General features: G+C 31.0%; 6 protein-coding genes across 6 annotated transcripts in view; 5 read left to right on the forward strand and 1 right to left on the reverse strand.

The window, feature by feature from the left end:
- The first annotated feature begins 690 nt into the window (after nt 1–690).
- Nucleotides 691–1,546, forward strand: LOC11423791 (uncharacterized). The gene has a single exon (XM_003611430.4). The coding sequence runs from the start codon at nt 881–883 to the stop codon at nt 1,277–1,279; it is 399 nt and encodes a 132-aa protein (XP_003611478.1). The 5' UTR covers nt 691–880; the 3' UTR covers nt 1,280–1,546.
- A 6,412-nt stretch (nt 1,547–7,958) lies between these two features.
- On the forward strand, nt 7,959–9,052 carry LOC11424807 (transcriptional regulator SUPERMAN). Its single transcript, XM_003611433.3, has one exon. It carries the CDS (start codon nt 8,019–8,021, stop codon nt 8,772–8,774), a length of 756 nt encoding a protein of 251 aa, XP_003611481.1. The 5' UTR covers nt 7,959–8,018; the 3' UTR covers nt 8,775–9,052.
- A 15,219-nt stretch (nt 9,053–24,271) lies between these two features.
- Nucleotides 24,272–28,941, forward strand: LOC11420531 (acetylornithine deacetylase). Its single transcript, XM_003611434.4, has 10 exons — nt 24,272–24,760; nt 24,994–25,238; nt 25,806–25,914; nt 27,409–27,547; nt 27,647–27,704; nt 27,794–27,811; nt 27,994–28,116; nt 28,286–28,439; nt 28,516–28,549; nt 28,641–28,941. The coding sequence occupies exons 1-10, from the start codon at nt 24,425–24,427 to the stop codon at nt 28,742–28,744; spliced, it is 1,320 nt and encodes a 439-aa protein (XP_003611482.1). The 5' UTR covers nt 24,272–24,424; the 3' UTR covers nt 28,745–28,941.
- A 1,768-nt stretch (nt 28,942–30,709) lies between these two features.
- On the reverse strand, nt 30,710–34,306 carry LOC11434435 (uncharacterized). Its single transcript, XM_003611436.4, has 9 exons — nt 33,744–34,306; nt 33,327–33,478; nt 32,648–32,743; nt 32,494–32,556; nt 32,271–32,339; nt 31,904–32,006; nt 31,723–31,794; nt 31,244–31,332; nt 30,710–31,138 (listed from the first exon to the last, which is right to left on the reverse strand). The coding sequence occupies exons 1-9, from the start codon at nt 34,066–34,068 to the stop codon at nt 30,992–30,994; spliced, it is 1,116 nt and encodes a 371-aa protein (XP_003611484.1). The 5' UTR covers nt 34,069–34,306; the 3' UTR covers nt 30,710–30,991.
- Nucleotides 34,307–39,451: 5,145 nt separating this feature from the next.
- On the forward strand, nt 39,452–44,941 carry LOC112421943 (AT-hook motif nuclear-localized protein 11). Its single transcript, XM_024784153.2, has 7 exons — nt 39,452–39,893; nt 39,982–40,034; nt 40,265–40,396; nt 43,590–43,672; nt 43,960–44,028; nt 44,397–44,532; nt 44,699–44,941. The coding sequence occupies exons 1-7, from the start codon at nt 39,452–39,454 to the stop codon at nt 44,939–44,941; spliced, it is 1,158 nt and encodes a 385-aa protein (XP_024639921.2).
- A 23,593-nt stretch (nt 44,942–68,534) lies between these two features.
- LOC11425335 (transcription factor bHLH18) overlaps nt 68,535–72,089 on the forward strand; it is a 4,412-nt gene continuing 857 nt past the window's right edge. Inside the window, exons 1-3 of the mRNA XM_003611445.3 lie at nt 68,535–68,703; nt 68,831–69,328; nt 70,946–71,314. Coding sequence (XP_003611493.1) covers nt 68,647–68,703; nt 68,831–69,328; nt 70,946–71,314 — 924 coding nt within the window. The 5' untranslated portion in view covers nt 68,535–68,646. The remainder of the gene's footprint in view (nt 68,704–68,830; nt 69,329–70,945; nt 71,315–72,089) is intronic.

The following is a 72,089-nucleotide window of genomic DNA, read 5'->3' on the forward strand; positions in this document are numbered from 1 at the left end:
TTTGATCATTCATCCATTTTTTAAATACATTAAATTTGACATACTCTAAATCTGAGCAAAGTTCGAAGAATTTTTTTAGATTAAATAAAAAATAAAAGTTTTTTCTTTTGAGAGAAATTAAAAAAAAAAGTTGGTATATTCAAAAAAAGACTAAAAATGTACTTAACTAAAAATAAAAGACGACAAATAACTTTTTATTTCATGAAAACTATTGTAAATTTATAAATTTAGAAAATAAGAGTAAATGTATATCTCAATTTATGAGTGAGTGTATTGTAGAAGTAGAAAAAAATGATAAAAAACGGTGGGCTAAGGATGTTCACATTGGGGATGCTTTGAAGTTGCTTATCCAAGTGGAGCCTAACCCAATTTATACAACCATAGTCTCCATGACCATGAGTACCAAACTTTCTCCACGCGCCACCTCGACCTCAACAACTCTACCACTTGCCCTACGGCATTGACTCTTACCTGAAAACACCCTCACGCGCCTCCCTATGAGCGTAGCCTAACTTCTACTCTCATTGCAGTCCAAAGGATCCTTTCACACCAACGGCTAGTTCTCATTACAAAATGCAACACGACAATGATATATACATCCAAAGCAACCTTTTCTTTCCTTTATGGCCACCCAAAATAATTTTTAATTAATTTTTAGTTTGCTAATTTTTTAATCCAAATCCATATATAAACACAAACACACTTTTATATATTTATTTTGTACATTTTAAGTGTTCTAGCAAGTTCAATAGCCACCAACAATAACATAGATTTCACCTTAAAAAAACAACATAGATTTATTCATTCATCCTCTTCAACTATACAACCTTGTTTTCCTCAAAAAGAAAAAAACAACAACCTCGTACCTTGCATTTAACACATGGATTGTTTGGTGATGCCAGTTTCATTGATCAGGAGAAGATCAACAAGTTCAAGATTGGGTTATAGACCACTAACCAATGATGGATTGGATCAACAAGATTCTGATAGCCGCGTGACGGTGGTGGTTGGAAAAGAGAAGAAGGTGTTCCTCGTAGACCCTATCATATTACAAGAAAATCCATTTAAGGTTTTGATGGATATCTCAATGAAGAAGGATCCAACAAAGAAAAAGAAGGATCATTTCCATTTTTCATCAAGTCAGCAAAGAGTTATCTTTGTGGATGTTGATGATATTTTGTTTGAGCACATGTTGTGGCTTATGAACAATGATACATCTTCTTTGTTTCAGCTGAATTTGAAGGATATTGTTGATTTTTATACTCATGATGATATGTAATATTGTTCTAAATTTACAGAGTACTTTAGCTTTCTTAACAGCAGAGGTAAGGTACTATGTTAATTTTACATTAATTTTCTGTTCATACTTCAATGTTATTTCTTTGTGAAATACAGAAGGAACACTTAGCATCTTGTAATATGTATCTAATGAACATAACCCATTGCTAATATTGTATTATTTTACTCAAATAATTATGATAGAATATTACGACGTGATTTGATCATGTAGTTGATTTCATTTACTGGGATTAAATTTGTTTGTTGCTATTGTTGTTCATCGATGGTTGATTATAATTCTTTCTTATTCACTTTCTATTTTCGATGTCAAGTTAAATATTTGCACTCCTATTAATTGATCCATCTAATGTAATTTACTTAGAATAGAAAAAAAGAGAGCATTTCATTGTTGATGGAAATATAGAATGATTAACTAAGGTAAGTTAAGTGAACATATAAAATTAACCAAATTTATTTATTTAGGATTAGGATTTTTTTTCCTCTAGTTGGAAACTGCTGTTAAAAGTAAAATCACTTTCTTCATGACTCTGGATGTAGATGTTTGGCCAAGTTTCCAGCCTTTGGTGGATTGTCGGTGATGGAAAATGACACTATTATACCCTGTGAGAGGTGTGAACGAGAGATAGAAAAAAGAAATGGAAAAAGGATAATAATTGTTATATAGTCGCAGATTCAACTCATTTAGATTTGACTGCACTAAGATATTATTGCTCGGGATCAAGTAGCTTAGCTCTTCGTTATTTTCTTTTAATCATTTCTAAACATTTCATCCAAAAATATCTCTTTAAGCACTTAGGTTTCACAAGTTCTTTGATAATGATAACATTTTGTCATCAACATTAATAACATCAGTAGCAAATTCATTTTCAAATATTTTCATAAAAATGTATCAACAAATGAATTTTTTTTTCTATAATTTTTTTTTGGTCTTAGATGAAGTGGTAATCCATTGAAAATAAACTCACACACAACTGTGAGGTCCCGGGTTTGAACCTGGGTCACAACGTCCGGCCTTGCAATTTCGGCATTTGCCAGTTGAGCTAGGACTTCTAGATTTATCTCATTTTTTTAACAAGCCAAAATGAGATATATTATAAAACAACAATTATTCCTCCTGCATAAGGTGTGCAAAGAAAGAACAACCCTGAAAAGTTACAAAGTCACTGATGTCTGAAAAGAGCCGACATCACCAAAACAACAAAATAAAATTACATGTGGACTCCCATACAAAGAAGCGGGTGTTTCCACCAGTCGTAATAACTGTACGTAAACGACACCTGATGCGATTTCAACCATAAAAATGAGTGAAACTTCACTTTGTTAATGAGAACACTAGGATCAGAAGCAATATTTTTGAAGATACGGTGATTTATCTCCTTCCAAAAAACCCAAACACAAGCGAGCCAAACAGTTTTAAAGAAAAGGTGTGAAGATCGCGTCATACCCGCCATGGGAGAAAACTGAATAAAGTGTTGTTGAATAACATTTGGAGCAACCGAAAAGATACCCAACCAAGATCGAACAAGTGTCCAGACACTGGCAGCGATGGCACAATCTAGAAATATGTGATGAGCTGTTTCCAAATTGCCGCAGCCTGCTGCACACGCACATTCCGTGGATGGAATAATACTCCTTCGCAACAGATTGTCTTTTGTCGGTAATCTGTTTCAAAGAAGACGCCAAGCAAACAATGATATCTTTGCTGAAATGTTTCTTTGCCAGACATCATCTACTTGGTCCCGAAGCACAGGTTCATCAGGTGCGGTAAACAGACAATAGGCACCACACGTCGGGTAACCATGAATAGAATCAAGCAACCATTTCCACCTGTCACTAACGTGCTCCTGTAAACAAAACAATGTTAAGTAATAAAGCTGAGCACTCCCTCACACACTCCTCCACCCAAGCTAGCAAACGGTGTCTCCACACCCACTTGTCGTAGAAAATATTTAAGAAGACCCCCTATCATTATCTGAGTCTCGAGGTCTATCATGATCCTTAAAAACTCTCATGACCCATCTCACCTAAATTTTTGTACCAAATTGTATGAGTCCATAAAGAGACATATCGATTTGATTAAGTATTTTTCTCAAGAGTCTTAATTGTATGTCTCTAGAAGATTAGATCTTGAGTGAGTTTAATATAATTATCAAAATCAAGCGAGTTATACAAACATGGTGTACCACATTAATCATAAGCAAATTAAGCCCTTCAAATTCAATATTAGATTTGTGCAAGACTCTTGAACAAATCGTCAAAAGTTTATGTATCTTCGTATTTCATGATTCTCACTTTATTTTTACGTAAAAATTCATTCATATCTAACTAGCTCAACACCTACGTAAACAACCTATAAGTCCAAAATTATTTGTTTGCAAAGCAAGTCTACTTCTCTTCCGATTTCGTCTTTCTTGTTATCATTTATGACATATAACACTATATTATATACAAAATATCGTCAACACTACCTTCATATTGCTTTCACCATATTGCGTTCATGATATAATTTAACGAGATATATTTACTTTAACAAATTTCAGGCACCAAATTAGTTTCTTTTAATGGTAAAAAATCAATGTCAAAGTAATTTTTGGAGTTTGCAGATCCTTGCATGTGATATCTATAGCTCATTATCTTGTTCCATGATTCTTATATTTGGAAATGACAAATCTACCAAACTTTACGTATATGTGAGACTTATTTGAAATGTTAGATAAACCCACAAAGACATCAACTATGATTTGTGCATTAGCAACTAATATTGGTTTGCTAAAATTTGCAAATGATATATTACTTTATTAGCCAAAAAATCAATTGTAAATGAGATGACTTACATATGAAAGTAGAAAAATATGTGTTTTTGCATTAAGTTCAATTCAATATTAACTATTATTTCGACAATGATACCATTTTTATTTATAATAGAGAGACAAATAGTGAAATGAGATATTAACAATTTAGTGATTTTTTGATATATTTAAATGACTTAAAACGACAACTAAGAAGGAACAAATGATTTTTTTTAATTAAAAACCTCATATATTGAAAAAAGTAAAAAACTTGAGATCATAAAGGGTCAAATCAAATTCTTTTTTTTTTTGAATGGAAAAAATATGTATATAAAGAAGAAATCTCCCAAAAGAATACAAACATAAACAAATAATGAGTACAAGAATTACTCAAGTCTTTCAAAAAAAAGAAAAAAGAATTACCCAAGTCAAGCAATAACAAATTCAAATGGTCCCTTCCATAGTAAAACAAAAGCGAAAACTAAAACAACACCAAAAGATTATCTAACCTTCTATCAGAATCACCCAATCCCAACCAAATAGAAGGAAGACTAGAAACGAAAATCCACAGTCAACCAACCCATAGACAAATCCGTCACATAACATTATCGGTGTCAACACAAAATGAATTCATTATCCCAGTCATTGAAGAAACAAGCATGACCAAAATATTTTCCTAAAAACCAATCCAAGAGGTGAAGAATTTAACCATTTTCACCAATTGGAGTACCAACGTCTTCTATTCCAAAAAGATGAGAGCATTCCAGAATCTCCACAAGAACCACACAACAAGAAATTACATCTAACCACACTCTGTCTTCATTGCTAAGAGCATGATTAGCTAAAAGGTTGGCTGATTCCAGCATGACGGAAACTAATACAACCATGAGAATTTCTTTTCCCACCACTAAACAAAAGATTGTTTCACATTTCTTCAAATATTTAGTGTTTAATTTATTTTCAATTTTCTTTTTGAATACTCGTCTATTTCGAACCATATAGCTTGTAATGTATTGTTCAAAAATTCAAATTATGTAATATGAAATTATAAAAAACCGCTTTGAATTATAAAATTCAAATAAAAACCTAATTGAGAATTCAGCGGTGGAAAAAGAAATTCTCTAGAACCATTATTTGATATTTGGGCCAAACAACTTTTAAAAGCCAAGCCCACATAACCCAAAAAAACAAAAAAAAAGTACTCTTTATCATGAATTCTGCAATATTATTATTATTTAATGAGTATGATAAATCATATTTTTTAAACATATAGTTAGAAAATAATGTACTTCGATATCAGATGATAAATTGTTTGAGAGAAATATAGTTTGATTTTTGAGTGAACAATTATTGATCAGATAATACCTATCTCACAAACGAACTCCGAATTACCAACATTTATTTTCTTAAAAACCGGAGAGTAAGTATATGATATCTAATTTTTTAATTATTTAATGAATAAAAACAACAAGCTTAACATGTTTAGCCCGCAAGTGAAGTATACTTAATTAACTAATACTAGGTATGAGTTAGCTAGCATCCCTGTCTGTGAATTTGGTGGCATGTACTAGTTGGACGTCGACATAAACAATGATACAGGAACGTAAGAAAGGTGTGTTTCTTTCTTTCTTGGTATGTTCGTATATATATATATATAGGCGAAGATAGCTATGTTTTCAAAGTAGCTATATGTTACTTCATCAGCTATCTTTTGTTAATTGTCTTATATGGATTCAATCAATTAATTAATTGTCCAACGGGTTTTATAATTTGAATGCGCGTAATGAGAGTTTTATTTGTCTCTGCAGTTGCAGGGGGGCTATGCATACTGACAACAAGAAACTAACAGAATAGAGCATTAGAGACCTACCTAGCTTTGCCTTCTACCATTCTTTCAACATGATAATATAATTATTTTTTTTTTTTTTTTGTAAGATCTCAACAATAACAATAGGTACAATGCAAGCAACTTAATCACTGATCATAAAAAAATATTTTAAAGGCCGTCAAGTATTTTGGAAACAAATATTTTATTAAAAGATTTTACTAACCATTATCCTTAGGGTAATTGTTAAGGAGTTCAAAAATAGAAAATTTTCATTAAAAACAACAACCTTTTAACTTTCATAAAGTTAAATATTCTACTTTTCAACAATTTCGTCTAATGCAGAATTTTTATATTTATCTTTTTAACCAACTCCCTTAGGGCACTGATTAACATTTTTCTTTATTAAATAATTGACGTATCAAAATTATAACATGGTTTAGATACATCAATTATTTAATAAATCTAAAAAAAAAAAAATTTTTGTTTAAAACAGTGACTTGAAGAAATATATATGTATAAATATTGCTTCTAATTTGTTTTTTTCTTTTAAAAAGGCCAAAAGAATATGATATAGGAAAATCGGAGTAGAAGACATACTTTAAATCAAATGATGGTAGGTGTTTATAGGTTATGGTCTTTGCAGTGGTGATTTTTTTCGGATGCCATAGAATTTCTTCTTCACATGTGTATTTTATTGTATCAGTGGCTGACATTGGATTTTCTTCCTATTGTCTGATGTTGAGGTTACTTTGTACATCTTGTGATTATTGGCTCTTTATCAATAAAAACATGGAAAGAACATAAAAGACAACAAAAACAAATAATTTAAATGAGATGGTTCACATATTTTTTAGTTTAATAAGAGTTTAAGAATTTGATAGAAACGGAATTGCAAAGCCCATAACTCTCTTTTCGTAGCATTTAGAACTTTATATTTGTAAAATGATTTCAAACAACTAGTATATATTGAATTAACGTGTGATGGTTTTACATTTATTAACTCAGAAATTCTAATGAAAATAGGTAATGGAGTATTTATATTTGGGAAATTTTCATATTAAAAAAATAGGGAGTGTAATAATTTTTTTTTTTTTTTTTGAGGGGAAGGAGTGTAATAAATTTTAATCAAATAGTACCTTTTATCCATTATTTTTGTGAATATCAAATTTATTTTTTTACTAAAAATGATAAGGATCCATCTTTGAACTATTTTTTAGAGGTCCACACATTAGATGCACCCTTAAAAAAATTATATTAGCATATGAATAAAGTAATAAACTAATTTATGAATTAATGTTATTCGTATTATGTTATTTTAAGAGGTAGAACAAGTTGGGTCAAACAATATTTTTTTTAAAGATTTTGATTACTATATATCTTAGAAGCATTTTAATGAAATATTTATTATTTTAAAATTCATTTTTATTAAAAATAGTAAATGTTTATATTTGGAAGAATTTTGAATGATTCATATTAGATTGACCCTATATAGGCAGTTACTTTTATGTATTTCTACTTTTTTTAGGAGATGTATATTTATTTTGTATAGCCTTTTTACATTTTGAATGCTTAATGTCAAAATTAAGGACATATTAAACTTATATTGCGATTTGCAACTAATTAAAAATTAAAAAGAGGGTGAGGAATATTGAAGATTTAAAACAATGGTGTGCTTTCCCCCTCAAAAAATAATTGTGTGCTTGATGAGTTATATTTCAATGACGTAGATGTCAAAGGAGATGATTTGTCTATATTAAGCAATAGCTAGTTGTATGTGCTTCAATTATAACCTATAGTATTTTTTTATTTACCATTATTAGTATAATATATCCTTTTTTTTTTTTGAGGGAGTAGTATAGTATAATATATCTAGTGTCAATATGTTCCAATCCAGCAGCTATCTATCTAGCTTACTTAAAATTTATTAATTGGTGATACATTCGATTTGATGTTTTAAAGCATGACTTTGTCTTGACCTTAAATATTATTAATTATATTCACCCCCCCTATTTAATAACGAATTATATTTATCTCCAATTTCATCCCCCACCCCATTACCAATATCTATCTATCTTTCTATCTTAAATGTCAGTGACAGTACCATGGCTACAGATATTGGCCTTCTTTCCAATATGACTCAGATCCAAAAATCATCACAATCACAATCTCAACAACACCAACCAAACCCTAATTCCAACACCACTACACCCCCCTCACCATCTTCATCAACTTGGATGTGGAACCCTAAACAACACCAAGAACAAGAAGATGAAGATTCATGGGAGGTAAGGGCTTTTGCTGAAGACACAAGGAATATTATGAACACAACATGGCCACCAAGGTCCTACACCTGTACCTTTTGCAGAAGAGAGTTCCGGTCAGCTCAAGCTCTTGGTGGTCACATGAATGTTCACCGCCGCGACCGTGCTCGTCTCCATCAAACCCAACCACCGTTAAATTCTTCTCATCCTTCATCACCATTCATAAATATTCCTCCACAAGACCTTGTTGCTAATGCTGGATTGTGCCTTCTTTACCATTTACCAAACCCTAATAATAATGCTTTTGCTTCCTTCAATAGTTCTAGTCCTAATGGAGAATCTCCTTCTACTTTTCTCTCAATCTCATCATCAACATCTTATCCTCCAAATAATTTGATGATGCAAATGCAAGCTTGTTCTCCATCTTTTAATTTTCAAGTGGATAATTCAGCTAGGTTGATCAACAATAGCATTTCTTCTTTTTCTAGCAAAGTGGACCAGCAACATGCTACTTGCACCTCCATTGATGATAATGGTCATGAAATTGAAGAGCTTGATCTTGAGCTCCGTTTAGGGAACAAGCCAACACCAACTTGAAAAGGCATAGATAGATATTTATATTTGAAGTTTGAACCATATATGGTGGTTAATTGATTTTAGTGTATGTGAAGAAAATTTAAATTCTAAATTCCAACAAGTACTTTTAAATGAATTATTTGCTCGATCTCTCTTTTTCAGTGTGTGGAGAAGAAAGTGTACTGTAATTTGTTGATGATTGAGACACCATGTCCAGCTTTTACATAGCTGAAATTGATAGGACTATGGGATTTATTTTTTGGTTGGGGCTCTAGGGATTAATTTCAATAAAATTTCAATAATTTATTGTTTCTTTGGGTTGATTGATTTTATTAATATGATGAGTGTTTAATTGTTTTGTAACTATGAAGGTGAACAAGAAGGAGCAATTAGTTATTCATTTGGGAAGGGAATGGGAAAGGAGGAGGAGGAGAGAAAGAAGAGGATTTTTCAAAGAAAAATTAAAATGTAAGTTGGTATATCACTATTTTTTTAAAGATATTTCAAGTAGAAACTAATGATGAAAAAAGATTAGGGTTTTGAATAAGACACTGAAAAAGGTTGCAGTGAAGTGTCATTTTCTGTTTTAGTGTTGTGTCTAAGTACACACACATATATATATCATATATGTTTCTGGGCATAAATTTCCGTGGGGATTATTATTTTCAACTTTTTGTCTGAATAAATAAATAAATGGAAGTAATAATTATATTTACTGTTCACACCCTTTTTTACACAAAACTACAAATATGCCCCGTTTTTTGTTTTAGTACTTGCTTATTTTGGCTTAGTATTTCTATTTTTGACGATATTCGGTTCAGTATGTTTCTTATTTTGTTGCTGTATTTGTGTGTGCATAGCTGTGAAAACTACAAACATTAATATTGACGTGTATAAGTCATAAATTTTTAGTGCAGAAGTGCATTGGCAAACACATTTACATAAAAAATTTGAGTTCAACATACCCTTCGTATTCAAATCCATCGATGTTATTTATGACTTTGGAATATATGATAGCAAAGTATAGGAAGAGATAAGTACGCTGGCCTTTGGACTATAAAAATGATATAAAAGAAATGTTTATTTCTACTACAAGAGTTAAAAAAAAATCACCATAGAAACAGTATAAGATGTGTTCATTTATTAATTCATCTACTAAATAAATTGTTGCAGTCATATATCATCTTGGAGGTTAATTTAGTTTTTTGGAGCGGATCTTTGAAGTTAATTAAGTTCATTTTCTCTTTCTTGGTTTATAGGATAGATAGTGAAATTGAAGACAATTCACTTCTCGCTATCTCTTGATTAATTTATTTTTTGGCTGCCTTTAATCTAATTTACTCGAAGTATTTATCACTATGCTTTTAATATAGTCATCAAAATATATATTATAAAGGTACATGTATAAAATAAGTTCATAGGGAGATCATGGTATTATGTAAGGGAGATCCAGTATTTATCACCTTTTTTGACGAGCTTCATACCTATAAAATGAAGTTCATAACTTATAAATAATTGTGTACAACATGTATAATAAACCGAGCAATAGAAAATGTTAGAAAAGGTAAAAATATTTGTTTCTAATTCTACCATTTAGTGTTGGAGACTCCAAATTTATATTTTAAGATACATGATTCAGAAATTTTTCGTAGCGTAGACAACATATATATATATATATATATATATATATATATATATATATATATAAATTTGTATCAATAAATATATATAAAAAATTGAATAGTCGTTTAATCTTTCATCTTTCATGTGATTTTACGTTAGATTCTTAATAATATTTATAACAAAGAAAGACACAAAGACGAAAAATAGACTTTTAGTGTCTTAATATCAATACATTTGTTTTTAGTGTGTGAACCATAATCAAATTAAAGTTTATCCTCTTCTTAGGTTTAATTTAATCTTTGAGTAAGTCAAGTATTAAATAATTTTTTAAAAATAAAATAAAGTGAGGGCCATGACACTCATAACCCCACACTCGAGGCCGTCCATGATTGCATCTAATGGATCTCTTGAAAAGGGTTCAAAGATGAACATCTATCACTTTTAATAAATTTTAATATTCCCTCCATTTTAAAATGAGTGTCGCTTTAGCCAATTGCACATATGTTAAGGAATGAAATAAAGTAGTTAAATGTCATAACAATTTTACTAAAATAACCTTACTTAAAAAAGACAAACTTAAAGTTGCATTGAAAATTGTGTGAAAGAGAAAAGTTTGAGTATTTATTGAGGGTAAAGTTGGAAGAAAAAAATTAAAGTTGCATTGAAAATGTAAAGCAACATTCATTTTGAAACAATTTTTTTTTGCTAAAGCGACATTCATTTTAAAATGGAGGGAGTAAAATATTACAAGTCATCCTATTTTTTTATTATTAAAAATTCACTACTTTACTAAAAATTGTAAGGATCAACCTTTGAATTCTTTTTAAGAAATCCATATTTTATTCTGTTTCTGATTAGTCCTGCATTATGTCAATTTTTTATAATAGTACACACAATACTATTTACAAAATCAAATGAAAAGAAAAATAAAAGAAAAGAAAGAAGAAACAACAACACCAAAAGAGAAATATTTGATTGGTCACAACTTCAAATAAAAAGTATTTGGACAAACATATACACACAAAATAACACATCATTTCTCCTACATTTTCACTTATTTGAATATGTTCCTAAATAAAAAGTTTAACCTGAGATTCATTTCTTAAGGTGAAAAAAAACAGAGAATAAATAGAATTAAAGACCATATATATACCACACTTGAGATGCAAAGTCACAGGGTAATAAAAAGACAGTGCGGTGATTCGAGAATAATTTGAACGATCTACATCGAGAATAATTCGACAACAAATACTTTTTCGAGTACATATCTTATCTAAAAGAAATTGTGAAGAATGCAATTACTTTCGAAGGAGTTCAACTCTTCCAAACTTGCAACATGATCTATATGTCAGTTTTAGGTAAAGACTCCATCGAAGGCAATCTAACTGCAAGAAATTCATATGTTGAACTAACATAAATCCAACTAAAGAAGAGTCGTTCCAACAAGACCAAATATCCGCTAGCAAGATAAGATAACACTACCAAATGGTAAAAAAAAAAAAAAAAAAAAAAATCATGTTAGCTAGGTGTTCTTGCTCCCAAAACCACCTCACCTTCCCAGTGAGCTTTAATTCACACCATTACATTTGTTATTAGGCTTAATTAACACAATTACCTTACAAACTTTAATTAATCTCATCCAACTACGCAAATAGAATATCAAGGCATATTATACAAACAATCAACATGAATTAAAATACAAGTTGGTGTATTTTTGAAATCAAATTTCACTTGGGTGTCGTTGGTTTTTAGTGTCATGTGTCTTTAGTGTACACCAAAGGTTAACGACTCATAAGTGAAATCCGATCACGATGAATTTGAAAACGAGCAATGATATTTGAACATCTATTTGAGACAACTCTTGTGATAACTTCTTTTCTCTCTCTTTTCATTGGTCAAGAACAATGAAGAGAGAAAAAGAAAGAGAGAAAATAAGAGTATAATATGAATATGAGAGAGAAGGTTGTCATAAAGTGGTTGTACAAATGTCATTTCTCTTTGAAAAAATTATATAAACACTTTAATTTTGTTGAAACCTAGTGTACTAGATGTCTGCTAGCTAGGTAATTAAGGAAAGAAAAGAGAAGCTGGGAGTAGGGGTTGTCTGTGTCTTTGCTAAGATAACTTTTCTAGCACTATTAATTAAAAAAGTGGTGTATTTGGGTTACATATTTGGTACTGTCATCACTGTAAAATCTGGGCTTAATGAAGCAGCACAGCCGCAAAATTAGTAGAATGCGTAAACAACAAGTAAACATGTTTCTTTTTCTGTAGCTAGCTTAATTTACATCAACAAAACTGTAGTCATGGATTGCTGAATTATAGTGACTGACCCTTTACTTCAACAAACTAGGGTAGGCTTGGTCTTCTTTATTAATCAACGTCTCTACTTTCTTTTTGTATCAATTATTATTATAGTATTATATTACCCAAATAGCCTAGAGACTAGAGAGTATACCCTATGTTGCATTGTAGTATGTAAATATTAGTTTCGTTAACGAGTGTATCCGAACATTCTTTAAACATTTTTAAATAAATAGTTATTTTAAAAAAAAAAATCAGATATTTCAATTTCTAGTGCATGATTACATGTATTTTCATAAATAATTACTACTTATATTTTTTTAAAAGTGTCACGGAACACTCGTTAATATTTTTCAATATTATATTATACCCTAGCCACAAACCTTTCCTGAAAAGTAGATAAACACACATGAATGTCCCTGAAACATGCTAGCTAACACAGTTATTGTTCAATCTTTCAATTTATTTCTTCCTGCACCTTTTCATTTACCATCCTTACTGTCTTGTGGTACTTTTGTGTTCTCTTAATTTCAGTCATCATAATATGCCGTGATTAATTAGTTTGTTCAATATAACAGGACTATAGGAAATAATAGTAATAGTATATGTGATCCTCTTAAAAAAAAAAAAAGTATATGTGATCCTTCAAAAAAAAAAGTAGTACTATATGTGACATTAAATAGTACTATAGGAAACAGGGGACCCGATGAACATGTGGATGTGTTTTTGCTAGCTATTACTACATACCAGCAACACTAGTACTATTGTCATGCAATGCAATCTTTGTTCTTTTTTAATAAACTAAAATTTATTGAAAAAATAAAGAAAGAAAAAAGATTGAGTGATAGGGCCAAAATTCAATGAAACAAAACAATTAATTATAAAAAGTAAAATTTAGAAAAACACTTGAAATATATATTTTTGTTTTGAGAGAACTTTTTTTTAATCAACAAATTGTATTGATACCAAACTCTAACAAGATACTTAGAGACGGTGATAAGAGAACAAAAATGTAGCATATAGACGTAACATCCATAAAATCTACCAAAAACTAACCGTAAATAAAATACAGTGTAACCCCCTCCAACACAAAAACACAACTAACCAAAATACCCCAACCGTGGTCTGTTGGATATTTATTTTTTTTCTTTGATGCTGAAAAATGTATTTAGTAAAGTTGAGAATCCATGAAATAGATGATTTTAGTTTATGTGGTCGGTTGAATCTTCAATTTTTTTCCTTGACTCTTAATTTTTAATTTTTTGGTCATGAAAATTGTTCATAACTTACTACTTTAATTTATTTTTGTTGATAAAACTTGCTGCTACTATTCATAGCATACATAGCTTTCTCGTTTTATTGCAAAATATTTCTCCGTACACGTGGTCCAAACTCTTAACCAAAACTTTCCCTATTTTAATGTGCATTTATATGACTAGTCCTTTAACTATCAATTAATGTCGTTTTGGTCCTCATATAGTAACAACTCATGTTCATATCACCATATTCTAAACAATTAAAAATTCATGTTCATATCCTTAACAAGTTATGGGAATTTTATTCTATGCAGTCACCTCTCTTTATCTCTTCTTCAACTTGCATTTTTCTTAAATTTTTTATTCAAAGTAAATCAAGGGCCATAAAATAAAGAAAAAGACATACAATGCCTCATGGTTGGTTTGACTGCGGTCAACCATGGTCCCAAATTATGCCAATTTCATTAACTAGTTCTTCAGTAATCAACACTAAACTGTCATTGTAACCAAAAAAAAAACACTAAACTGTCATTATAACATCCATCAAAACAAATAAATGAAGAATCTCTCTTTAATTATAAACATTTTTCAGACGATATTGTTAAGGGAAATGTTAACCGGTGCCCCGGGGCACCGGTTAAGAATATGAAAAAGGAAATTATATAGTAATTAATGCATTGAAATTGTGTAATTAATTTATAATAAAGTCAAATACAGATCAAATGAGATAAGGACTAAATTGTAAACATTCTAATCAGATCATTGTTGGTTAGACCACAGTTTAGACGTTTAATCTTTAATATGGAAGAGTGCGTTAAAACTTAATAAAAGTTTCACATGAGATGAGATAAGAATTAAATATAAGAAATATCACATTCAATATGCATTATGGTCTTATGGAATGTACGATCAAATGATATTCAACATGATGAAATGTGAGAGATTGAACTCTGTGTATTGGATATGTGATATGTGCTAGTTTGTACCATTTTGTCATTGGGAAGCACCTCCCCCCACCACCCCAAGAAAAAATCATATGATCATGTTCGTCTCTTTAAGCACACAAATCAGCTTAGCTATTTGCAAATAAAACAAAAAATGTTACTGCACTATAAAGGAAGGTCGCTCTTGAGTAATCAGTATTGAATCAGTGTAAAAGTAAATCTTTTATCGTTGGTACTTTTTTGAGACGCTGATACTATATCTCTGTCAAAAACAATTGTTCATGATCGGTTTTCAGTGCTACTAGCTTCTTTACATTGGGGACCAGTACTGCTACTTTTTTACTCCATTCTCTCATTTACTTATAGACTTCATAGTAAAATATAAGAGTTAAACCAATGGTCACAAGTTGATCAAATATTATTACTTTTATTTTTTCAATTTCTTTTTGAAACAATTTTAGTTCTTATTATTAGTAACATAATATTAACATGTTTAACTTTTCATTTTTGTCATGCTGTGTCATAAGAACACAAATTAAGCAATTTAAAATAGAATTAAAAAATAATTTTTGAAACTTTTATGACATTGAATGTAAAAAAATTATACATTTGATTTCTTAACTTATATTTTAAGAGTACAAGTTAACATTTCTTTTTTGCATTGGTTAAGGAAGCCAAAAATAACATGTTTGCATTAGTTTCAACAATATTTTGACTTTTAAAAAGATGACACCGATGGCAATGGTTAGCATTCTCCTTATAGGAAAAAGATGACATTTAATACAGTGAGAATACATAATAAGACTATGGACAATGCTAACAAATGCCCCCGTCCTGGAGACACTGGTTATTGTTAAAGAAACAAATATAATAGTATTGCATGGTGTTGTTTTCAACTAAAACTTTTGACTTTTTTGACTTCGTTAATCAGGATACCGGTTAGCATGAAATTAAAACTATATTCTATAGTAATATAGCAACTGTAATTAGTTGTTGCCATGTCGAGGAGCACATGAAAACCATAGAATAGAGGACAGGAGAGACAGCTAAGAAGAGCTGCACTGCACATATATTTATGGGCTCTGCATGACTACTTTTCAACTCTCATTTTCGACCACATCACTGTTCATCTTCCTCCTCTAGACTCTATGTGCTCTGTCCTTCATTCACTGGCCTGGTCCCCACTTCAAGTTGCTCTAAGTTGGAGAAATTTGAAAAAAGAAATTCAAAGTCTTAAATTATCAAGTGTAGTTAAGTTTTTTAAACACTAAGTTTGTAGAGAAAGACTCTGGTTTGATCCCTACAGACACATTATTAAGAAGGTGAGAAAAGTTTAAACTTCAACCTATGATACAATTTACCACATACAATCTGTGTCTTAAATATATTTAGTTAATTTTATTATAACAGCAACGAGTTTTAAAAGAGAAAAGAAACTATAAACACAAACAATAGACAAATGAAGCAACAAATTTTATGTAGTACTTACGTGCATGGAAGAGTATATTCAATATGAGAAATAATACTTTGACTTTAAAATTTTGGTGTAAAATACAATTCCTTTAGTTTTTAGTATGTGTATTTTTAAAATACTTTTAAGTTTTAGAAGATAAAAAGGTAAGAAAGAAATAGAGGTAAATGTGTAGAATATCATATACCTAATTGGAAAATGTTTTGTGTACATCTCATGATGGGTGTACATGCAGCTTGAAAACAAAGAGAAAAAAAAAAGACAAAAGTGAGTAGTGTGATAGATGTGATAGTTTGATGATGTAGTAAGAGAAGGAGATAAAGAGAAAATTAGATCGATGTTGAATGAACGTAGAAAAATAAATTGTGTCTATTTATCAAAGCTTTTATGTTACGCAAGCAAACTAAAGTGCACGGGCACACTTACAACTTAAATTAATAAATTAATGTTTATTTTTTATAAAATAAAGAGTTATTTGTCGATTTTTATATTTTAGAAAATATCATTTCATCAGGAAAAAATATCATTGTCTTTTACATTTTATCGTAAAAATAATCAACATTCACTATTATGGGTAGTAAAAATTCATAAAAATGAAATTTTATTTTGTTGACACTTTGATAAATAAGATTTATTTATCTTAATGGTAAATGATATAAAATATTTTTTTATTGAACTCATTTAATTATTATTTTAAAAATCAGATGTATCAGTACTTATCAAATTTTCGAATGTATCGTAGAAATGATTGGTTTTCAAATACAACAACTCATTTGATGCAACCTCTTAATAATTTCAAGGGCATTCTAAAAAATGACTCAACAACATTTGTTAAGGAATAAAATAAATAGAAGTTTTGCATTAAAAACACTATTTCAAACTTTTAAAAGTTGATTAATTACTCCACTTTCAAATATTACCATTTGTTTTAGAGAAATGATATTTATACATTTAAACTTTCAACTTTTAACTCCTTAGCTTTTTAGTCATGAGTTAATGCCAATATTATCATATTTGTCTTCTTAGCAAATGACTCATTAGAATTTTCCTAATTTTAAACAATAAACGTATGAGAAATAAAGAAAAGTAAAAAAAGACAAAAGAAAACAAAAAGGATAACAAGTGTAATTAGAATTAAGTAAAAAAATATAAAGTGATCATGAGAATAGAGTGAATAGTAGATTTGTTCCCCTAAGATATGTCATACCATCTTCATACCCCGTCTGTTGTTGTATTTATTTAGGCAGGTAGTGGACACGGCCCTTTCTCTCTCTCTCTCTCTCTTTCTGTAACTGATATGGATGTTCAGAAATCTCACAACCATGAATTCAGTGTCCAATAGTAATACTTCTAAAGGAATAATAAACCTGCATAATATAAACCTACATATAGTGTAGTGTAGTAGGTACAACATAAATGCTGCTAGATAAATAATTAAAGGTAGAGAATAAAAATTTAAATTTGATTATTATGAATTACTAGATATTAAAAAATGTAGAACACTCACATATCAGCCCATCAACCACCTGTGCTTGAGTCAGGAGTAGAAGGTAGGGAAATAAATTCTTCCTATAAAGTATATACTTATCAAATTCTTTATAGGATATTTGTATTTAGATGTTCCATACATTAATTAAATGATTAATCTATCAAAAACAAGGACATTCCTCCAAAGACTCAAACCCAATCTTGTTCTTGAAGAGGGATAGAAAAGGTGGTCGAAAATGAGACATTGACCTTCTTCTTGTATGATATATGATAAATTTTACGATTCGAGAGTTTAACTCAACTCATTTTATTTAAGTATCGAAAACTTGTACGAGTTTAACTAAAATTAAAATTATATACAATTTATTATATACATGATATATGTGAGCTAATATAATATTGTAAATAGGTCAATAGTGCAAAATATGACTTAATTATAAAAGGCAAAGTATACATAACTACAATAATAAAGTGAAATGCTCAACTTAGCATAAAAACACAAAAATTAACACGCAAAATATCATAAGTTTCATAAATTACTTAGCCATTCAAAAAACATCCAAAAAATCAAGTTTCACAAGTACTTTGGGCGAGTGTTCTCTATTATATATGTTGTGTGTTTTGTTGTTCGTTTTTGAGAAAAAGAAAGGTTGCGCATTCATCTGACACAAGTACTTTGGATTGGGGTTTACAAAATGAATTGGATGAAAAAAATTGGCCCAAAACCAAAAAAAATGTGATTCCTTAACGTAAACTCGTCCGAGTTTACCACGAATTTTCCGATTTTACTCCGTGTTAACTCGATTAAACTTGGAAAAATTTTCGATTTCACTAAAAACCTAGTTAATGTTCAACTTAATACAATTTTGACATCTAAAAATGCGGACTCGGGCAAATTTACGAGTTAAAATCAATTTGTGGAACACTGGATATATGGGTAGGTGGAGTGGATCTTTGCTAGAGTTTTCTAAGGCTTTGTTTGGGAGTTTGGAGGGGAGGGGAAAGAAAGGCTTTCGAGGGAGAGAAATATAGGACAAAAATTAAGAAATCTTTCACATTTTTTTAAAGAGTATTTTTTTATAGAGTGATAAATTAATGCTTATGATTAATATATTTTTAATTTTAAGAATATTATAACAACATATATTCAATTTGAAGAATTCATATAAACCCTCTCAAACCCTCCAATTTAAAGAATTCATATAAACATTTTCTCTGAAGTTGCACAACATAATATTTATCATATATCTTTAAACTATAATAGGTGTATATATCTATTAAGAAATGAGTAATAATCTGGTGTGGCTACAACCACACCATACCTTATGGTGGGTCCACCTCTGCTCCTCAAATACAATTTTTTAGTTTCTTAAATGAGGAGGGTTGTATATTTTGATGAAGAATAAGTCCTCCAAAAGCCTCCTTTCAACGTCTTCTATTTTTTTCACTTACTCTTTCCTTTTTTTTTTTTAAGCATTTCCTTTCATTTCCTTTCAAACTCGCAAACAAAGCCTAAGTTGTTTTTTATTTTGAATGAACGTATTTTGTATGTTGCTTATCTAAGTCATTGGATCGATGGCACGTGCACTCACTTGGAGGAGGGATTTTTTATTTAAGAGAAGTTGTTGGTGGTTGACCCTTATGACCTTAATTGGAGGGGTGTTGGTGGATAACCCTTATGATCTTAATTGGAGGGGTAGATATGAGTCGTAGAAAAGACATAATTCTGGCAGTATGATTCAACATACTAATTCGCTGTTAGCTTGACTTATGAAGATATGTCGACTAAAAAATAAAATCAACGTTTCAAACAATGAGTCAAAAATTAATTTTTCAGCTTGTTGAGGAGGTAGTCTTTACTACGAAAGAAAGAAATTGCCAATTTTAATTGAATGTATACAACACTTATTTTTCGTTGATGAAATAGTAACTTTTATATCTAGCTCAACTGACAAATGTTAAAATTGCAAGGTCGAACATGACTCTGATTCAAATTCAAGACCTTTTAATTTTAGTGGATTATCACCTTATCTAAGACGACAAAAGAAAAATATTAGGAGTAAAATAAGTTAGAGGTGTTTAATTTAGAGTGTTGTGAAAAATGAGAGTGTGGTGTTGAGGTGTAGTCGTGGTCAGTGTGTGGGCTCGAATTAGCAATCAGTAATCATTGCCTTTCTCTTATCTTTATCTGCATGGAACCAACTTCTGTCTGATCTGGTATGTCTCTTTTTTCCTTTTTCCTTTCCCTCCCTTCTAAACAATTGACTGTTATTAACAATGACACTTCCCTCACACATATTGACACACAGATACATACTTAGCTCCCCCAGATTCCGATTATGACATTTCCCACTTGGTATTTTTCTATTTTCATAATCACGTTAGTTTCTTTTTATTATTAATCGATGTCTGTTTTATCACGTTAATTTATATATATATATATATATATATATATATATATATTTTCATATACATTTTTTCTAGGTAGTAGGTACATTCTTAAAACACACATTTTTCAATATTTTTTTAAGGGTTAAATATGTTTTTGGTCCCTATAAATATGTCAACTTTTCGTTTTAGTCCCTCTAAAATTTTCCTTCAACTTTTAGCCCCTATAAAGTTTTCAATCTTCATTTTTGGTCCCTCTTTTAAAGTAAACTAATGTAGAATTCATATTATTTAATAAAAATTTTCAGAAAAATTCAAAATATTATAAGAATGACTCCAAAAAAAATTAAGAATTTTTTAACGAAACATGAATTTAATATGAATTTTTATATTGTTTATGGTTAAAAATTCATATTTAATTTGTGTTTTGTTAAAAAAATCTAATATTTTTTAGAATATTTGACACATTTCTGCACAATTTCATTAAAAAATACAAAAATTAAATTAAAAATAGGGACCAAAAGTAGTGATTGAAAATTTTATAGGGACTAAAAGTTGAAGGAAAATTTTAGAGGGACTAAAACGAAAAGTTGACATATTTATAGGGACCAAAAACATATTTAACCCTTTTTTTAATTGGTTAAAATTTTACATGGGCCCACTTAATTCATAGGGGATCTATATATGATTCTGTGGATCTCATGTATATTTTAACGAGTAAATAGTCAATTTCCCTCTTGAAATTGTAAGTTTCATCAATTACCCCCTTGAAATTAACAAAACTTCAATTACCCACCTGAAATTTCACAACGTTAGTCAATTTACCTCCTCCGTCAAATTTTTCTGTTAGTGAACATGACGTTTTGCAAATACCTCCTGAAGTTTTGTACTTATGTGCAAAATGCCCCCCAAACTTAAAAATTTATATTATTTTTTTCTTAAAAACAAACAATTAATATTTAAATATTAAAACTAACTATTAATTTTGGAATTTGGGAAAACTACATGCATATATACATCAAAATAAGCTCCAAAATGGGGAAAAATATATATTTTTTAAAGTGACAATAATGAGATGATTTGTGGATTAATATTGGGGGTTGTGTAGTTTAAATGGTTTGAGCAAATTGTTGAAGGAGTTGGAGGAGTTAAAAGACTAAGATGGTGAAGGAGAAAATATAAATTTAAATCTGATTATTAATTTGTTTATAAACCTCTAAAAATAATAATTTGTCTATTAGAAATAACCATTATTGTCACTTTAAAAATACACATTTTTCCCTATTTTGATGTATATATGTATGTAGTTTTTCCAAACTCCAAAATTAATAGTTAGCTTTAATATTTAATTATTAATTGTTTGTTTTTAAGAAAAAAATAATATAAATTTTTAAGTTTGAGGGGCATTTTGCACATAAGTGCAAAACTTCAGAGGGGTATTTGCAAAACGTCATGTTCACTAACAGAAAAATTTGACGGAGAGGGTAAATTGACTAACGTTGTGAAATTTCAAGGAGGTAATTGAAGTTTTGTTAATTTCAGGGGGTAATTGATAAAACTTACAATTTCAGGGTGGAAATTGACTATTTACTCATATTTTAACTGATATATTAAAAAATGGTTCCTGATTCATCAAAATAGTTCCTTAATGATACACTTTACTACGATAAAAATCCCTAAAAATAAAACTTACTATTAAAATAGTCTCTGAGCTTTATAATGCAAGGGACCGAAATGGTGATTTATATAATGTTGTTACCATTTTTATGTTGGTCGAGACTTGAAAGATTTACGATTAGTTTTTTCTTCAATACTTATAAGTTACTCTCAGGATCTATAGCTCAAATTTTGATAATATACTTGAAGAGTTAGTTTTAATACAAATACAAATATTATAATTGATAAAATAGTGATAAATGATAATCCACAATGCCTAGTTCAACTGATAAAATGTAAAAATTATTAGATCGGATGAATTGAAGGGAGTTCGAACCTCGACACTTCCACTTATGTGTGAGTTCATAAGGACTTTATCATTTGATTTATCTAAAAAATAGTGATAGATGGATATGAGTGAACATCCACACTAAGTTTATTTACATAAAAGATAGGAATTTTCAATCATATTATTTAAATAAATATATTATTACAAAATAATATCTCATTGTAACTCAAAAGCATTTTAGATTTATCAGATTGTAACTTTCAATGATATAAACTTATGAGAAATTACGGTCCAATAGATATTTTTGGATCAATTTGTAACTCTTTGTTGACTTATTTCAAAGGTTGAACATTCTGCAAGGCGGATAGAGCAATTCTCGAAGCTTGTTGTTTTCACATCCATTTTTTCTCAAATTCTGCTCATTATTCAAATAGTATCGCTCATTCCTAAAGTAAATGTCTAAAATGCTCCTGCGCATGTTAACATGTGTAGCGTGACTTAAATTGCGCTAGTTATAAGAGGAACATAACTAAAGTCATGCAGTGTGACTTAAGTTGCGCTAGTTATAAAAGGAAGAAGATTCATGGGGGGAGAGAGTGAGGAGGAGAGTGAGAATGTGAGTTGGTGCGAGGAAATGGGAAAGTTTAGAGGTGTATTTATAGGGGGAGATTGTAACGTAGGTTATATCTACCATAAACAGGGTCAAAAAAATGTGTTAAATCTTAACAAAAACGTGTAAAAACAATTAAAATGCATTGAACAAAGTCAAAAAAACGTGTGTTCTTGAGGCCAGGATTAACACTAGTATGAGTTAACTCACGTCCAGGTTAACACTAACTCACGCCAGTTTGGCTGGTGGTCAAGAACACGTTTTATGGACTTTGGTCGGTTATTCAACACTTTTATTGAGTTTTACACGTTTTTTTTTACTGTTTTTTTTTTTACTAAATTTAGTGCATATGAAACTATGTACTAAATAATTTTCAATTAGGCCTTTATTCTTATTTTCTAAATTATTTTATTAACTTTATTCTAAATTATTTTATTTACTTTATTCTAATTTATTTTATTAACTTTATTTTATATTATTTTGTTTATATTAATATAAATTATTTTGTTTACATTAATCTAAATTATTTTATTTATTATATTTAAATTAATTTTTTTAGTTTATTCTAATTTATTTATGCACTTAAAATAAATATTGATTCGATATTATTCATTAAATAAATACAAATATAAATAAAAGTAAATGAACTAAATTAATATTATTCATTAAATACAAAATTGGAATATAAAAGCAAATATAAAGTAAAAAGGAATGAACTAAATTGAGGCATATAACAATATCTCATTTTATCAATAATTCATACAATACAATAATTTATTCAAATTCATTACTTATTTTCTCCTTCTTTGGGGCAAAAATTGAACAATCTTTATGGGGTAAAATAGTGAGCAGCCTTCATGGGAAAAATACATCATCAACTCTTGGGCTAAATTTAAATTTGATTTTCTTTATACCCTAATAAGAATCTTTTTACCCACGGTAAAAAGTTTATGGAGTAAAAAAAAAAATTAAACTTATCCCAAGGATCGATCAGTTCCCCATGTCGGCTTCTCACTATTTTACCCCGACGAAGATTGATCACTTTTGCCCCCAAAGAGAATATTGAAAAAGAAAGAAAGAAGAGAAATAGAGGGAGAGAGTGAGGAGAGGGAGAAAGTGATATGGTGCGAGTAATTAGGGAAGTATGGAGGGGGAGAAAGTGATATGGTGGACGTATGGAGGGGGAGAAAGTGATATGGTGTGAGTAATTAGGGAAGTATGAAGGAGTATTTATAGGTGGGAATGATAGTATAGGTCGTAAACACCATTAATGTGGTCAAAAAACGTGTAAAATAGTGTTAAAAACGTGTGGATTGAATGTTGAAAATCTAACTACAGACAAAAAAATATTTGTTCTTCAGTTCTGCACCAGTCAACTGGCGCGAATCAACTAACGCTCAGAATACACCAAGTAAAAAATACACGGTACATGTTAACATGCGCAGGAGGTATTTTAGACATTTACTTTGGAAATGAGCGATAGCGTTTGGGTAATGAGTAGAATTCTGGAAACTCAACCTGAAAAAACACCTGTAACAGTAGCATCAAGAAAAAAAAAATCTGAAACTCTGAAGTGACAGTTACAAAAAAAATTAAAAACGAAAGAGAAACAGAGGAAGAAGAAGAATAATTTCGAAATCCAATGACTACACCAACGAAGAACTTGTTAGAAACACTAGGAAACTTAGAGAAGGATTCATTCATACCCCTTCTCACGAACCTAATCGGTGAATCGAGACACGTGCAGAACAACCCACCGGAACTGATTCCTGAAGAAGACAGAGTAGTCAAGCACGTGTTAAACTCGCTATTACCGCTCAGCACCACCACCGGCGGTGGTCCGTTAATCATCAACCATGTTACCTATTTCCCTGGCAGAGGTAACCTCATCGTCGAGTACCCTGGTACCGTTCCCGGCAAGATCCTCTCCTTTGTTGGATGTCACATGGACGTCGTCACCGCCAATCCCAACGATTGGGTATTTATCCATCCATTCATCATCGCTATAATACTAATTATAAGAGACAATTGAGTCAACAAAAGTTAATGTATCAGATACATCGAATTTTGTTTGTATCAGATACATCAAGTTTTGTAAGTTGATGGATGTATCTGGTGGGTAGGACTCGAATGTCTCTTATATTTATTTTTAATCCATGCATGTGCGGATTTATGTTAACCGTGTTGAAATTGGTGTTAATGTATGTGCAGGATTTTGATCCGTTTACTTTGAGCATTGATGGAGATAAATTGAAGGGACGTGGAACTACGGATTGTTTGGGACATGTGGCACTTGTTACTGAACTGATGAAGAAGCTTGGTGAAACAAAGCCGAATTTGAAATCAACTGTTGTTGCTGTTTTTATTGCAAATGAAGAGAATTCTGCTATAACTGGTGTTGGTGTTGATGCACTTGTTCAAGATGGGTTGCTCAATAAGCTAAAGGAAGGTCCTTTGTAAGTTTTTATTTGCTTGAAAATCTCTTTGATGCATGCAAAACTTATGTAGCGTTGGTACTTCAGATTGTAGGCGTATTTAGTGTATGCTCCGTTCTGTCTTGACAAAAATTGATTTTGAGTGAATTAATGTTGTAAGATTGATTCTAGCTAAAGGTAATGTAAAATGACTTTATGTTTGAATACGGAAAAGTGAGTTGAATAAAAAACTTGAGTTTTAAATCAATTCAAAAATTAAAATCTTCAATTTATAGCTTTAAGTAGAATCAATTATGGAACCAAAATCAATTCTACTCGAGAGTAGTCAAACATGTCAGAATCAATTTCACACCTCCAGAATCTGACCCCACTAGAAGTGAAACCAAACATACACCTAGTGTCACTTAGTGTCTAACATGACACTCACTTATATATGTGGTTACATTCAATCACTTGTTGTGTTTGGTATCTATGTTTGTCTCTGAGTCAATGCTTTATAATGCAAATTTTTTTGTTCAATAATAGTAGCTATTTAAATTCCAATTATATATATTGGTAGGTTTTAATTTGTGCTGTGTTTTTGTTTAGGTTTTGGATCGACACTGCTGATAAACAACCTTGTGTTGGAACTGGTGGTATGATACCTTGGAAACTTCATGTCACTGGAAAAATGTTTCATAGTGGATTAGCTCACAAGGTATGCGCTTACATTATTGTCTGGGTTTGGAATCTTATTATGATTTTTCATATCATGTTGTATTCTCTATGATGTAATTGTAAACTGTGGTAGTGTTTGACAGACATGGATTGTTAATATACCCTTTGTGGTTCCATCTTTTCTAGTGTAATCTCTTTATTTACCTAAAGTAATGTTCTGATCTACTTTTAACACGTATCAAATTGAATATGAATATAGATTAGAGGAGGATCATATGATATGTTCTGTCCCGTTTTGATCCCTCTGCCAAAATGCTACCTTAATAGTAATCACATAGTTGTCCCTGTGTTTTAGCAAAAAATCAAAGCCACCCCCGAAATAGTAGTCCAGTGGTTTGGGACACTGAATGAGTTATATATTCAGGAGGTCCAAAGTTCAATCTCTGCTACTGCGACTGACACGTCATCCTCCCCTATCAAATTAACTACTAACATTTGCCTATTAAAAATAAAACAATCACAATATTCTTAGTCCGGATCCTCTGAGAGCCTATAGTATGCATATGAAAAAACATAATGGATTCTATTGAGATCTTCTGAGTGGAGTTATGATTGTTTCCATGACTTATCAGTTATAAATAATGAAAAAATGCATGTCTAATCAAAAATTGTTTTAGGACGAAATATCTGTAAACATTTAAAATCAATTTTTTTCTTTCTCATAAAGGATGGCCACATAAATGTAGCCATTGAAAGAGAGTTGCATTGCTATGCGCAACCTACTATAACATCAGAATCTGTGAATGTGAGAAGAATGCAGTGCATTAGTCCAGAAGGGAACTAAACATCAAATATAATAACTATTGCCGTCTGACCTCTGTACAGGTAATTAAAATGTGAAACTTGGAGCTTGTAAATTAGATGGGATACATCAATACCGCTTAATTAATCTGATAACAGTTCAGTCACGCAAATGTTAGCATTTAGCTTTACATTATGCTTATTTGATGAATTTCAGTTAATTAACTTGAAGGAGCTGTCTATGACATGTCTTGTGGAAGCTGGAATCTATAGTAGTTAATTGTTCTTCACATTGCGTCAAACTCAGCCTTTCATGAAGAACCAGGCATATAGAAATCAATTGTAATTTACTCAGAGGGAAAAAGTTATCTCAGGAAATTGATCTTGAGTTCGTCAACTCCAGTGATCAGGATTTAGTTCATTTGTAACAAGTGTGATGCGTACAACTTGAACTTGGGGGGGTGGCCGGTGGGTGCGCGCTTGGAAAGTATCACATATCTTACAATTTCCTCTTTTACCAAATTTCCTGGATTAATATATAAGTCTTGTGTGTGTATATGGGTGTGTTTATAATTTCCTTAAGCAGTAAGTAAATAATTTTCCCATCTCAAGAGTATCCATGAGTTTGTCAAGTTAAGGAAGAATAATTTGATCCCAATCTGCAATTATGGCATTGTTTTGATTGATAGGTATTGTAGTTGTAAAATTATCTTATATATTTGGTTATTTGTAGGCTATAAATCCCCTGGAGCTAGCCATGGATGCGATAAAGGAAATCCAACTGAAATTTTACAATGACTTCCCACCTCATCCTCAAGAACAGGTTTATGGGTTTGCAACCCCTTCCACCATGAAACCAACCCAGTGGAGCTGTAAGTCTTGGGGTCTAACTGTCTAAATAACTATTTTTCGTACTTATTTTAATCAAAAGAAAAACCATTCGATTGTCATAATTGCATTCCCTGCTGCAGATCCTGGAGGTGGAATCAACCAAATTCCAGGGGAATGTACCATTTCAGGAGACGTCAGGTTTATTCTCCTCCTTAGAATTACTCAAGGCAATTTTGTATCTATGGTGTGGCTTTACAGGTATCTTTTTTCATGTTTGTTTGTTGCAGGTTAACTCCATTCTACAAGTAAGTTACATCTTATACAGTGTGGCCATATATCAGTCTTTTGGAAGCTCTGTGGTTCACTCTTTGCTCTTTTATTTTACTTATCTGTTGCAATTGCAAATGTACAAATAAAAGTAAACGTGAGAGCGAGAGTTTGATTTTTATATGAATTTTTGTACCCAATATTCTAACAATTTGTTCAGTGTGAAGGATGTAATGAAGAAGCTGCAAGAATATGTTGACGAAATTAATGAGAATATACATAAGCTAGAATCTCGGGGTCCAGTTTCAAAATATGCCTTATCTGATGAAAACTTAAGGGGGAGGTGAGACTTTTTGCTCAATAGAGTTTCTCTAAATTCAGTAATAATAAAGTTTTGTTTTACCTTCAGATATTTAACAACATGATGATTTATTTTCCATCTCTCGGTTGGTTTTCTTTTTCTTTATCGATTTTCTGTAACTAATTATGGTTCCTTTGCTCCTCTTTTGCAGCCTAACTCTAACTTTTGATGAGGCTAATTCTGGAGTTGCTTGTAATCTCGATTCTAGAGGTTTCCATGTTTTATGCAAAGCAACTGAGGAAATTGTTGGCCATGTAAAGCCTTTCTCAATTACTGGGAGCTTGCCTCTCATTCGGGAACTTAAGGTGAAGATATATTCTCATTGTCAATGAAAACTTTTGTATTACTCATTTCTAACTTAACCTATTTTCTCTGTCACAGGATGAAGGTTTTGATGTTCAGTGTTGTGGCTATGGTATATGATCCCCCTAAGAACAAATTTATTTATGCATATATTAAACTTGGAAGTTTATAAAAGTATTTAATACATTTCATGTTATATCCAGGTCTGATGGCGACGTACCATGCCCAGAATGAGTACTGTCTATTTACAGATATGTGTCAAGGATACCGGGTGTTTGCAAGCATCATCGCGCAATTGGAAGACTGAGAATAGCAGAGGAACTAATAATACAAAAGTGTCTAGTGGCCTGTGAAGATGTCTTGTTGAGATTAATATGAATAATGGTTAGATTGTGCAAATGATAAGTTCTTTGTTGCTAATTTTCTTGAACATTTACAAGATGGACAAACTAGTACAATTTCTGTTAAAAATTAGGTAAAGTTATTTCAATTCCCTTGTTTTGACATCTTCTCCATCCTTTCTCCTTTAATATTTTTCAAACACAAAAACCAACAGACACCATATAAAGATACGGTTTCGCTTCTTAATAACCCATCTCTTGCTTAAAATACCCCTATTGGCTATTTGTACTCTCTCCCACACACACCCCACTAATTGAGTCTCACTGATCTTCCACTTATTTTATGTTTTTTATAAATGGACAATAAATAGAGGCTAGGAGCAAACCTAGATAACTAGATTCCCTTCGTCCACTTCCGTTCAAACACCTCCATCACCTTCCCTCCCTTTCTATAAATATAGGTCGGTACCTCTCACCTCTTTATGCTCAGCAAGTGATGTGGTGATTGCGTGAGATTTTAATATTAAAAATACCAAATTTGCACTTAAATATGAACCATTTGATCTCGATCCAACGATAAGTGTTGTGGTGATTGAGTGAGATCCCTGGCTACAAAGTAATTTGATTTTTATTTTATTTTGCCAACGGAAAACTTATAACATTTCATTAATCAAAATGTGTTCAATACAATTTGATATGTCAACCAAAACATGAAAATTAGCTGATAATGTGACCGCCTTAGTTATGGGCAATTTCATTTGTTTGTCTCTGCACAAACTCTACAATAGAGTTTTTATAATAAAACCAAATTCAGTAATATCTTTTTTCGAATTGTTGAAATTATCAACCACTTTCTTGGAATCCATGTCAAACACAATTGGTCCCAAATTTAGTTCATGTACCCATTTAAGAGCTAAAAGAAGACTCGGGGCTTCTCCGGTGTGCACATCACATATATGTGAGAACCATTAAGTCTTAACTAACACAAAAGCTCCCCATTCATCTCGCAAACACACTACCCACTTTGTTATGAGTAGTAGAGAATGAAGCATCAATATTACATTTCGTAGTACATATACTCCATTTTTACCATTTGATGATCTCATGATTAGCTTGATGCATGGTCTGATTATTACCACGAAATTGTCTCACTGAACTCCAATCTTGCAGCATAGCTTTCCCTCTCCTAACAACAAAAAGCGCTGCTTCATCTGCTGTAGTATTTTGTGGAATCTGGAAGATAAGTTCTGCTACATCATGAACACTGCTTGCAGCATCTATTACTACACGACGTAGAGCAGCAATTCACCAAACATTTTTGTTGCTTTGACAATGAAAAAACACATTGACAATTTGTTCTATGAAAGCCATTGAATACCTTTGTTTTTAGCACCAGAATAACCCTACCAAAAGGAGTTCATCATTTTTTCAATTTCATCATACATAGATGTTTGGAAGTGTAAGAATGCTGATAACATAAGTTGGTATGAATTGAATGTCGCCTTCTTGCTCCTTCCTATCATTGAAGGCAAATCCATATACTGCCCGGTTCCTAGGACAGGTTGGAGTTGGACACCAAGAATATTAGAGATGCTATTATTCTGCTCAGCCTGAGGAACATTCCTACCGTAGAAAATCTATGATTTTTGGAGATTTATTATAGTTTGACCTGATGCCGTTTCATAAGTGGAGAGAATATTCTTCATTCTTAGAGCTTCCATAGGTTTACTAAAAAATAAGAAAACAATCAACGGCAAAAAGTAAATGTAAGTAAAATTATTGGAGAGTTCTTACAAATTTTAACACCATGGATATCTCCACCGGCCTCAACGTGCCTGATAATAGATGAAAGTCCTTCAACACAAATAAGGAATGTTCCCACAGTATGTTTAAAGCAAAGATTGACAGATACATATATAACTGCTTCAATGTAATGTAATCTTTAAAGCAAAGATTGTAATTGGGACATCATATATATGCTATTTTATTAATTTTACACAGCTTTTGGATTACTCCAATTTTTATTACAAAACAGTAAATCACTGATGATTCTAAATTAGAGAATCCTGTAATGTAATCAAAACTTTGCATATTCTGTATGTATGAGATCTCATCTAACACATAATATACACATCTTCTCTTTACATTATTAACAACTCTAATACATATACAAATTTTTCACCAAAATCAGTCTTCAGAGAGCATTTCAAAATCTAGTTGGAATTTTTTTCTTCTGATTTGAGTTGTTGGATTCTCTGCCTTAGTCTTCGCCGGTGGTCGTGTATCTTCCAAAGGCCATGTCCCAATATAACAGTGGAGTAAATCCCATGCGTGATAATCGGAGAAAGAATATTATTTGTCTGTCAAGTAAAAATTCCGAACATAAACACAAATTAGTTCCATTCCTTAGAAATCTTAGACAAAAACTACTTCATATTTTCAAAAGATAAAGTAAATAGGATTACTTGGATCCACTCAAAACCGAGGTAGAGAGCTAATAGTCCTTCCAGAAGTGGGGAATAGATTTTTTTCATTTGCCTTTTCTCATACCATGCTGCAAACCAAAATTAAGTTCATCAGATTGAGATATCACAAGCAGAAAATGCACAGGTGAGCCTTTTTATTTCTGAACTGTCACATTCGAAAATGACGAAACATGTGTTCAAGAAAACAAGAAGCAGACAACAAAATTAATCACCTGAGAAACTATTGAACAAAGTATCGATCTCTCTTCAATTTACTCTTCAAAGTATATGAAAATCCGTCGTACGTGACAAGTTTTATATACTGCAAGGACTATTTATTATATTTATATACTTTAGGGACCAAATTGGAGAGAGTGATACTTTATGGATTAAATTGATGGTTTATTAGATTTTTTTTTGAAACATTAGAACAGATATAATGGAATATAATATTCAACAGTAGGAGAAAATGATTGAACCTTCAAACAGCTTTTTCAAATCTTGACGACTAGCACGAGATTGTAAAACAGGCGCAACAATATAAGTAGGATCTGAAAGAGAGAAAAGACACAGTAATCATTAATCAGGTTGAGAACAAACTATGAAAAATAAGCTACATTAGAAGAAAAAAATGTAAAGCGGGATATGAGAAAAAGTTACCTTTAGGAGAGGCAGCCACATAATAGAGAGAACCGGTGAGGACAGCTGTAAGTACAGCTGCAAGTGCCTGAGCAAATGGAACAAATGGTGGCAGTACCCCTGTCTGTATATTACCATATAAATCACAAGTTAGTTACCGGAATGAAACTCTTAGTTTTGAATCTTATGTAATATAAAACATAATTAAAGGAAGGACAAGGACATTAAAGAGGGTAAGATATACGCAGCCTTAGCCCTGAAAGCCGAAAGGGCCGTTTCTCTGACTAGAACTAATGATTGTTATGTCAAAAGGTAGCAACCTTACCATTGCACCAAGGCTCACCCTTTTAACACAAGAAAGAAAAGGAAAGAAAATTAGAATACATACCAAAGATGCCATTCCACGAACATCTTGTATAAGATTACTGCCTCGTAAAAATATATCAGCCAGTGCCCCCTGTAGAATTCCAATTATAAATTATTAAGCTCGAGTATAGTATTCCACTAAGATTATTAAGCTAGCAAATTCCTCCTTTTATTCACAAAACTAAATTTTCTTCACGAAACTCTTGCTATTCATCAAATTCAGGCATGAAAGCTCCTGAACAAACCTGAACTGCAGCCCTGTAGAAGAGCTCCTCTCCCACCGAACTTGCAGCAACCATCAGTATAAACTGTAAATTAAAATCAATTACATCAATGTTAATAATTGCACTAGATTAAAGATAATTTATTATTCCAAAGCAACAAGTTTTATCAAATTACCTGCAAAGGGGACATGCCATAGAAAAAACTCCATAGTTCTTCATCCTCTACGTCTCTAATGGCACGGGCATAGGGTGATAACTTCACAACTTCATCCTAATAATAACCATGTTGATGAAAGTTCAATGCATGGGAACAAAGGAAACACAATAACAACATAAATTTACAGGTTTCCTATTTATTACAAAAAATTCCCAATAAATATGCCCATGCTAAAGATTAAGGCCATGTTTGGATAAACAACTTAATTAAATACTTATAGCATAAGTACTTATGTATTAGCTATTTTTATAACAAAAAATAAAATAAAGTTAAATTGTTATCATATAAGTTATAAGTTGTTTTCATAAACTATCCCAAAGAGCTTACAGAAATAAGCCGAAAACAGCTTCTGAACATGTCATAAGTTGCTATAAGCTCTCTCAAACAGTCTCACAAGTGTTTAAGTCATTATATAAGCTCAAATAAGTCAATCAATACAGGTCTTAAATGCATCTCACAAACAGTCTCACAAGTGTTTAAGTCATTAGATAAGCTCAAAAAAAATCAATCAAAACAGGTCCTAAATGCATCTCCACTTGAACCAAAATATGGGATTGAAAGAAATTAAAACATGCAAACACACAAACAAGAACACAACCTTATCATCATATACTTTAGTATAAACAGAGGAACTTACATCAAGTATAAAAAGAAGAGCCATAATTGGAGGAACTGCATATCCAAGCCCTTGAACAATAGCATCTAATGATAGATGAAAACCCCCAAGAGAGTCAATTCCAGTAATCGAACATATAAAACTTCCGGCAACAGCCATAGCACCATAAATCCCTGAAACAAAGCAATTCATTAAAAACCAAATTGCACCATACAAATAACAATTGAATTCAAGTGAATTCTCCAATAAACAAAATCAAAATTTCCCATTTTGGAAAAACATAAGCATAAAGTTTTCCTTTTTTGTTTGACCCAATTAGCTAAAAAGCTACAAAACAATCTTAAGCATCACAACCAACAAAGCAAAAATTCATTTTTCAGTAAAAATAAACAAAAGGGTATCTAAAAAGTTCCAAAATTGATTCCAAAAAGTTCTCACCGATTCCATAGCTGAGTCTAACAACAGCACCAATTTTTTCCCAAACAGGAAAGTCAGCAGCACCAGCAGCATCATTGAAACCACGGTTGAATGTGGTGGTGACTTCCATAGCTGCAGGTGTAGTGAACCCGGTTCTTGTCTCACCTCTATCATCTATGGTATCACCAGTTCTCTCTGCAGAAGCTTTAACACACCGCACAGAAACAACTCTTGAAACATCAAAGAAAGAAACCCTTTTCTTCCTTTGATGAAATTCACATAGTTTTGAGAAATGAGAGAGTGAAGTTGAAGAAGGGTTTGACGTTAGTGTTAGAGAAAGGTCCATTCAATTCAATTAAGAAAAAAGAATTCAAAATCAAAATGGGTTTTTGTTCTTGTTGATGATGATGTTGTTGTTCATATTGAGTTTGCAAAAGAACAGAACAACAAGAACAAAGATTCGGATATTTTATTGATATCTACGAAGTGGTTTTGTGTGGTGGTGTGGTGAGTTTTGGTGTTTGAACATGACACGATGAAGTTTAAGGTTTGAGGTTGAAATTGGAATTAGTGTATATGTGAGGTTGTCAACTAAATTGGGACATTTAAGATTTTGATGATGAGAATATCTAAATAACCATTCACTTTATGACATGTGGAGATAAACTTAAAACATGTCTTATGGACCATTTTAGATTCCCAATCTAATCTTAACTTAATTAAATTTGTCTATTTGTGACAAACTTCATCATCAGCTGGGTAATAAATATGTCCTTTTTCTTTCTTTCTTACTAGTATATTGAAATATAGGTATGGCTAATGAGTGTTTTTCAATTAAGAAATTATTCTTTGAAAAAGTTTAACATTTTAATTTTCGATACATTGAATGTAGTATAATTTTTCATAAAAATTTATTACTTCCTCTGTCCTTATATACCCATTTGACTTTATTTTTGTCTCTAAATGTAAACTCATTTTCAAATTACCAAATGCATTTATTATTTTTTTTCTTAAACATACTCCTAATTAATACTACTAACTTATCTTAAAATATGAAAAGTCAAATTTAATACACATACAAACAAATGACAATTTAGTAATATTAACACATAAAATAGACACATTAATTAATTACACTAACAACTTTTATTAAGAAATGTGAAAAAAGCAATAGGGGTTTACATACAGGGACGGATGAAGTATTTAAAATTCTTAAAGAGTATCCTTAAGGTATTCATTAACATTTCGCTTGAAATATTAACATAACACTTTTTTTTTACGAATATTAACATCACATTTGTATTCAAAATAAATGAGATATAACAATATTATACTTAAGTGGTTAATAAACTCATCTTAAGAAAAAAAATTAAGAGGATCCGAGTTCAATTTCTGATGAATTTGGGATTATTAGAGTTATATTCCTCTAATTATCGAAGGGTTAACAAAGTAAATGAAATATTTTAGCAATTAAGGTGGCTAAGAAAATTTATAAGGGTTTAGATCGAAATGACATTTAGTATATGGAAGTATTAAATTTTTCTATAATGGTTAAATTAGTTTTTGATCATCAAATCAAATAATAAAATAATTATGGCGAATGTTAATGAGTGTTTTTGGAGTATTGGATAAAATGTTAAAATTAGTAAGTTTGTATTAAAAATGATGTAATTATTGCTAAGACAAAAGTAAAAATTTATATTTATAAGACAAAGTTAATATCAATGGATTCATTAACCAATGTCCTTAAACACTTGTTAGCAAGATCCAATAATTTTATTACACACTCTTAACATTAGTTTTTTTTTTTACATTATTTTTTAAGGATTTTTTTTTCACCTATCTTTCATCACCTTTCTCCTCCATTTGGATCCACGTTGGTATAATCTATAAAAATTTAGCATAGCACAAACATTATAATGATTTGAGTGTGAACTATGTTGTCAATATGAAAATCTTGTCGGTTGGTTGATAATATTTTGTATAACATTTGTTGAATCTTATGATTTTACTAAGTTTCAAGATTATTTATTCTTGAGAGGCTAAATTGAATTGGTTCATTGCAAACAAGTGTGATTGTGACTATTGAGTATGTTATGTTCACGTAACAAGCTTTTACATACAATAAATTGTACATTGAATTCTGAATAAATAAAAGATGTATTGTTATCAAATATCAAAGAAAATACATATTTTTTTTGAAGGAAAAAGAAAATACATTGTAAAGGTCAATTTAGTTTGTGATCAACTGATATTTTTTCTGTTAATTGGTGCGTAGACTATGTGATGACAAAAAAAAATATTTAGGTAGATAATTATATTTTGAGTTATTGTATTTGTATTTTCAGCCAAAATTATTTCAGATGTCCCTTGACTAAAATTTTAGATTAGTCATTTCCATAACTCCATAATTACTAGTACTAACGAAATATACATGAAGTTTTTTCACGTTATTACTTTAATAAATTAGAAGAGTAAGCTAAAACAATTTGATTAGTGCACAGTTTTCTTTTTACAAATTAAAGAGTGTGTTGTTTTAACAAAATAAAGGACAAATGTATGAAAAACTAAAGAAGAAAAAATTGAATACGTAAGTATTTTCAGCCTCGAAATAAATGATACATTTAACCAATTTGTTTTTTTAGATCAATACATTTAACCAAGTTTTGAAAAGTACTGTTCTGGTTTTAAAATACTGGAGAACCTTCGATGACCAAATGTGCAAATCCTATGTACAACCGTTGTAAAGCATCAATCCCAATCAAAAATAAATGGTATTAAAACAGCAGTAAAGAAATTAGATGAATATAAAGAAGTTGTAAAAAACACAGGTTATAATGAAAACACAAACGAAAGTTATCACCTATTCCGATTTTATTAGTGGTATCTTAAACTACGCTCTATAAATTGCAACTCCAGCCTGGATAAAGTAAATTTAGTCCAAAAAGAAACATGGATAAAGTAACATATAAATTTATTACTCCACCTTAAAATTTAACTGAGGTATATCGACTGATACCCTCAAATGTGATTTCCTTTTCTTTAAATGATTAACGCTAAGGAATGAAGTATGTCCCTCAAATGTGAGTTCTTTAATTGCTCCAATAAAACGTTAAGTACGGTTGTTTCAGCTTTTTTTTACTAAACTACGAAATGTATGTAAAAAGGTAAGACAAATTGACAAAGAGATAAAATAGAAAAAATAGCTTTGTACTTGATTGAGCGTGTCTTCTACAATGTATATAATAGGTATTCACGGGCAAAAAACTAGTCATACTTGCCAAAACGACATGGCCTACAATGTCTATCTTTGCACAACAACTACTTTGGCAGATAATATATTAGTCTGTCCTCGTCGAGGGGATCATGACGCCTCACATTCAGTTGCCATCTTCCCATTTCACGGTTAGATTCGTTGACAAGGTCCTTGGTGCGAAAATATCCATAAAACATGGGTATGTACTCATCACCCCTCAGAGTTAATGGTATTTTAAATATGGAGTGTGTGTTTTGAGCCTTATTGTCTAGTCCTATTGAGCTTTGACTCAGTCTGAGATTTTCAAGACCACGATCTTAACCATTATACCCGAGAAAGAACGGACTCTCCCTAAAAGAAAATTGGTTGGGCAAGTCATCCATCATTTGAACGAATTTCATAGGGTTGAATATGCATCAATGACATGGACCCACATCTAAAAGAGAATTTTGTTGGGTAAGCATGTCATGATTTGAACCAATTAGCTTCAAGAAAGAGAAAAGAGGTCCTCACTTAGTCTCCATCATAGGTATGAAGAACTCTGACGATGATATATTTGTTGATCCAATGACAAGCATTTTAACGGCTGAGATCCGAAAAGGTAAAATCTATATGTGTCATGCCTTTAGGTCAGCCAAAGGGATGAGCACAAGTTATCATGAGTTATAGCAGAGTATGCCTTTGATATTGTGAAATCTAACCATATATTTGATTATCTGCTTAAGGATAAACAAATTCAGCTACTGGATGGTCACAAAATTCCTCCAACTGAGAAAATCAAAGGCATGATGTATTGCAAATGGTACGACTTTTATAACCATGTCACGACTAACTACATCGTCTTCCAAAAAGATGTTCAAAAGGGTATTAAGAAAGGCAGTTTTAAGCTAGCCGATAAGAGGATTGAATAGATGGCCAAAAATACCAATCATTTCCCGACCATGGAGATGGCCATGATATCATTCCAGAACCCACGTGGTTTAGAATGACTAAGAAAATGAAGAAAGTGATCAAGCAGGTTTGGCAGCCTAAATCCAAATCAGTCGACTTCGTACAAGTAGATCGAAAAACACATAAGACATCAGTGTTCGAGAGGAAAACCATCTTTGAAAACCCAATCACCAATAAATCATTAGCGAGTAATTCACCGTCCGGGTTACTATGTTAACCGATGACAAAGTTGGGGATAAGGTGTAGAAGTTGGATACAGATGAGACCTTGGTTGAAGATATTTAGGGTCACGTCAATCGAAACACCAACTCAATGGAAGTTGTCAACATTTGAAGCGTATGATCTCTTAAATCATGTTAACTTTGGAACCACTGAGGAGCCTAGGATAACAAAATTTAGACGGTTTCTGTATATAGGAGGATAAGAAACAAATATTGTACATGTAATCAAGATTAATGGACATGTTGTATTTTACATATACTACACAAATTTAAACCTAGCTACCCCAAAAATGAATATGGCATGTTGGTAGCCGATATGACAGGTGATGAAGCGGCTTGCCATGCAATTCTCACAATTATGGATGGGAGTTAAGGTTATATTCAGATAATCATCGATGAAGAGGATACTCATAAGACAACCTTCAGATGTCCAGGCGCATCGGGGATCTATAAATGGATTGTTATATCACTTGAATTGAAAAATGGATTTTTCAACACTCGTATTTTTATTTGAAAAATATTATTCTCATCATCATTTTTTTGCTCCAAAACACGAAAAAACCCCATGCGACAATTAACTACCGCTGGGAGAATTTTCGTATTTTTCTGATGCTGTGGAGCAAAATTGATAGTGAGAAGAGCAATTTTCTTCTTTAAAAAAAAAGAGCAATTTTCTTTTTATTTGGTGAAATACACGTGATCTCACCGGTTTATGTTGACCCAATTTTCAAATGATGGATCCTATATCCAAAATGGTGCGAGTCACCCTCATACCACCCAACAAAATAATGAATATTAAAAAAAAACAGTGTCACTAAGAATGTTCTTTGCAATATTCAAATAATTATATTAAATCATTTATCTACACCTAGTCAAAAAAATATTTTTAATTATATGAGCTATTGTGTTTTATTTCAAAAATAAATAATTACAAAAACGTAAAAAGAAAAGGGGTTACAAAAGTCAAACATAAAATAATAAAATTTAATAGAATGCTTCAAAGTAATAAATACAATTTTGACAACAAGTATTAAATAATTTAAATAATATTATTAATAATTTAAGTCCATGAATAAAATATAATTGGTAGCAGCCCACAAGAAGAAAAAAAATAATCCAAGACCTTCCTTGTGCCCTCTCTTCTTCGATTATAAAATTTTCAGGTTCACATTTTTTTTTCTTCGTCATCATTCATCATCATCATTATCATTGTCGCCACTTTCAGTTACTTTGACTATATATACACATTGATTCATAATCTTTTTTCAATCACCCTATTTTCTTCGCCACACTGTATTTTCATGGATCCGCATGAAACAACAAACTCTCCTCATCCTCACCACGATCAACTTGAAAATGTCATCTTGGTGGAGCCAAATCCATTCACAAATACCACCCAAACCACCATCATGGAACCAAATACTGCTCAACTCTCTCCAATCATCATGAACGCTAACCTTTCCCCTAATTACGAGCCTATTGTCAACAATATTGTTCCTTCCTCCTTGAATCCAAGCATAAGTGTTTCCTCTGACACTGAATCAATCAAGAGAAAGAGGGGTCGGCCTAGGAAGCATTTTCCTATTGGCAATATTGCTTCGAGTTTGGGATCTGACCCAGGCCCAACACTGGCTTCAATTGCTACTTCTCCTTCTTCTTCCACTTGCAAGAAGAGTACTAGTGGAAAGGGAAGGGGAAGGCCTCGTGGCTCTTTTAAGAAGAAGCATTTGGTTGAAACACATGGTTTGTTAAATTTGTTTTTATTTTATTTTCTTTGTAATTTGAAATAACGTATTGTTGATTATTTTCACCGTGGCTGTTAATTTATCAGGAGTTACTGAATCATGTTTCTCTCCACATGTGATCTTTGTGAATCAAGGAGAGGTATGCAATGGAACCTATAATTCCAACATTAACATGTTATATATTACACTTTCTTTCACATTCTTTTCAAAAAAAAATGGTTACTTTATAAATTACAATGTTAATGTATATTTTGATAATGTTAAAAAGGTGGTCGTTTATAGAATTTTTGAAAATGTTTGTTGACAGATCTGGTTGTGGTTGAATTTTTTTCAAGATTGGTTTTTACTACTATGTTTTTTTTTTTGTAGGACATAATTGCAAAAGTTACAGCCTTTAGCCAGGCAGTAGCAGGACCTAATATTGAGATATGCATTTTGTCTGCTCATGGTTTAGTTGGCACTGTCGCCCTTCATCATTTAGGGAGCATTATTAATTACAAGGTAGTACTTTTTGTAACACTCCTTCTTCTATTAAAGCAATTAAACATGCGAATAATACATTTATTCAAGAAATAGAGGCTACGCCATCATCCAAAGTTCAAAAACCATAAACATGTATATAAACTTCAACAGTCGCAGCGGAATATAAACCAGAGTGATCCAAATATACATGTCATGAATCAATAATCACATCAACATAGGTGCATCTCAAAAATCTCAACATACGGGTAATCTCCAAACATAACAAAAGTCCAACAAAATCTAATCTAGACTGACACAACGAAGCCTAGATCAGAGCCGACTAAACACTAAACACCGATATCGGAGAAAGCTCCCGATATCCACCAAGCACAAAACTCACCAAGCACTACTCCTGCACAACGTCTACCCATCCATACAGACAGGTAGGCGGTTAAAACCACTGGGGGTAAGTATTACATCATCATAATCAAAACAACAGTTAATCATGAATAATTTAATATAAACATCATGCATTTGATCAATAATGATATTCTCATATATACATATATACTTACATCAAAACCCCAATATCTCACATCAATAATCACCAATCACATGTGTCATGAACAAACATCAAAGCACAATTATTCATACACAATCACCAATCACCAATCACATTTATCAATAAGACTCATGTCATGATATGCACTTATTGACGCATAAATGAATGTGGTACCAAATCACCTCAAGGTCGTCACCTTCGATGCAACAAAAACATCGTATGTAAGAGTTCACACCCGTCTTACATAATCTCCGAAGTAAAAGAGTTCAACCCTTTTACAACTACAATCTCAACACGATTATGATGCATGGACATGTAATAAAACTCAATAATGCGACAACAATCACAATTTTCTCCACAATATATAGGACGACACCCAATTATATTGTTCATCTCCACATCATTTGCATTATCAAGAAAACATGCCCATACACAATTAAATCATAGCATTCATCATCACCACATTAACATGATTATCAATAATCAACAATGTCATTCAACATCAACTATCACATATAGTTTCACCAATACAAGCATTTCTTACATCCTAAGTAAGATAACATACACATCTCATGATAAATATCATATCCAAAACAATCATTCATTCATACAACTTCACTTAGTTATATAACATAGTCACCACCATCCTTAAGACAATTGGTTCAAGAACATTTTCGACCAAAAACCATATCAAGTGGCCACCGGCCAACTTTGACAAACTCCAAGACAAACGACATTGACAAGTTGAAAACCTTCAAACAATCTTAATCGACAATGTAATCATGAAGTCAAGTCGCCTCCGGATCATTAACATTAACCCAAGCACAACTTAAGTTCATATGAAAATCCCATTTCAAAACCTTTCACATTTCCACCCGAAATATCACTTTCTCATGATTAAGATGTTTGGCCACTCTTGCAAGTCTTACCTAAGTCTATATGAGTTGTAGATTCAACTTGCAAGCTTCATTAGTTTACAAAAGTTATTTTCGACAAAAGTCTAGAATTCCCAAAATTTCCCAAGTTAAGACTCAAATGAACAATTTCAAGTTTAAGCAAGCTAATCATTGTTTCAGTAGGTTTTAGGGGATTAAAAGAAGTTAAACATGCTTAAAGAATCATTTAAGAAAGATCGGATTGGCCCCCAAAGACCCGGAACAAAAGATTAAAGTGGCTGAAACTGAAGTTGTTCGCTTAAGCGAACGAGTTACAGTAGCAAACCACGTTGTTCGCTTTCTGGTCGCTGACTGGTCGCTCACCAGTTCGCTTAAGCGACCACATGTTCGCTTAAGCGAACGAGTTCCAGTAGCAACCAGAAATCTTCGCTTACTAGTTCGCTCACCAGTCGCTTAAGCGACCCAACCCAGAAAAATCACTATGAGTGTTCGCTTACCAAGTCGCTTAAGCGAACCTTCACAGGTTTGCAGAAAATGTTACGGGTTTGGACCCCTTTTCACCCCAAATCCCTAATTTTGATCCCTCATTGCCCAAATGTGTTTCCATAACATGTTTATAGATCATTATGACTAAAAAGACTCACAAAGACTCAATCAAACTTGAAAACACTTGACAATTGGACCAATTCACCATTTTCATCAAAACACCAACAACACCTCATCTCTCAACAACAATTCAAGAATTATGCAAACCCAAGCCATGAAATTATCATCAACAACATGAATAAACAACCATAACAACAATTGATCATGAAACATATCACAATTCATCAACCACAATGCATAATTCACCAATTGAGCATATTTTCACCCATACCCATTTTTCATACTTTGAACATACAATTCAACTAACAACAATTCAATCATTCATAACTTCATACATCTAAACATGTCATCATAATTAGAGCACGAATTTCACCATTTATGAACAATTAATCAATTCATCCAATTAAGCACTTATCATACAAATAATTGAAAATTACAAAAGTGATTATGATGAATTCTAACCCCCTTACCTTAGTAGGTTAATCTCCCTAGCTTAGGCTTCAATTTTGCTCCTAGCTCAACCCAAATCCTTGATTCTTCAAGTCCTCTTCTCTCTAACCCTTATTTCCTCTTGCTCCCACTTTCTCTCTCTGTTCTCAAAAATATCTTAGTGAAATGAAAGTGTGTGGAATTTTCTCATAAGAGTAGGTTTTTGGACTAAGTCTACTTATTGGGCCTAACCCTCCACTTAATGGACCTAACCCATTTCTATTCAAACAAAAAATGTTTCTACACTCTAACCGGTAATTAGCTAATAACGGTCACTAAACGGTAAAATCTTAGTTTTACTCTAGTAACTTAGTAAAATAACTATTTTCACTAATCACTAAAAGTAATTCCCACAAAAAATTATAATTTTACCCGTTCTCACAAAATGACAAAAATACTCCTAAGTCCAAAATGACTAAAATACCCTTCTAACACGGAAACCCATGAAAATGCACCCAATGATGAATAATCACACACAAGCACATATAACACATAATAAAAGTAATTAAAATAAATCTAACTAAAAATCGGGCTGTTACATCCTTTATTATAAGAATCCATTAAATAATATGTAATATCTGATAATGAAAAAGTTTGTTTGTATTATGTTAATTATAACTTATATGAAATTTAATGTAATATGTGTTTACTTGATGTGCAAATATATTTTCAAATGTAGCATTGGATGTGTGACATTGTCATATCTGTTGGATTTCGACCACCAAAATATGCCCCACTAAAATGGTTTACAGATGGAACATGGTGCATATAATAGGCATTGTGGCCTATGGCGACTGACACAAAACTCACCAGCTATAACAACAACATGAACAACACTAGAACATGAAGAAAAAAAATTGGATTGCATGCATTCAAGTAATCGTCACATCGGTTGTCACTGGATCGAGATAAGATGGTTTATAAAGCAAGTAGATTTTAATTTTTTCTATTAAACTCTCAAACACATAATGCAAAATCTACATCATCCAATCTTGATCCAACAACCACCAATTTAGTAACTGTGTGAATGTGTTGAATTGTGATTGTAGGAAATCCAAATCCAATGACAACATGGAATGGAGTAGTTGGATATATTATGTTCTCGTTATTTCTACTATGTTTGTATTGTTTAGTTTATGACATTCACTGAACATAACACTATTTAAACATATCTACTTTCAGAATTGCCACTATTTTTAATTTTTGAAGTGTGTCACTTGCATTTTTTGTGTGTTAGCCTTATTTTTACTAGTTTTGCTTCCTATGGTTATTTTGAGATTAAAAAATCACATTGATGGTATTTTTTCTACAAAATCTTTAATTGGTTGTGCTTAATTTTTCATAATTTACGATGCAAGAATGTCAATATGTTAAATCTGATAGTTGATTTATATAAATAAACATAATTTGGTTTAATGCTCTTTCAATGATGTCTTTTTTTTTTTTTTTTTGTTATAGGGTCAATTTGAAATTGTATCCTTGTCAGGCAATTTAGAAGTATATCTGACAACAACTATGGCAATAAAAGAATGAGTTACTTCAAGGTGTCTCTAGTAAACCCTGATTCACGCCTTTTGGTAGGTGTAGTTGCTGATAAGTTTATTGCGGCATCATTAGTAAAGGTATTGTTCTCAAATGATAGATAATTTATGTAGATTTTTTAAATGTGCAATGTGAATGTAAGTTCTTGTGTGTTGATTGTATTTTTTGCAAGAAGGATTAGTCAAACATTATTGCATTAATTTTATAACTTTTTAAGAATTTTAAAATTTTAAGAATCATTTCCAGGTCATAGTGGGTAGTTTTACATTGGATGGCAAAAAGAATGGCCTGAATAACCTGAAATATGAACCTTCTTCAGCATCATTGTCCCAACTTGTTGCTTTTGGAACTCCAACCAATGCGACCACTCACGGGCCTTCATCTGAGTCCTTAGGTGTCAATGAGAATAATCTTTTTTGCCAACGGCCTGAAATCTACAATAAGATTATCCAACCCATTCCTACCATGTCGATGTACCAGCAACCATAAGCTCACCAAACTCAACAGTGAGGACAGGCTTTTAAGCTCACCAATGTAGAAGCAAGTTATTTACATGATGATAGTTCAAAGTTGTGCTGCATGTTGGATTTGGAAATGGTAACATAAATAATTGGGAAAAACTTTAAGAGACTTTATCAATTAGTTGTTTTATATATGTTTTTCTTCGTTTTCTGTTGATTATGGTTTTCAAATAATTTATGAAACATTGCCAGCAAGGGTCGCTTTTGCTAAATTATATAATTGCGGATTTGGATCTGTTTGTGATTATATTTGAAATTAGATTTTATTCTCCTTCTCATTTGATCTGCATATTTTCAAATTTCATTCATATGGAGTTCTCCATTTTTACCCTTTTTATTTTTATTCTTTCAAGTGCGTAAGAAATTATTTGACCAGCAAAAAATAGAAAATAAGACGTGATATTTGACTCAGATGAAGGATTATTCTTATTACTTAAATATAAATATTACTATATTTGACTGCTTAATCCGTGCTCCGAAGAGACCGGTTAGCATGACCCTTTTTTATTTAACTTTGTTCAATTTCGTAGAAGGATGGCATTGGTATTCAATATGATGTAAGTTCTAGAAGATCTTAACTTTAATGTAAGATTAGAAATATACTCCATTACGCAACACAGGCCACATAATCTCCCCAACATAAGGATAATGTGATTACGGAAAAACCTTAGCTTGTTAGCTAGTTATGTTAGATTGAGAGAAGTGTTTTTAAGAGAGAAATGACTTATGATTTTCATAGTAAAAAAATTCAAGTACAAGCAGTATTTATAGATATATTTAGACAACTCTAGATTTTGATGTTATGAACTTATGATATTCCATATTTAAACCCCTCTTCAAGTTATTTTCTATGTTTTATGTAGTTCAAAATATTTATATAGATACTTTAAGAAGTTTTATATTTATCATATTTCAAAGTATATATAACTTGTTTCTCTTTTATTGTCAAATCTTATTGTTCACGCAAAGTCTTGCACTAATTCATTCAAATCTCTAGTCTAATGGTGATTCAATGTAGACATCTTCTTCAAGATAATTGTTTAGCAAATGTTGACTTCAAATCTAATTGGTAGATTTGTTACTTCATTCTGAATCAAGCAAAGTCTAATTTATGCTTTTACATCAGATTGGTGTTTTGGCAATAAGTCTTGTTTTGTATATTTCTACGTCGCTATAAGCATTTTTCTTACCTTGTACTCTCATTTGATTTATAAACATATATTCAAACACACCCGACCAATTGTTAATGAAAGATCCATAAACATTACGAGGAAGAGAGGAAGAGAATTCCGCGACTGCATGCCAATGGTTTGAAAACCCAATGAAACAATGATATCGTCACAATGAGAAATGATGAAATACCTCAATTTGGCATGAGACGAACCTCTAGTTACACCTACAACATTGCATTTGATCTAACGGTCAATGGAAGGATCGATGTCAAAATAATTTCCTTAATCAAAACGACTTTCTAAATAACTTTAAATGTTGAACTTCATGAAGGAGGAAGAGCCAGAAGCATTGGAGAAATTACCAATCATAGAGACACTAGATATGAGCAATTGAGCATGTTGACAGGATAATACAAATTAATAAATTTATCATCAAATCTAAACTTATTTCTGCAATATGAGATGAAATTAATAGTGTTGGTGATGGCTGCTAAGATCACAATCTTGCATTCATTGGATCAGCTCCTATTACAAGTTGTAAGGGTAGAAAAAATAGAACTAGTATCAATATGAAGTTTTAAATTGGACCCAATCCAATTCACTGTAAATGATAATGCCTATTTTTTATATTTATTCTTGAAAAATATTTAACATTTACTATATATTACTATTAATGATAAATTCTGAATTTATAAATATTTTTCTAAGAACATTTGTAAATCAACGATATTAAATAGTTTTCATTAAATAACAAATCATGTATTTATTGATTCAAAGACCAATTGCAACAAAAAAAAAATTGCTAAATAAATCCTAATAAAGAATGAGTTTTTTATTTAACTTTTGATTTAGAAAAAATCACCTTTTTTTCTCATTAATCGGTCCCAATATGGAGGAGACATTTTTTTGCCTTGCCTTGTAAACCCTATAAATAAATAGTAGAGTTGTTGCAAGGTTTCATAAGTTAGGGCTTCCGAACACTAGAAAACATTGTCCCTTGTTGATCTTTCTAAGGGGACTTTTTGTTTCTTATTTAAGAATTTGGCGAGTTTCATATCAACGGATTAAAGATGCAGAACTTGTTAAATCTTAGATAAAACACACAACATCCGAAGTCTTTTTTTTTTTTTTTGGTACATGGAGAAAACAATGAAAAAACGAAAAAGAAAATTAGGCTACAACCTTAAGAACTGCATTCTAGGTGCATCAACAAGAAGTAGATCTTTTAAGTTTGGAAGGGGTTCTCAAAGTTGCACCAAAAAGAATCGTGATTGTCACCATGCTTAGCTAAAAAAATCCACACACTCATTTGTCTCTCGAATGGTGTGGGTCAGATGCACATTCTAAAGGAGATTAAGGAGATTGTTGATATTTCTAATGATAGTTGCATAAACATGTCAAGCATTGAGAGGAGCTTGAATTAAGTTTAGAGCATGCAGGGGATCTGAGTAACAAATCACATTTCGGTGTCCTCTATCTAATGGCAACTTCAAACCATGCATGATCGCAAACAGTTTCACATGCAAGTTATTTGAAATGCCAATAAATTCCGAGAATCCACAAAGTCGTGCACCGTCCGGATCGCGAATAACACCTCAAATGCCTGAGTGATCGGGACTATCAAAATTGCTCCCATCAACATTGAGAATTGTAACTTCCATACGAGAAGGGTGCCAAGAGGTCCAGCATTGTTGCGGGCGAGAGAGAACACTGTCACCCAAGGACGTCGAGAGAGAACTAAGATATCTCCCAACATTGTGCCGCAATTGATGATAGTTAACCTGCTCATTAAATTAAGAGGGTCTGAGAAACAAAGACCTTGTTTGAGCCACAAGTGAGCGTGTAACTATTGTACCCCAAGGATCTCCACATACATGCAGAGAGAGGGAAATCCTCGAGGCAGTGTAAAACATCTTCAACATGGTCATTACATCTATAGAACGAATGAGACAAAATCATACCACGACAGAGTAAAAGTGCTTTAGTGGGAAAAGACTCACGACTAACGGTTCAAAAGAACAACTTAATTTTCTCTAGAGTTTTCATTTTCCAACTCCAATTCCAAGAGATGTCATCATTATGGAGGTCTACAAAATGAGAAGAAAGGATCCGAAGTCATTTGATTATAATTACAACAAAACAAACAAAATTATAGGTATATGGAGATTTTAATTTTTATGTACAATAAAAATATATTAATACTTAAATGTAAATATATTTTTAGTTGTATGAGCTTTGTCTTATAACCTCAAGATATAGTTGTAAAATGTCAATAGTGTCCATTTAATTAATAAAAAATCTCCCTTTATCAATATATTTTCTCATCTGAAAATATGTTGTAAAATGACAATAGTGTCCATTTAATTAATAAAAAATCTCCCTTTATCAATATATTTTCTCGTCTGAAAAAATGTTTTTAAAAATTTAGATTGTCGAACGGAATTTCTCATCTCTAAACAAGTATTGAAAAATTCAATTACCAAACAACCTTTTTCATTCTCTTCTAAAATAAATGTTTTAAAGCTAATTTGTTTTACAATTTAAAAAAAAAAAAAACTAACCAAATGGGATTCCAACGGGCCCTAATTCTGCAATCTAGAAAAATGTTTTCAATGACTGTGAATAATATAACATCTTCAACTCATTTGAGATTGGTCTCAGAAGAATAAACTTTAATCTAACTTTAAATGAAACCGCACAAATTGATGATGAGAATAGACTCTATTAGTCGATCATTATGTCAGATACTTGGTTAAAAAAAAAAAAAAAGATAAATATAACTTCTCTTTTATAGTAAGAAAATTATTTCCCCACCCTCCATGTTTCTAACACGACATTTGAAATTTCAAAAATGTCTTAGGACTTCAAATTTTATAATCTAAAATGATGTTTTCTCCTATTACAAAAGTTCAATAAATTATGATCATTTTAGTTACAATTCAGCCAAGACTAGCTACTTTTTTCACCAGTTCAGATTTATAATCCAAATGCCTCTATGTCGAAAATTTCACATTTTACTCCCATGTTTTTTTTGGCACAATAGGGGTTTGAAGGGTGTATAAGGGCATTCGGAATATAAAATCTAAAATGTTTATTTTTTCGGATTATATAATCTGAAATGCTTATCAACCACGCCGCCTCCATGATAAAACAAGCTCAACTACAACTGTTCGATTAACTACTGTACTGTAGAAAACCGTTTGAGAATTATACCTTCAATATGGTACAAAGACCATTCTTTTAATAATGAAACCACTTTAATATGGTACTGTTACCACTCTATTATGGTGCTAAGACCACTCAAATATGGTGTTACCACCATTCTAATTATTAACTTCTCCAACTATGATACTACGATCACTCAAATATGATTTTACACCATTCTAACGTCTAACTTCTTCAAGAATCGAAGAAGAAAGATCATTCATAATTTTGAAGAGACATTATACCGAAAAGGGAGTATGATCTTAATTATTATTTATTGCGAAGGACATAAAAATATCGAAGGGACTATGAACTTAAGATCATTCTGAATTCTGAAAAGACATTAAACCGAAAAGGGACTATGGTCTTAAGAACACTCTTAATTCCGAAGGGACAGAAAAAAGGAGATGAAGAGAAGAAAGACTCGTCAACACAAGTCAAGAAGGGAGAAGAGAGAAAGAGTTCCCGACAACTCAATGAAACTCTTTGGTATGATTTTTGAACTAAGTGAACTCTTCTTTTATAGGGAGAGTTTGTAACTAATTTGGAGAAACTTAAGAATTAAATAAACTTAAAAATTAAGCAACCCACGTACCAGCTCAAGTAACAAACTGATCGGATAAGTTAAAAAAAAAAAAAAAACACAAGATTAACTGAAACAAACTAATGAATGAAATATAGGAAATTCAGTTGGATTCTCAATCTTATCACAACAAACATAACCTAAAGTTATGGGGAGTGATATCCATGAATAAAGAATAATAATTATTATTATTTTCATCATTGTATTTAAAATTAAATATCACTATTTAAACACTACTATTGTGTGTGTTCTATTTTATATGGAACCCCCACACTCTATTTTTTCAATTCACACAACACTAAATCAAAGTTTAATAATTTGGTGTTTAATCTTCCAACCTTTCAATTTCTTTCCATCTTCACACCAAAGTTCCACCAGTTTTCAACGCGATTTTGTCCAAATCTGACGTATTTAAAACACGCGCATAGTAGTTCTGTATATGTAAAAAAAATATGCAATCAGGTGAAGGTAGTTGCTTCCCCTCGGTCCTACAAATTTATTCCCACACCTTTGAAGAACTTTTTTTGACCCAGATACCCTCTTGTCCTTCACTCTGGAGGCATGTACTCGCATGGAGTCATGGACCCTATCCACACTGCAGAATATAGGTGAGGTGGACGCATGGAAGGTTTGGGCATGGGAAGGTTGCTACTGGCAAAAGTTGGGCATGGGAACAGGCAAAAGCTGCCGAGGTTGTTTTAAGACCATCAACAACATATCGCTCCATTTTGAGGGTTTAAATGGATCATGCATATACACATCATATATTTTTTTAATTTTCAATGATATTACTTACTAATCACCTAATCTCTCCAACCCAACATCTCAGAAAATAGATCCTATTAATAACTCAATGTTATTGTATTTCAACAAAGTTTATTAATTTGTGTACAATTTATTACATATGGTCCAAGAAAATTAAAGAGAGAGTGTTTATATAACCACATTCTTTATAGACACCAAACATTTTATCTCCACAATAAGAGTGCTTATTAATTCCGGTGCTAAATAGGTGAAACATCCACAATAGTGGATGCTCTAAATGTTGTTGAATTTTTTGAGTGTCTTCATAACAAAATATATTTTTAAATAAATATTAATATTTTGTCTGAATTTAAACTCGAAACCTCTGACTATTTATCTTTTAGTACAAATCACTAGATTTACTCAATTCCCTCTTAAATAAATGTAAAATAATTTATATTTACATAAACTCATATAAAAGTAATTTGATCAATAAGTTATAGGTTAAAAGTCAACTATAAAAGTCAGAAACTTCAAATTTTCGATTTAAGTTTAGAGCTAATTCCACCTTAAACATGCAAACGTATCAAAATTAATTATAAATTAAAATCAATTTTGACTTGTTGAAAGTTGAATCAAACATACTCTTTATTATAGATTAGAAGATACTTTTTTTTGGTACAAGATTAGAAGATACTTTATCACTTCTTTCAAAAAAAAAAATATATATACACTTTATCATTATAGAAGATCCAAATCTAAAATGGAAATTAGAATTTAGAGTTCAAACTTTTTTTTTACAGAAGAGTTCAAACTTAATTCTCCTGAATATATATATATTTTTTTTGGTAGATAGACGAAATGGCAAAGCCATTATAAACTCACATACATAAATGGAGGTATCGGGGTTCGAACCCCGATCATAACATCCGTCCTAACAATTTCGACATTTTACGCTAGGACTTCTGGATTCCTGAATATATATTTAACCACGTCGTACGTGTAACAATCAAAATTTATTTTATATTTCTAAAATCACCATCAGTCTCATCAGTCATAGATTCAAACGTACATACTTATTCGCTACAGAATGGCAACATTGTGACATGATGAAGGTATCAAAGAATATGCCAAGAGACAAAAAAAATTGGGTATAAAGAAACAACGTCCGTAAGTTAGTAAAAGTAGGTGGAATTTAGCATGGGAATGGAAAATTGTTTCCCATGATGGGAAAATAGTCCTTTCAACCATAAATATATTATTAGTTTAATTCAATGGTTTAGATCTTGTATGAGGTACCTTCTAGTGACTTTTTCCACTTGTTCATGAAATCAAAAAAATTGACCCCACCACTAATAGTTTATAGTATATTAATTGATTTATTTGTTTTTATAGTATATTAATTTTTCTTCTCAATTCAATCTTCTCTCCAATGTCAAATTAAGCTCAAATACATGAAAATGGGTTTGCATAAGAATCCGAAACAAATCTGGGTTAGTCACATAAAGTTCATATATGATCCAACATCTTTTAACATAGTGAAGAAAACAACAAAAATCTAGATTTGGGTCAGTCACCGAACCGTTCCATTTCAGACGAACTGAGGAGTTAAACATCAAAATTCATATGAATTCCACACATGTGGTTGACGAATTCCTCAGTAATCAAACATTATTAGCTGTTTAGATGGAAACTTTTAGTACCAAAGGTTTAATTTTTTCTTTCTTTCCAGTATCTGGGTTAAGAAGACGATCCAAATGTTTGAGTAATAACATCTTTAATTGAACCTTAAAGGAAGTGTTTCTTGTTAACAAACAAGGGAGATGTTCTGATAAAGGAAAAGGGGATGTGAACTAGAAAGAGACAACAAATGTTAAAATATATTTGCACAATTTTTTATATTTTTGTCTACAGACCAGGAATTGCCACCTATCAATCAAAACTGGTTTTTTCTATGATGGAAAAAAAACTAGCCATTCTCAGGCTAAACGGCACCGTAAAAGTATTGTCATCATTCATAGTCATAAAGTAGCATTTACCAACATGTGATATATCAGTAAAATAATAAATAATTTGTTAAAGTCTGCAAGGTTATGGAGAAGGACACCTAAAATCCTATGAACGACAAACACTTATGTCATGTCATGTCATGTGCCAAATGGACCCATCTATCATCCATGGCCTCTTGGCTCTTGCATTAGCGTTATCACGTTTTCTAAGCTTTGATGAGATCAAAAAATGAGCTTATAGTTGATATCTTATAGTTTATAAACTTATTTGATAAAAAAAAGTTGTTTGGTAACATTTTTTTACTACGAGTTTATAGTTTATTTTAGGAGTTTATAAGCTATTTTTTAAAAGCTATTCAAAGTAGCGTTTGAGCTTATAGCTTATAGCTTTTCACTTTTAATTTCAGTTTTACCCTTATTATTCTAACTAAATTTTATTTTTTACCCTTAATCATTTATTATATTATAAAGTAAAATACATATGTTTTAAATATGAATGTTTTTTTTTTTTTTTTATAAATGAAAGATCCTTTTTTTTCTCAATAGAAAAAAATGTTTTTTTTACCGTTACGTTTAAGTTTTTTCGTTACAACTGTTACGTATTTTTTGTGTGATTATTTCAATATTTAATGTCATATTTTTTTTTCGTGAAGTGACAGGTTATTTTTGTGTGATATATCAGAATTGTAGAGAATAAGAACAAGGACAATAATTTTCTACAAAAAAAAAAAAATTAAAACGTTACATTTACCTTCGCTATATATATATATATGTACAAACTATATTTTATTTATTGTTACGTTTTAAACTTTTTTACACTTTTTATATCTAATTTTTTAAGCAAATGAAAATAAATATAAATTAACATTTAGGAATTAAAAATTAATTTAATAATAATATTAAATTAATAATTTTTAATTTTTAAATACTTTAAACATTAATTGATATAAACTTTATTATGAATTTAAAATGTCATTTTATGTAATTTTACATCTATCAATCATCCATTATTTTTATCAAACAGAGCTTAAAGTTCTCATATCTTTTTTTTTTTTTTTGAGAGAAGTCCCCATATCTTTTAGAAAGGGTAAAATGTATGTTCATACTTCCATATACGTGTAATTTGTATTTTTGTATCCTTTTGGGCACGTGCTTATTTCGTTTACAGTCTATTTTTTTTTTTTTTTTTTTTTTTTTATATTCTTGGACTCATCCATTATCAACAACAACAATCATGATATTAATTAATTATATGGTGTGTATGTTTTTAAGGGTAATGTTTTTTATCTTTTAATAAAGAGTAAATTACACTCCCCTCCCCTCAAAGATACTTGAATAACACTCTCATCCCCTCTTATGTTAAAATATACATTCTCCTCCCTTGAAAAATAAAATTTATAATCCCCTCCCTTATAAGATGCTTGAATTACAACCCTCTCCCTTAATAATTAAATATGCACTACACTTTAATCTATTTTAACATAAATAAATATTTTTATGATATATATAAATTTTACCCCATCATTTAAGAAAAATTAATTCATTTCTTTATAATTTAAATGTCAATGATAATTAAATTTAAATATTTTGCTATTAATTTTATAATTTAGAGTATAAAATTAACTTTCAAATAACCATGCTTTATTGTCTTTAGTAATTTTTCACATATTTTATTTTATTTTTGGTTGTTTCATATTTATAATAGGGTTTAAAACTACATATTAATGAAATTATGAATAAAAAATAGCGAAAAATATGTATTCAATTTTTTATTATATTAAAATAGACCCGCAATACTATTTTTTTCGAAGTGTGTTAGATTATTATTATTTTTCTAGATTGTTAGAAATAAAAAATATATATTGAGGGAGTAAAGTGTAGATTTTAACATAAGGGGTGAGGGGAATGTAATTCAAGCTTCTCTTAGGGGAGCGGAAATTTTTTCTAATATGTTTTGAATAAGAGGGGAGGGGAGTGTATATTTTAACATAAGAGGGGAGGAGAGTGTAATTCAAGCAAATTTGAGGGGATGGGAGTGTAATTTACTCTTCAATAAATTAATTAAGGGTTTTGGTTGGTGTCATTTTCTCACATAAAAGTTTACTATTCGAATATAGACTCAATTATCAACGGTGATGATCAACTGTTGTAGGAAATTTGATAGATCAACTAATTTGCGTTAAGAGATAAAGAATTTAAGATCTTGAGTTCAAATTTAAATGAAGGTGAAAACTAATATAGTAACTAAATTGTTAATATTTGTCGTTAAAAAAAATCAAATTTTATCTCACTAAATATAGGCCATATGGACCAAACGAAGTCATAATATTCTAATACGAGTAAGACTAGCAACACTCTCTTTTGAATACTTATTCTTTCTAAAAATCACTCTCTTATTGATTTAAATCAACGTGAGTTTATACGTTGAAAATTAAAACCACGTAAAATGATGAGACGTACATTGATTTCATCCAATAAAAAAATAAGTGCTAAAAAATGTTCAAAAGTGAATGTTGTAGCACTTCTCTTCTATTATATCATAATTTTATCCAAATATATATACACACTAGCACAACTACATAAAAAAAAGTCGATCTATCTATCAAATTGGATGTTATATTTCCAAAATCAATATTGCTAACATTTTTTTTCATACTAAAAGTAATACATTCATTCAAATTGGTAAAAATTACATGAATCGAGTAAAATATAAATTTCAAAATTGCTAAAACCAAGAAACGATTAAATTATGAATAGAGTTGTGATATTTGTACAACCATATCTAACAACTTTGATGACAACTTTTATTTACTCTATTTCTATTGGTCCAAAACAATAGAGAGAGAAAGAAAAAAAAAAAAAAGATTAAAAATATAATATAAATATAAGAGAGAAAGTTGTTAAAAAGTAAATATACATATATCATTTCTCTTATGGATAAACTCACAATGTCCATGCAACGATATGATGCTTCTAAATATGACAAAAAAAAGTTGTCTTAAATAGGATACGAACTGAAAGTCACAAACAAACTACAACCCCCAAAAAGAAAAACAACAATCCAAAGGTTCACAATACATCACCCAAGCACTCCACAAACACCTTCTTTTAAAAAGGAAAATGTTAACAAGTATTCCGGAGCAGCACAAAAAATGATAAGGTTTTACAAAAGTTTCTACATTTATTATATTGAAAATTGAAGTCTTTAATTTTTTTAAAGAATAATTTTTTTATTAAAAATATTTAAAAAATATTCCGAAAACACTCGTTAACAAGACCCATTATAAAATCCCTACTTTCCTCTTGAACAAAACATTCCTCAAACAACTTGTAAGCTGGATTAATAAACAAAAAAACCTCTGTTTTTCGACCTCCACTCCCAAGCATCATCATTCCCTTCACACCTTGATAACCTTTCCTTCGTTTTTGTTCGAAATTGCACACAAACGAGGAAATTCGTTTTCCTGAATTTATCATGTATTTTATGTCACATTAAAGTTTCTTCTGCTTTTAGCGTGTTTAAATTTTCGTAAGTTTTAAGAGTAATTAAATGTTTTATCTTCTTTTTTCAGTTTAAAATTAATGTGCTTTTCTTGACCAAAATATTTTCTAAATTTGAGATCCTTAAAGAATGTTAACGAGTCTAAATTTAAGATCCTTAAAGAAATGTTAACAAGTCTTCCTGAGACACTCTTTAAGAACCTTTAATAGCAATTTTTTCTTGACCAAAATATTCAAATGCACTCATTACACTGATTTTCGTAACATAGAGAATTATCAACTAAAATTGGAAAAGAAAGAAAATAGCAGATGAGTTAGGGGCTTGCTAGGTTTCAAGAAAGAGGAGAGAAATTGATGAGAAGTGTACGCTTTTGGAGAAAAATGGTAATGGGAGTGGATAGTTGGTGGGTGGCATGATAATAATATTAAAATTAACTTAAGGGTAATATGGTATTTTCACATAATAAATGGGTAGGTCATGGTCAATCCCAATCCATACGTGGCTCCACCACTGCATACTCCCTACTTATTCATCTGAAGAGGTGAGTTTCAAACCACCGCACTATTTGATCGAATTTTTTTATTACTCCATATAACTATCAAGTGGGTTGAAATACCTATACGTATATTAATTAAAACTTAACAACAACAAAAAATTTGAGGGAGAAACTTAACAATTTATTTAGTTAAAGATTCTTCTACTTACTATATATAAAATATAAATTCCTATTATTTTACCATTTTGCTCCTAAGAGGGGCATTTTTGTAATTTCCTATTGATGGGGTGTGGTTAGTGCCACCTAATCATTTTTAGGGTGCATTTTCCATTTTGCCCCTCACCATTTTTTTAATTACTTTATAATTTTTTTATTTTTAATAACTTTTAACTATTTTCCAATTTTTCTTTTTTAACTATTTTCAATTTTTTCACCCAAATTCAGTTGCTTCTACATTGTCGTTGTGGGAGATTAAGGTATCGTTTGACCCGACTTTTTTTCAACTTCTCTACATTTTTAAGGAGAAGTTAGGTCAAACACACTATCAATTATTTTAATTTCAATATTGTTTAATCATCACAACCTCACAAATATTTTTATTCACACTGTCATTTAATGATACTAAATACTTTTATTTTCTTTCTTCAATCTCACAAATATTTACACACAGACATTAACGTTTAGAGTAATATTTTATGTCCGTCCGTCTGTGTTTTTGTTACGCTGATGCATATAATTTTTTTTTAGTGTTGCTTGGTTGAGTGCTACTTCACCGATTTTTTTAATTATTTTTCAATTTTTATATTTTTAAAAACTTTTAACTATTTTCCATTTTTTTTTTAACTATTTTCCAATTTTTTCTCCCAAATTCAGTTGCTTCTACACTGCTGTTGTGGGAGATTAAGATACCGTTTGACCCGGGTTTTTTTACTTCTCTACATTTCTAAGGAGAACTTAGATCAAACACAATATCAATTAAGTACTTACTAGAAAGGGAACTTTTTTTAATGCATAAAATTGAATGTAATGAGCTTTGGCCAAAAGTTGTTGAATGCTACTTTAAAAATCTATTTCTCAACAATATATTTCACAAGCACCCCTTTTCAACTCACACTGGGAACCTTTTTTTTTAGAGAAGTTTTATTATCTTTTTATCACTTATATATTTAATTTAGATATCGTTTAATCATAACAACCTCACAAATATTTTTATTCATGCTATCATTTAATGATACAAAATATTTTTATTTTCTTTCTTCAACCTCGCAAATATACAGACACACATGTTAGCGTTTAAAGTAATATTTTATGTGTGTCTTTTTTTTTTGTTACGCTAATGCGTATAATTTTTATAAAATTTTGATTTTAATTAAAATTAAAATTGTAGATGTCTTTTCTTCAAAAAAGGTATAGATGCCTAAAAAAATTATGCTTATCTTTTATATATATATATAAGGTATAGATGCCTAAAAAACTATGCATATCTTTTTCTTATTCAAAAAAACTAAACATTGTTAAATAGAAAAGGTATTATTTTCTATTTTGTCACCATCAGATGATAAGATTTTGTATAAGTTTGATAATAACCCGAAAGATATCTTTCCTTATGTAATAAGAATATAGTTGATGTAACACTATGAGAAAAATACTTCGTAGTTATATCATTTACCATCTATTTACCTTGAGTTCTTTGCTTTCATTTTGTAGTCAATGATAACCCAAATATATGTAACAATTGGTCAGGTTCGAGGCTGCTCATGGACCTACATCATCCGGTTGTTGAGAAGTTTAAGACTTAGTAAGTTTGCATTTTGATTTCACAATACAGTGTTAGAGTAACTTATTATTTCACAATCTGATTTAATTGTTTTTTGACCATGTTTCTTGAATTGTTGTCATGACCTTAACAACTCTCAAGCTCAGAGTCAAAGCTCCAGTTAGAACTTAAGTCAGAGTTCGACTTCTTTTCAACGTACTTCGTACAACGATTTTTCCAAACTGTCTCAGGTTAGGCCATATGCCGAATTTATAAACTTAGTCAATGTCTGCTTTTTTTATGCACAAACATGCTTTAAATATTTTTAGGCACAAATTAAAAATATATATTGCATTATTCTTTATTTCATGTGCATAATTTGTTTTAGGAAACATATTGCATCACTATTTGGAAAACAACTACATTCAATACTAACAAGTTTGGATTGTATTATGAGAGTTGCACCAAATGTTCGAAGACATCAATATCAAATGGTGCTAGCTATATATGCACATGCAGAAGTGATGCTTAATTTTCATTTATTTCAACAATGTTAATTGGTCAACAGGGTACATATAATATACATGCATGCATTTATCTAGACTTTATAGGAAGATAAATTAGAAGTCATGCTACATTTTCTTTAGCTTAAGATCAGTTATGCTACCTTTATTTTATAAATTATATGTAACTATATTCGATACATCTTATCCATGTAAATATGCATTAGACTAATATTGCAGTTATTTTCCTGTTTAACATTTCCCAAACGAGGCGTCAAGAACAATTCTGAAAGGAAAGCACAAAACAATCACTCTCATTGACGACCAGACACAGAGACAATATAACTGTCACCTCATTACCGCCGATAGAGCAAGCTATGAAAATTACTTGGGTGGTCAATGGTTCGATTTCTGCAGATAACGAGTGATGGAAGAAGGTGGTAAGCTCATCTTTGATCTCGAAAAGTCACAGAAGAACTTGAAAATTCGAGTTGTTCCAAATTAGATCTTTGTTGTTAAACTATTTGAACTTCTACTATTTTGACGTATCGCTTTGGCTGTAGTCGTAAACTATCTTGAATTTGGAATATCATTTGTTCTTTTCATTTTGTCTGATGTAAATATTCGTAAAAATCCCTTTTTGGTTAGTCTATTAAACTTGCAATCTCTTTTATAAACCTAACTATTATGTAACGTTAATCTGCACATTGTTGGTTCCTTCATTGGTTTCAATTAGTATCATGTTAATTGTAATGTTGTTTTCCTAATCTCTTGAACAAAATAAAACATACTCTTTTCCTACAGTAAATCTTTATAATGTTTTGGTAAATGTTTTAGAAATGTACATATATATAACTTCTAATTAACACTGCAGTTTGTTTTGTACCTAACACTTCTCAAATGAGATATCAATGACATTTCTAAAAGGAACACGAAAAACAATCACACTCATCGACAAACAAACTCAAAAAAGGTATAAGTGTCGCGTGATAACGACAAAGAGAGCAAGTTACTAAAAATACTTCGGCGGCCAATGGTTCAAGTTTTGTCGAGAACATATGTTAGAGGTAGGTGATAAATTAATTTTTGATCTAGAGAAGCCACCTAAAAATATGCACGTTCAAGTCGTTTCCAAATAACGATTTGATGTTCATGATCCACACTTTCAACAGATCACCTTAACTCTAATCCTAGACTAGATTATTTTCACTCACCAATGCTACTTCTTTGCTTGATTTCATTTGATGTAAATATGGGTATCAATCATTTTTTGGTAACTCTATAACAACAACACTCTAATCTCATAAACTGATTATATGCTCTCTTAACCAGCCTTTACATATTTTACGATGAAGCACAATGTTCCGTCGTTTTAACATCTCTTCTTTCAAAGAATTTTTTCATCGAATACGTTATTGAACCCGTGCGAAGCACGGGTTTGTAACTAGTTTGAAAAGAAAAGAAAAAACAAGTCTAAGATAATATGTATATGCATTATTAAGTTGTGACAACCATTTTCAATTGAGGAAATAGTCAAAAACTCCCCCGAAATTGCAGGTTTCGTCAATTACCCCTCACAGTTCACAAAACGTCAATTACCCCCCCGAAATTACATAATAATGGTCAATTTCGTCCAGCCGTCCATTTCTGCCGTTTGAATGGTGACGTGGCCGTTAACTGACCAAATGGCACATCCACGTGAGACAGTTGATTAAGACACGTCATAGGGGGGTTTTTGACTAGTTTTGATTTTATTTTTTTTCAGTTTTTTTATCTGCAACGGTAACTTCTTCTTTGTTATATACACAACCATAATTTCATCTTCATCCTCATTCTTCCTCATTCTTCTCCATCTCAATTCAGTTTCTTCCTTCTAAATCGTTTGAAAATGATGGGTGGTGGATTTGGATATACAAATCAAAGGAAAATGAAAGAAACAAAAAGTTCTCATTCCATGGGTGAAAGCATGAACCTTATTACCCTAAAATGTCACTGTGAACGAGCATCTGTGGTTAGGGTTGCTGGAACTGAATATAATTTTGGTAGAGAATTTTTCTCATGCCCATTTCCAAAGGTAATTGAACCCTAATTTTAGTTTTTCCATTTTTTCCCAATTTCGTTCCCTTTCTGTAATTTTAGGGATTTATCCCATTATTATACCCAAATTTGAGGTTTATTAAGTTGTTGGTTAATTTTTATATGTTGGGTAACTTTGATTTTGATTTTTAGGATCATAAGTACAATTGTAATTTTTTTGTATGGGTTGGTGAGGCTGAGGCTTTGGGGCTGCTTAATGGGACACTTGATCAAGATGTCTGGAAGGTTGGACTGTTGAGGAAGAAGGATAATTTGAAGAAAAGAAATGCATGTAATGATTGTCAAAATGGTGGTGATGATATTTGGAAGGCACCTTTGATAGAGAAAATGCAAATTTTAAGTCAAGATAGAAACAATAAAGAGGCGTGGAAAACAAAGTTGCTGGATAGAATTGATGCATTGATGAATGAAGTCAAGTTATTGAAGTACATGATAGTATTGTTGTGTATCTTGGTAGTTTTGAATAAAATTCTTGGTTCATAATAGTTATATGAAATATGTATTGTTGTTCTAAGTATTTTCTTATAATGTGTACTGAAAACAAATGTAAGAGGCAATTATGCTAAGTTTTTTTTGTTGTTATTGTTCTAAGTTGTTTGTGTTGTTATTGTTCCAACAAGTTCGTGTCAAAAAAACCCTGTAGTTTATCATTAATGCTCTTGTTGGATTAATTCATCAGCGCATGGAAAATCATCTGGATTTTGATTTTGTTCTGGACCTTCTTGCCTTGCTTGAGACTCTTGACCAGATACATCTTTTGGCTCTAAATCAACTCTTGTTTGAGTACGTGTTTGAACTTCCTTAACAAGACCTTCGACAAATTCCATGTCAGCATTCTTCACCTGCTCTTTGGATACTTTACATGCACTTATCTGAGTTTTAGCCAACATCATTGCTTCTTCAATCTCTTTCCTTTCAGCTTCAGTGATATGCTCCACCTCTACACTCTCCATAACATAATGTGTAACGTATACGTCAACACAATTTCCATTTCGCTTTGCAGCGTCAACCATGTTGATAACATCACTATCAACGAACAATGGCCTCAACCCCAAATCATAATCTTCACCAAATTCTTTCCTCATCCACTGCATACCCTCAACATTCCCATAATTAGCACACTCCACGACCATTTTTTAAAGATCAGGTATGCAAACAAGGTCTGGGTCTACATCCCACACACGTCTTCCTTTCCCTGTATATTCACGGTTACCTCTTCCATTTCTTACAAACCTCCCTCCATGATACATGATAAGTGATATGTCCTCATTCATCCTATACATCCACAAAAATAACATTCAATCAGAATAATAACAGCTTAACCCTAAAAAAACAAACATCTAATAAACATGCAAAATCAAAGAAATTAATAACATTCAAATGCTATAATATCACATATAAACAATAATAGGATGATTAAAATGGTAAAAGAGATCATTTCCATATCAACCTTATTTGTAAAAAAAATCTAATCTTTAACATGCAAACTCATTCAAACGGTAAGATTCAGATATAAAACAGTAAGATTTTCACCATTTTCGTAGGTTTTTTTAAAGCAAAAACAGAGCAACAAAGTTTAGAACTTATGAGAAGTGTACCTTTCGTACGTGTTGCCTTACGGTGATAGAATGACGACGGTGACACGAGCAAGAACAAACGCGAGCAAAACCAGTTTTACACGACGGCGGCGAGCATAACGGCGACGATTACGGTGGTTCCGGTGACTTTTGGTGTACACGGTTGAAAGGGAGAGAAAGGGACAAAGTTATTTTGGAAATTGAAGGGTTTTGTTATTTTGGAAGTGAAATGGTGAAATTAGGGATGTAATTGGGGGGAAAATAATAAAAAAAGTATTAAAAGTAACTTTTCACATTAAGTCATTTACCCCCTGCCAGTAAGTAGCGACACGTCAGCATCAAATAGCCACATCATCACCTTTCACAGAACAATTTAACAGAAGGACGAAATTGACTGACGTTATGTAATTTCGGGGGGGTAATTGACATTTTGTGAACTACAAGGGGGTAATTGACGAAACCTGCAATTTCAGGGGGGTTTTTGTCTATATTTTGATTTTCAATTTTTACTTATTGTGCAACAAAGTCAAATTCATTTTATAAAAGGTCAAAAAGAACTATCAGTCTATCTTCATCAAATACATACTTTTTTTTTTTAAGGAATTATCAAATACTTACTTATTGTAAAATTTATGTATGGTCTCAAATTATTTGTGTTTTAGATTGGACTCAGACTCATTTCCTTAATAGACCGGGTGACTTCAAGCCACTAACACATACACAGTATATAAGATGGACTTGTCAAAAATCAATATGATTAGGGTTGGCTAGTTTACTTCAAGCCACTAACACATACACAATATCTCTTTTTGTTAATTTTTTTTGACACATCTTTTTGTTAATTTTTTTTGAGGGATTTTTGTCAGCTTTTTAAAAGGTGTGGCTGGTCTAGTCATATCATTAATTATATAAAGGCTTAATTGCACTTTTGGTCCCCTATGTTTTAAGAAGTTGCAGCGGATAAAACAGAGAGAGAGAAGAAAGACACAAGCAATTTATACAGGTTCCTTCCACAAACCGGAAGTCAGTCATGTCCCCCTTGCACTTCCAAGGAAAGTTCACTATGTAATATCTGATTACAAATGCTCACTACTAAACTTAGTAAGAGACTTCAAATTGCTCAAACACAATTGCAAGAGACTTCCTATGGTCCTGAACACAATCAAGAGACTTCTATTGCTCAAGCACAACTGCAAGAGACTTCCTATGCTCCTGAACACAATCAAGAGACTTCTATTGCTCAAGCACAACTGCAAGAGACTTCTCAATTCAAACAGAATTACAAGAAAAATGTTTGAGGTTGAACACTTGATATACAATCAGTGGTGTTCACAATACAAATCAGATACATACTCTAAAGACTCTAGAATTTCTAAGATATGAGCGTTGATAAGAAATTCTAAGAGAACTTTGAATGCAGAATAATTTCAGCAGAGTTTTGGCACTTTTAATTCTTGGTATTGTTCTTCTGAAACTCTAAGTCTTCACTCCTTTATATAGAGGTGTCAGAGAGACGTTGAATTGCCAACACATTAAAAATAGAGTCGTTTGAAGCTTTTTATCAATCACCAATGATCCTTTGCCTGATATGGTTATTGTCCTAAGAAGGATCAATTTCAAATGTATTCCCATTGTGAAGGAACATCGTTGCAGGCAGAGCTGTTTTTCTTGTCTTGTAGCAGAGACAAAAACAGAGTAGTGGAGGTAGTGGTTGTACACTTCGTACACACGTACTTTGTCAACGCTCTTTGAAGAACAAGCATCCAATGCCTTCAAATCTTTTCAAAATAGTCGTTGCTATACTTTTCCAGTCTTTTGCAATCTTAAGACAAGTTTAAATCCATTGAACAACTTTTGAAGCTTTAAGTTGCATATCTTGATGAACTGCAGCTTCTGGTGATTCTCAGCTTCTAATGAACTTGCTTCTGATGACGTCATCACTTCAGGAGCACTTTATCTTTAGGAACAGTTTTCTTCAGACGCTTTAAGCTTCCCTTTTTGTTGATTCCTTTGCTCTCTATTGTTCTTCCAAGATCTTTTTATGATACCAAATTTTGTCTATAGTCCTGTACACTTGAACAAATATTAGCATATCCAATTGACAATTTTTAATACTTTGTTATCATCAAAACTCTTAAGGGTTAATGTTAAACACATTTTGTTCCAACATAACTAATTAAAATAGAAAACAGCCCCCTATGTATTGGATCTTTGGCAGTTTTGGCCCCCTAGACCAATTTTAACTCGGTCAACGCTGACGTGGCATTTCAAAGCCGCCAAGTGTGCATTGTTTTAATTAAAAAAAACCACATATAAATTTAAAAATTAAATAAATGAAAAAAAAACAACAAATAATGAAAAAAAATAAAAAAGAAAGAAAAAAAGGAAGGAAATCGTGTTCCAAAATCTGATTCTCCCTCTTCTTCCTCTCATCTCTCTAAAACATTGATATTCTCTCTCCAAAATCCTTTGTTCCAAAATCTTAAAGCTTTCTGCCACTGCTTCATCACCACCATGGATTTGCTCCGATTGAATCACTCTCGTATTCGAATTGTAACCAGAAACACGAGGAAGTGAAGTGACATTCTAATTTTTCAAACACAGGTAAACTAGTTGTAGCATTCAGGAACCGAGTTGACGAGGAAATATAAATAGAAACTATCATTATACTTTTAATAATGTAAACAGTATGTGATTGTTCTGATTTTTTTGGAAGATCATCAAATTGATAATACAGGAAGTTCTTATTCATGCATTCAAGGAAACATGTAGGAGTTATTGTGTCTCAGATGAGGAGTTTTAAAACACTTTTTAACTGATTCAAGAATAGATATTCATACTATTAAAGATTATTCAGATATTCTTGCATTATTCATGCTGACACTGATAATATTGCATTTATAACTGCAAATTAACAAATAACTGAGTAGTTTATAATAAATATACAGATAGGAAACAACATAGTAAGGGAGGAAAAAAAGAATTTATATGATAAATATACAAGGCTATTGGATTGTTAAGGAACAATGGAGGTGTAATTCTTATTCAAGTTATGTATAAGCAACATGCAACTAATATAGCTGCCTTGTTTTGTGCCCTTTATATATGTCAAAGTGCATGTGATATGCTCATTTTTCTTTTGATAAAAACGAAACTTTTGTTTCGTTCAATAGAACATTATTTCATTATCGTGCTTGCATTGAGCTACTCATCATTTTTCCACTTTTTCCATGCTTCTGTCAATGGAGCAGGTTCTTGAATCAGTGTTTTAGAGAGAGATGAGAGGAAGAAGAGCTAGAATCAGATTTTGGAACACAATTTCCTTCCTTTTTTTTCTCTCTTTTTTTTTTTTTAATTATTTATTGTTTTTTCATTTATTTAATTCTTTAATTTATATGTGGCTTTATTTATTTATTTTTAATTAAAACAATGCACACGTGGCGTCTTTGAAGTGCTACGTTAGAGTTGACCGAGTCAAAATTGGTCTAGGGGGTCAAAACTGCCAAAGATCCAATACATAGGGGGTTGTTTTGTATTTTAATTAGTTAGTGGGTCAAAACTGCCAAAGAGCCAATACATAAGAAGCAGTTTTATATTTTAATTAGTTATGGGTCCAAAATTCTCTGCTTTTTTTAGCTGATAAATTATTTAACAAGAAAAAAAATCAATGGAAATACAAGAAAGGGCACACACCCGCTCAAAAAAAGAAAGGGCACATATCATGTGGACCCTTGGCTGACTAACCTATTCAATTATTAAGGTTTTTTTTTTTTTTTTTAACAAATTATTGAGATTGCTATTATATCACGTGATCCACTATCCCGGTTGGTTGGTTTGGAGTGAGTGAAAACTTACTAGAAAAATTATTTGACTATATCTGGTAGATGGTTTGATGTATGGTAGATGGTTGGTTGATAATATTGATCATGTAGTGGACGATGGGTCTTCACTATGTTTTGGAAGGACCTATTGTTAGATGGCGTATCTTTTCTAGTTAGATTCGGTAGGTTACATGAGTTAGCGGAGAACAAATTAGTTATTGTAATTGAAAAATATAAGATGGGGAGGGAAAGGAGAGTCGTGAAAGTGGATGAAGTGGCTCTGTTTGGGAGGAGAAGTTGGCAGGGAAGTGTCTTGAGTTTTAAAATCTAGTTGTTTTATAGGTTGATGTGGAAGACACGTGGGTTTGGAAATTACATCATTCTCATCGCTATACGGTGAGCATTGCGTATCACAGGTTGATAGAGGAGGTCGATGATGAATCTCATAACAATAGACATCTTATTGATGGTCAACTTTTGAGGTTAAAAGTGGATTCCTTAAAGATGACTCTGTTTATTAGACGCTTTCTTCTTAATTGAGTTCCTACTAGGATAATTTAGTTCAACCGCGTGTGATTTCTCCCAATGATCAATTTTGTACATGAGGATTGGTATAGATGAGGACATGTACTTTATTTGTTACTTGTGGATCTTATGGTAAAATTTTATAGGTGGTTTCTTGTTGGTTAGGAATTTCAACGACGATTTAGAGAAATTTATCGGACCATCTTTCTGAGTTTGATGGACTAGGCGGTTTTTTTCGAAAATATGTTCGATCATTGTTTGATACTCCCTCCGTCTCAAATTGTATGACGTTTTGGGCATTTCACATATATTAAGAAATGTAATTAATATTGTGTAGGAAAGAGATATTATGAGTTGTTTTACAAAATTATCCTTAATAAATGATATGAGAAAGATAAATGAAAGAATTGGGACAAATATTTTTCATTGGTATAATAGGAAAAGTAACATTAATGTTTCATTGGTATTGTAAAGTGACATACAATTTAGAACAAATTTTTTTTTCTAAAGTGACATACAATTTAGGACGGATGGAGTATTATTTAGCTTTCAGCACAATAATATTGAAACATCAAAGAAAAGACAATTAAGAGTCACATTATAATAAACAACATAGAAAAATAGAAAAGACAATTAAGAGTTAGTTAATTTGATTATTTTTTATTTATATTATTTTACTATTAAAAGATTTTTTTTTGTCAAATAGTCTAATGGCTAGAAATTCACCTTTAAAATGAATACATGAGTCTTCATATATTATGCATTGTCTCTTTCAACCGAGCTAAACTCATGAAGACCTAATAAGAGAATTTTTTATCGATTTTCTTCATTTTTTATAATTATAAAAAAAATAAAAAAAGAAGCATAATAAACAAATATTTACAACAATTTTTTTTATCAACAAACAAAGTCTTTGGAGCACTTGTTTAAACATTATTAAACTTCATTATTGATGATGGTTAAAGACGCTAGACTTGAGTTATTTTTTTTTTGATCTAATATTTTAATGGTTGGAACTTAGACAATTAAATATTGAAAAGTGAGATATGTTCGGGGTTCGAATCTCGAACCTGCATAAATTATGCAATATTTCTATCAACTGAGCTAAGTTATACGCTAGACTTGAATCTTATTCGTAAGATTATGTCACATCTTCATTAATTGGATAAAAAAACAAATATTTCTTTGCTATTTTTATTTAAAAAATCTTTAATTTCTTTAAAAAGATCGGATATTGTGTAGTGACAGTGTGACACAGCCAATCTGCCATGCCACGATTCATTTGTCCAATGGTCTAAACAATTTCCCACGTGCAAATGTTTTCAATTATTTTTTTAGGGATATTTTCAATTTTTTTATTGTTTATAAATAGATCTGTGATCATGGCTGAACGTGTAAGGACCACATCACATCATGATAACATTATTCATATTTTTTGTACGAAAAAAACATTAATCATATTTTAAATACATGCAACCACAAATACTTTAATAACCATATCTACAATAGTATTTTAATAGTACAATTCCTTGGTAGGGACCTCGAAGTAAATTGACCAGAAACTAGAAACCGTGCTATAAAGAGGATACGAAAGCAAGTCTTGTTCTATGATAAATTGGAACATCAATCTCTTAAATTGTGAAACAAAAGGTGGTAACTTAATTTAATCACATCAATAGTCATTATGGAAAAATTAAACTCATCTTCAAACTCATCATCAACTAGCTGGTTATCTGATCTGGTAATAAGAAATGTTTTTTTTCTTCATATATTAATCTAGTGACTATAGTTCTAATTATATGCACAAATGAAATGGATTTAATTATATGAATGATTTTTATTCATTATAGTTTTGTGTTTTGTTTCAGCTATTGGAAGAAATGGAAATAGAGGGTTGTGATTTGTTTCAACAATGTGAACAAAACTTGTTTGGTGAAAAAGAGTTTCTTTCAAATGACATAGCAAGTATTTTTCAACAAGAGGAAAATTTCCAACATCAACCTTTGTTATCTTCTGAAAGCTATTCTTCTTCTTATCCTTTAGAAAAGAATTTCGAAAGACCCAACAAAAAATTGAAAAAAAACACTTCTTCCCCTTCTTCTACCACTTCTCAGATTCTGTCTTTTGACTGTACCTTAAATACAAAAAAGAACAAGGTTGTTCCATTGTCACAAACAGAATTACCTCAAAATAGAAAAGGGTCATTGCAAAAACAAAACATTGTTGAAACTATAAAGCCACAAGGACAAGGAACTAAGAGGTCTGTGGCTCATAATCAGGACCATATCATAGCAGAGAGAAAGAGAAGAGAGAAACTCAGTCAGTGCTTGATTGCTCTAGCTGCTCTTATTCCTGGCTTGAAGAAGGTATGGTACTCTAATGTCTCACTATGAACTAATTTATTAAAAGTGATCAGATGGACATATTAATTTCATGTTTGGTTATAAACTCCAAAAATAAATTTTGGTTATAAACAGACTTTTTTTTTTTTTTTTGACAAGGGGTATAAATAGAATAAAGAGCAATGCTATATATCAAGAAAGATTTTTTCAAGAAAATTTTAAGAATGACATGGCAGAATAATCACCCTTAGATTTTATCAAGAAATAGTCCTGAAATTAATGTTAACCAATAAAATCTCAGCCTGGCCGGAAATCATGGGGTGGTGGGTGTTATGTATCTTCTTTTAATGAAAGATTAATAAATGAGACTGAAATCTAAAGGTGATTATTGTGCCATGTCATTCTTGAATTTTTCTTATAAAATCATTCTTGATATCTAGCATTTTCCTAGAATAAATGATGAGTTAAAAAAATGTAATATTTTTTCTATTTATGGATATTTTTGTGTGTGAAGTTTGTAGTATTTATTATGTAGGGCCGCTTTGTTTAAGAATCATAAAAATATGTTTTTTTGTTTTGTACGGAAATTTTTATTTATTTATTGTTTTATTTATGGTTATAGTTAAACTATTTCGTTCTCGTGAGTTTAACTCGATTGATAATCACAATACATATGATATGCAAGATCCTCTATGTGAGTTATGTATTCTTTAAACGCAATCTAGATACTAATTCCTTAAAGCATGTAAAACTTCAATGATAACACCACTTTTACTCAAGCAAATTGAAAAGTTAAAAGCTAGTTGAATTAACTTTTAAGGAAAATCATTTTTAATAACAGGAAGAAATACAAAGTATCTTTCTATAATTATAACTTTAAACAAACATAAAATAACATACTTTTACTTTTCTTAAAAATCTCCGACAAGTTCTATCTAATTGATTTATATCAAAAATGATTTTATAAAAAAGTTTAAACAGAAACACAACTAAAACCAGAACATCAAATGTTGTGTGGGTTAAAAGTTTTTCACATGGATTATTTTATAAAACAAAATTATTTTTCCAATATAAAGGGAAAACAATTTCACCCTAAATAATTTTGGATAAATAAACCATCTTAGTGTATGTCTAGATTGACAATGAGATAGTAAAAATTAGAATGAATCAACACACTTTTGGCAAAAAGTACCACTCTATGTAGTTTCAACAAATTATATGTTTGGATTTACAGTGATACATGTTGAATTTTAGTAAATTAATTTTGTTAGATTGATTTTATTTAAAAGTGACATGAATGAATGTAAAGTGATTTATGTTTTTAATACATTTACATAAATTGATTTGAACAACAAATTTAAGTGAAAAAAAGATCACATTTAGACTCAAAAGCTATAAATCCTAACCTCTATTTAAAATCAATTTTAGATGCAAAATCAATTCCATTGAAGAACAAACAAACTTATCAAACTCTAGTTGCTCTAAACATGAAACCAAACCTAAATAGTCATGTTAGCAATTCATATTCATATGATGTGAATTAATTGGTGCAAGGTTGTTACAACTACTATATAGGTAGCTATTAATTATAGGAATTTTAGCATCTAAGTAAACTTTATTATGTTGTAAAAAAATCTACAGATGGACAAGGCTTCAGTCCTAGGAGATGCAATCAAGTACGTGAAAGAGCTCCAAGAACGTTTGAGGGTATTAGAGGAACAAAACAAAAATAGTCATGTTCAGTCTGTGGTGACGGTTGATGAACAACAACTAAGTTACGACTCATCAAACAGTGATGACTCTGAAGTTGCTAGTGGTAATAATGAAACTCTCCCACATGTAGAAGCCAAAGTTTTGGACAAGGATGTGCTCATAAGGATCCATTGCCAAAAGCAAAAGGGACTTTTGCTCAAAATATTGGTCGAGATTCAAAAGCTTCATCTCTTTGTTGTTAATAACAGTGTCCTACCTTTTGGAGATTCTATCCTTGATATAACCATCGTTGCTCAGGTAAAGAAAATATCAACTTTTTTAATTTAAAAATAGAGCAAATCTCCTTTTTAATCATTTAAAGTATTAACTAAGTCTAAAACAATTTTATAGTGAAACTTTATAAAATAAATAAAAAACAGTATATTAGACTTTCACTTGTTGAAACTAAGGTTCGAAAATGGACTCAGGAGTATGTTAGACTTTCACTTCTTCAAAAAGAAGAAGAATATATTAGACTTTTATCTTGATTAACTAAGTTGTGCAAATATCTATAACTAATATGTCATGTTATATATTTATAATTAAATTATATTTATTTGAGGTCTTTTTTTTTTTTTGTCCTAAATTTCGAGGCTTAATTGAAACCTTAATTTAGACTGCTTGGGGCATTTATTCAATGGTAAAAAAAAGTCATAGTTTTTGTTTTATTTTAAAAACAAAGATACTGTCAAATTTACAAAATTTATCATTAGTGATAAGAAAAAGCTAAATTCCAAGAATTAAAAAATGGAAGTAATATTAACACTTCATCATATAAAATTAGACAATTCTACCAAAAAAAATATAAAATTAGACAAGATATTTTTTGATAAAATTCAGCTTTAAATTTTTTTGTCTTTTCTGTGTTTGTCCCTTTCAATCTTCATAAATGTATCCTTGTTCTCCTTTTCACAAACAGATTTTAAATTGATATGTGAAATTAATTAAGGAGGGGTTTTTATTTTTTATTTGGAAACAAAGAGGGCTTTCGCTAAGAAAAGAGAGAATTACAAAGAAATTAATCGAGGAGTAG

The sequence above is a fragment of the Medicago truncatula genome, chromosome 5 (assembly GCF_003473485.1).
Source record: "Medicago truncatula cultivar Jemalong A17 chromosome 5, MtrunA17r5.0-ANR, whole genome shotgun sequence".
Taxonomy (NCBI): domain Eukaryota; kingdom Viridiplantae; phylum Streptophyta; class Magnoliopsida; order Fabales; family Fabaceae; genus Medicago; species Medicago truncatula.

What these genes read in the sequence shown, in the direction of transcription:
- LOC11423791 (XM_003611430.4), top strand. Translation starts at nt 881, where the DNA reads ATGGATTGTTTGGTGATGCCAGTTTCATTGATCAGGAGAAGATCAACA.
- LOC11424807 (XM_003611433.3), top strand. Translation starts at nt 8,019, where the DNA reads ATGGCTACAGATATTGGCCTTCTTTCCAATATGACTCAGATCCAAAAA.
- LOC11420531 (XM_003611434.4), top strand. Translation starts at nt 24,425, where the DNA reads ATGACTACACCAACGAAGAACTTGTTAGAAACACTAGGAAACTTAGAG. An exon ending in GATGAAAACTTAAGGGGGAG is followed by an intron (nt 28,117 to 28,285) that starts GTGAGACTTTTT and finishes CCTCTTTTGCAG; the next exon opens with CCTAACTCTAACTTTTGATG. An exon ending in TGTTCAGTGTTGTGGCTATG is followed by an intron (nt 28,550 to 28,640) that starts GTATATGATCCC and finishes TGTTATATCCAG; the next exon opens with GTCTGATGGCGACGTACCAT.
- LOC11434435 (XM_003611436.4), bottom strand. Translation starts at nt 34,068, where the DNA reads ATGGACCTTTCTCTAACACTAACGTCAAACCCTTCTTCAACTTCACTC. An exon ending in CTCTTCTTTTTATACTTGAT is followed by an intron (nt 32,744 to 33,326) that starts GTAAGTTCCTCT and finishes GGTTATTATTAG; the next exon opens with GATGAAGTTGTGAAGTTATC. An exon ending in TTCGTGGAATGGCATCTTTG is followed by an intron (nt 32,007 to 32,270) that starts GTATGTATTCTA and finishes GGTAATATACAG; the next exon opens with ACAGGGGTACTGCCACCATT.
- LOC112421943 (XM_024784153.2), top strand. Translation starts at nt 39,452, where the DNA reads ATGGATCCGCATGAAACAACAAACTCTCCTCATCCTCACCACGATCAA. An exon ending in GCATTTGGTTGAAACACATG is followed by an intron (nt 39,894 to 39,981) that starts GTTTGTTAAATT and finishes TTAATTTATCAG; the next exon opens with GAGTTACTGAATCATGTTTC. An exon ending in GGAGCATTATTAATTACAAG is followed by an intron (nt 40,397 to 43,589) that starts GTAGTACTTTTT and finishes TTTCAAATGTAG; the next exon opens with CATTGGATGTGTGACATTGT.